This window comes from Scaptodrosophila lebanonensis, unplaced genomic scaffold (genome assembly GCF_003285725.1).
Source record: "Scaptodrosophila lebanonensis strain 11010-0011.00,11010-0021.00 unplaced genomic scaffold, SlebRS2 tig00000224-arrow-arrow-pilon, whole genome shotgun sequence".
NCBI lineage: Eukaryota > Metazoa > Arthropoda > Insecta > Diptera > Drosophilidae > Scaptodrosophila > Scaptodrosophila lebanonensis.
Window position 1 is genome coordinate 236,639 of NW_022060621.1, and position 72,089 is coordinate 308,727.

Consider the following 72,089-nt stretch of genomic DNA (forward strand, 5'->3'; position numbering starts at 1 on the left):
AACAAACTTGCACAGCGTACACATATAACGCATCTGTTTGGTCATCCGGCCAAAAACAGCCAAAACCAGCAGCACATCATAGTTAATAAGTAACGTAAATAACTCAATACAAAGTGCTCGTTTTCTTGTCACTTGCTTCGCATAGCAAGCTGAGCACTTAACATTTCCTTTTGTTGCTTGCCATAAATTTGCATAGGCTGCTGCGCAGCCGCCACATATGTACTAGTTATTGTCGCTAACTCTGCAAGTTAAGTTCGTTTTCGTTATTGCATCTGGTACAGAGAAGCTTAGCTTTCCGTCTACCAGCGTAAACTTTGTAAATCTCGGCGATCGCTACCTATACAAAATAAACATTTGTGAACCTCTCTTAAATTGAACAATTTCGTTTTCGCTTATTTTGCAATTATTTCGTCAACGTAATTTCGCGTATTTGGAATCATAAAAAAGCTTATGATTATATATTTTGGTGACCCCGACGTGATTAATAATTCCACAAAACCTTGCTTAATCGCGTTAAAAACAAAAGCGTACATAATTGAGTTCATTGTACACAAAAAATATTCAAGTACATAAGTGCAAAAGTATAAGTTCATAGTACCTACTGTACCGCCAATAAGCAGCCGTGTGAAGCGACGTTTTGGAGGGCAACGAACATCAGCAGATAAAACAGTTATTCGCGCGCGTCATTTATCTCTGCTATTTTCGGTTTTCGGTTCTCTCTCGCGTTCATAATGTCTGAGAGCGACGGTCAAATGCGCGCCTTCCAAGCTGTCGCATCAGCTGCTGCTGACGTAGCTGATGCAGCGACGCTTGCGCCAACAGCTTCGACGTCAACAGCTGTGGGCAATGCAGTGCAGGCTACGAACAATAATGTTGAGTTTTATAAGCGCAAGGCGCAATTATTATATGCGTGGGCGCTTTCTATTCAAAATAAAATAAATGATTGTGAAATTGACAATATTTCAGAAAGTGAGCTGCGAAAACGTGTGGAAATGCTGCAAAGTATTCAGGCCTCTTTTAATTTGGTGCATGACAAATTAGAGGAGCTGGACTTTGATGAGATTGGCAGCAGTTTGCGCTGCAACTTTGCTGAGCTGGTGGTCTGCTTGGAGGGCCGCCTGCTAAATGCAATACAAAGGATGCAATCTGGCGCGCCGCCGTGTTCGACGCTTCAGCAAGATGATCAGTCTACCATTGTGATAAATCGGTCTCGTTTGCCTGAGCTTAAGTTGCCTACATTCAGTGGTGGATATACTGAATATGCAGATTTCGCTTCGATGTTCACATCAGTGATCGCCAAGGATCCAGATCTCTCCGATGTGGAAAAGTTGCAGCATTTGAGGTCAAGCTTAAGAGGATCTGCGTTGGACACGATTCGTGCGCTTGAGATAAGTGGTGCAAATTATTCAGTGGCGTTAGACCTACTCGACAAGCGGTTTAACAATAAGCGTCTTATTTTCCAGGCACACATCTCCGAGGATTTGGGCATTAAAAAGGCTGAAACTACAAGCAAGCTGCGAGAGTTATCCGACAAAGTCAACGCATATATGCGTGCACTGTTGAGCTTGGGCAATATGCAAGATATAGCTGGCAGCATCGTCGTTCAGACAATTTTGGGCAAGGTGGATGCTGCGACGCAGGCAAAGTGGGAGGAAGCCGCCCCATTAAACGTTATACCGTCATGGGAGCAATTTGCGACGTTCTTGGATAGCAGGTGCCAAAAATTGGAAAACGTCGAGCATGCAATGGCATCATATTCGTCGAATTATCAGGTGGGAAAGAATAAAAACACTAACACCAAACGCTCGTTTGTCGCCACTAACCCATCCGCAAATGGTTGTCTGTTTTGTGACAATAATGCACACGAAATATACAGTTGCCCACTTTTTGGTAATTTGTCGCCTGTACTTCGTTTAAAGGAAGCGAAACGCCTCTCTCTGTGTATAAATTGTCTTAGAAAAGGACACAGAATGAGAACTTGCAATTCTGGATCGTGCAGAACCTGTGGTGCCAAACATCACAGTTTATTGCATTTTAATAATTCAGCTGCCGTAAATTTGATGCCTGAGCAATCGTCCGCTTTTGACTTGCACTCGCGGCCGTCTTCATCGTTACTGCCACGTAGCGCTCTCGCAGCTGTTTCGCCATCATCGCTTGATTCTTTGCCTGCCCAAAATCTCGGCTCAGATGTTGTGCTCTTGGCCACCGCTGTCATCAGCATTCAAAATCGCGCCGGGACTTGGGTACCCTGCCGTGCACTGCTCAATTCCGGATCACAGTTGCACATTATAACTTCGCGATTCGCTCACCGGCTCCAACTTCGAAAGACCAAGTCGTCGGCCTCTGTGTCTGGTCTTGGTGACGTCAGTTTCAAGTCTGATGGTTGCACTATGCACTTATGCTTGCAATCATTGGTCACTGACTATATTACTGCTGACTGCTGCAAATATTACTGCTTTGGTCGCTCCTTCCATTACTGAGAACCAACCAAATTTCACGGTTGACATATCTCATTGGGATATACCAAGCAATGTCCGCTTAGCTGATCCGGCGTTCAAGCCACAGCAAATTGATATGCTTATCGGTGCCAATTTATTCTACGAGTTGTTGTACGTAGGTCAGATTAAACTGGCTGATGGCCTGCCACTTCTGCAAAAGACTCGTTTGGGCTGGATAGTTACTGGAGGTGGCTCGCAGCGTCAGAAATCTGCTTTGGTTGCATCCAAGTCTCCGTCTACACAGGATTGCAATACACGAATCGAGCAGATGGTTCGCTCTTTTTGGGAACTCGAAAGTGGTGTCGATCCGGCTGTAAAACTTACAAAGGAAGAGTTCGACTGCGAGGAGCATTTCAAGGCTAATTACAGGCGCCTGCGTACTGGCGAGTATTCCGTCCGACTGCCTGTAAAGCTCAGCATAGATCTGCTTGGCGATTCCTATACGCAAGCCTATCGTCGGTTTATAAACTTGGAGCGAAAGTTAGAACGCAATCCATTTCTCAAAGCACAGTACTCTGCATTCATTAAGGAGTATTTAGAGTTGGGTCATATGTCGCTTGTATCGCCAGTTCCGCATCCACATCCTCTGGTCATTCTTTAAATGACATCCTAATGGCTGGTCCTTCCATTCAGTCAAAGCTCGCAAACACGCTTGTTCGATTTCGCACGTTTCCTATCGCTTTAACAGGAGACATCTGCAAGATGTACCGCTGCGTGCGAGTATCAAATCCGGATAGCTATTTTCAATGCATTCTATGGCGTGACTCGCCTCAAAAGCATATTCAAGTTTTCCGTCTTGATACCGTCACTTACGGTACAAAGCCTGCCTCGTTTCTCTCCGTTCGCACTATGCATCAGCTGGCTGAAGATGAGCATGAGCTATTTCCTATTGGCTCCGATATCTTATGAGACAAACCACAGGGCTACTTGCCAAGGCTAATTTCAAGCTAAGGAAGTGGTGCTCCAGCAATCCTGATGTGCTCAAACAAGTTCCGGAAGAAGACAAAGAAACTCTAGTTAAGTTTGATGATGGCAGCGACATAACAAAAACTCTAGGACTGTCGTGGGATCCTGCGACGGATTTATTCATTTTCACGTTTCTGCCAGCATTGACATCTGGTCGAATTTGAAAGCGCACTGTTTTGTCAACTATTGCCAGATTTTATGATCCGCTTGGCCTTATTGGACCAGTAATCGCAAAGGCTAAAATATTCCTGCAGGCGCTTTGGAGAGAAAAGCTTGATTGGGATGAAAGCCTTTCAGCATCATTGACAACATCTTGGCATAATCTTATTGCAGATTTTGAGCGCACAAAGCAGCTAAAATTTCCAAGGCTTGCACTTTCTGCTGGTGTTTCCATTGAAGTGCATGGGTTTAGTGATGCCAGCATAGATGCCTATGGAGCTTGCGTCTACATCATTTCGACCACGCAAGGCCAATCTCGTGCGGAGCTGCTGTGTTCCAGATCTCGTGTGGCGCCACTCAAATCGTTGACCGTGCCCCGACTAGAGTTGTGCGGAGCCGTTTTGCTGGCACAACTCATAAACGAAATATCTCGTATGGAGTTATTCGACTGCAAGTTTTATTGTTGGTCTGATTCTGCAGTAGCGCTATCTTGGATTCGCAGCGAGCCATCCAGGTTTCAAATTTTCGTTTCCAATCGCATCGCAACTATTCAAGAGTTGACCTCTGGCATGGAATGGCGATATATTCTAACCGATTTGAATCCTGCGGACATACTTTCACGTGGAGCTTTGCCCAGCGAATTAGTCCAGTCCAACTTGTGGCTACATGGTCCCGCATTTCTGACGAAAGATAAATCTTCTTGGCCAGAGTCTTGCAATTCCGTCTCGTCGCTTCCTGAGCAGCGCTCTAAAGTGTTTGTAAGCACCACACTGTGCGAAGACATTGCAATGCAATGCAAATATGTTAACACATTTGGAAAGCTGCAGCGCGTGTTTGCATATGTATACAAGTTCCTGCACCGTGTACGAATTCCTGGGCTATCGGTGGACTGCATCCGTCATGGTACACTGCTGTTGATGCGCTCAATTCAAATGTCTACGCTTCGGGACGAATACAAGACCTTGCAGGCCGGACACACTTTGAAATCGTCTAGCTCCTGTCTTTCTTTATCTCCGTTTCTCGACAGTTCTGGATTGATGCGCGTTGGTGGCCGTCTAAGTAACTCTGCGCTCGACTTTGAAGCCCAGCATCCAATTATACTTCCAAGGCGTCATCCAGTCACGCGTTCAGTCATTATGCACTACCATGTCCGTAATCTGCATTCTGAACCTCGTGCATTGCTGGCCTCAATTCGGTTGCAGTAGTGGCCAATTGGCGGTCGGAAAACAGTGTGCAGCGTAGTCAGCAAATGCACCATTTGTTTTCGAGCCAAGCCCCGTCTTGTAGAGCATGTTATGGCTGACCTGCCAAAGGATCGAGTTGATGCTTCACATACCTTTATGGTCACTGGTGTGGATTTTTGTGGGCCGTTTTTCTACAAAAGCGAGGTCCGCAATAAGGCACCAATAAAATGCTATATTTGCATTTTCATTTGCTTCGCCACCAAAGCAGTGCATTTGGAGTTGGTGAAGGATTTAACCACCGGAGCATTAAACGCTTTATCTGACGAAGCTCAACTTCAATCGGCTGGATCGATGGCCGCGCGTGACGTACTACCAGCAGATATTTTGGGCTCGCTGGCGTGAAGAATACTTGACGCTTCTTCAACAGCGCTCAAAATGGCGAGTGTCTCGGCCTGGACTCTCAGTTGATGATGTCGTTCTGGTCAAGGACGAGAATTTGCCGCCCCTCAAATGGCCATTAGCAAGGGTGGTCAGCCTCATCAGCGGCGCAGATGGCGTGTCGAGAGTTGCAGAATTGAGGACTTCCACTGGAACCATTCGACGAGCCGTTCGCAAATTATGCCCGCTGCGGAAACAAGATGTTGTTGAAGACCCTGGTTCTTCAACAGGGGGAGTATGTTTGGTCATCCGGCCAAAAACAGCCAAAACCAGCAGCACATCATAGTTAATAAGTAACGTAAATAACTCAATACAAAGTGCTCGTTTTCTTGTCACTTGCTTCGCATAGCAAGCTGAGCACTTAACATTTCCTTTTGTTGCTTGCCATAAATTTGCATAGGCTGCTGCGCAGCCGCCACATATGTACTAGTTATTGTCGCTAACTCTGCAAGTTAAGTTCGTTTTCGTTATTGCATCTGGTACAGAGAAGCTTAGCTTTCCGTCTACCAGCGTAAACTTTGTAAATCTCGGCGATCGCTACCTATACAAAATAAACATTTGTGAACCTCTCTTAAATTGAACAATTTCGTTTTCGCTTATTTTGCAATTATTTCGTCAACGTAATTTCGCATATTTGGAATCATAAAAAAGCTTATGATTATACAGCATCTTTGTGCAAAATTTGGTGTCTCTAGCTCTTTTAGTCTCTGAGATCCAGGTGTTCATACGGACAGACGGACAGACAGACAGGGCCAGATCGATTCGTTTCGTCATGCTGATCAACAATATTTATACTTTGTAGGGTCTGCCACGCCTCCTTCCGCAAACCTAATATACTCTTGTACATTTTATGTACAGAGTATTATTAAGCGGTGGAAGGCTTACATTGACGAGCATAATGCTCAAATATTTTACAAGCCAGGGAAGGAAAATTACGTTGCAGATGCATTGTCAAGACAAAACATCCACAGTCCGATATTGCAACGATACATAGCGAGTTGTCACTCACCTACACAGTTAAATCAACAGACAAACCAGTCAACTGCTTTCGGAACCAAATAGTAATAGAAGAAAGTGGATCTGCCTCAGATAGGACTGTTATTATGTTTGGTGAGAAAACTCGTCACCTCATACATTTCTCAAGTAGAGAAACGTTAATTCAGAGGGTATGTGACGCGGTCAAGAAGGACGTAGTAAACGCAATTTTCTGTGAACTACCAATCCTAGCATTCATTCAACATAAACTAATATAAACATACCCTACGACGACATTCCGTCATGCAAAACATATGGTAACCGATATTTTGAATAAAGGCGAGCAGAAAGAAATAGTTGTCAAAGAGCACAATAGAGCTCATAGGGCCGCTCAAGAAAACGTAAAACAGATTCTCCAAGATTATTTTTTTCCCAAGATGACCAACCCAACTTGCAAACGAGGTGGTTGCAAATTTGTCAAAAAGAGAAGTATGATCGGCACCCTCAGAAGCAGGTACTTGGAGAGCCACCTATACCGTTGCGTGTGGGCGAGATATTGCACGTCAACATATTTTCAACTGACAGGAAATATTTCCTCACTTGTATAGACAGGCTTTCAAAGTTTTCTATTGTCCAACCTATCGCCTCCAGAACAATAATAGACATACAATCGGCAATCTTGCAGCTCATGAACTGCTACAAGTACACTAAAACAATATATTGCGATAACGAACCTTCCATAAATCAGAAACAATAAAATCACTTCTAAATAATCGATGTAACGTTCAGGTTGTAAATGCACCACCGCTTCATAGCACTTCGAATGGACAGGTAGAGAGATTCCATAGTACTCTTTTTGAAATCGCAAGATGTCTGAGAGCTGGAAGAAATATTGCTGATACAACCGAACTAATACTTCAGGCAACTATAGAATACAACCGGACAATACATTCAGTTACCGACAAACGACCTATTGATGTGATTCATTCTTTTTAAGAGATAAAGTACTTAAAGCACAGAATATACAAATGCAAAGTTTAAACGAAGTAAGACAAAATATAAATTTCCAAGTAGAGTCCTCGTAAGATCAAATAGGGAAGTGGGAAATAAACTAACATCCTTGTACAACGAAGAAACGGTAGAAGCAGACTTGGGGACCACACTCTGTTTAAAGGGTGGTTCATATAGATAATATAAGGTAACTATAATATGGGTTTCCTTTCTTACTTAGGATCTGGACTATGCTATACGGAGTCGGACTATACGGAGACACGACAAACTGGAAAGATTTCCAATATTTAAAGAACTCGGCTAATCTAACAATGTACGCGGAAATGATGGGTGAAACAAAGAAGTTGAGGAACCATTTTCCTCAATCACACATGAGACAGATACTAGACTAGGACATACGACACACGAGAACACTCTTAGCAACAATAGACATTCACCATCGGCACGCCAGAAGCATTAATATGTTAGGCACTGTTTTAAAGGTAGTAGCTGGGACTCCAGATTTTGACGACTTTGAAAAATTGAAACTGACAACAAGAGCTCATTGAATTAGCAAATAGGCAGGTAAATATTAATACAAAAACGCAACGACAGCTAAATAAGTTAACAGACCCTGTAAACATGCTAATAAAGAATTCAAAGAATACAAGTAGCCATATAAACACAGAACACTTATACGAAACTTTGCTCTCAAGAAATAAAATATTAATTTCCGAACTTGAAACTTTAATGTTATCTGTTACACTCACAAAGATTGGAATTATTAACCCAGCACCACTAACACTAACGATTTAAATAACATAATCAATGAGCGTTCTACGAACATAACCATTACTGACTTGATGGAAGTAGCCCAAATCAGAGTTATACTAAGTAATAATTTTTAAAATTTTCTAATTAAATACCCTAAGCCAAGTTTAATATGTAAGAAGATTCTCTTGTACCCTGTACAACACAATAACACCATCTTTAACATAGCTGACGAAAACAACATAGCCGATTGCGGTAATAAAATATTTCCAATCGGAAACTGCGGCGCTACGCTCACAACAACTTTCTGTAGGAGATTGTCCTATACTACGTGCGCTCAACAACTACACTCTGGTGGCACTGCCCATTGCACCACTCGACACAGCCATCTCGAGTCATTCACGAAACAGCGGCTATCACGACTAGTGATAACGAAGTCCAAATTGTAACCGGCACGTTCCTCCTTGCCTTCGACGAAGATGTCTTTTTGAATGGTTCTTTATACTGTAACCTGAAGAGTTATGTGAACAAGTCTCCTGGCCCAGCAGCGTCGACGCTGATCAACATAACAGCCCACCAGGAGATATTAAGCCTACCATACTTACAACGACTGAGTATCGAAAACACGCATTACATTGGCGAAATCGAGAAGGAACTGATAAAGCAACCCATAATATCTGGATTGACTGTGACTACCCTTTTGGTTTGTTGCTACGCCTCTTTCAGATTCTACAAGAAGCGTCAGGCGCTTCGAAGTCAACAAGACATCCTGGCTGTCATCGATGGTTATAAGAAGTCCGAGGGCGTCCTTCCCTTAAGTGGGGGAGGAGTTAACACGACCACTCAGCGACAAAGGAGTTGCCAAATCGACCAAGCAGAGCCGGCGTCTATTATCACGCCGGCAAGATCAGCAACGTCCGCGGATATTGCACAACGAAAACCGTCACTGCAGAGTGCAACGCTCCGCGATGTAAGCAGCTGATATGCGACACCATGCACGAGGCGCAGTGTCAGCATGTTTGAGGGACAGGGTTAGCTTTAGTTATAAGAAATAATGTTTTTAGCAGTTAGTTGATTTTTGGATATTAAACCATTCGGTACACGAGCTCTTGTCTTTTATTAAGTGCAACAAAGCACTGTGTTAATTCAATAATAAATCCTTAGTCGGTCGAACATAATAATCACCAACGTCAGGAACTTCTTAATTTGTACATGTTGCTTATGCTCTACTCTGCTTACTACAGAGGGATTATTGGAATTCTCAAAGATAAAACAAGAAGGGAATGCTAAAGTCGAACAGGCTCAACTCTTAAATACCCTGCACCACCCCATAAAAAAGAAATTAATTTAATTTAATTAATTAACTACATTAATTTAATTAATTAACTAAATTAATTCAATTAATTAACTAAATTAAATATAAAATATTCCATACATGCATACATACATTTACATCAGAATCGTGCCTATGCGTGTTTGTGTACTTGTACATATGTATGTAAATGTGCATTGGGCTTCGTTATATGGCTATAACTTTATTTCTGATAAACCTATCATAATGAAACATGGTATGCGGATATATAATCACTAACTTAATGTGAGTTCAAAATTCCAAGAATTACGGGAGTTATAGAAAATCGTTAATAGGGGAGGAGTGGGGGGGTGGATCAGAAAAAATGAACAAACTGGTCCTTTCTCGGGCTCAGGAGAATCTTTATACCAAGTTTGGTTAATCTAGCTCTTATACTTTCTGAGATCCTTGCGTTCATACAGACAGATAGACGGACAGACAGACGGACATGGCTATATCGACTCGGCTGGTCATGCTGATCAAGAATATATACACTTTGTGGGGTCTGCCATGCCTCCCTCTGTGTGTTCCATGTACACTCGCACAAAACTAATATACCCTTGTACCCTTTGGGTACAGGGTATAAAAATTATATTAATTAAAATTTTTCATTAAATTAAAGACATGTTCATGTACAGTTTCAACAGCAAACATTTACATCAGAATCGTGTCTCTACGTGGTTATATGCGTGTATTTATGCAGCACAAAGTTGAACCAAAGCAGCAACAACAACAATAACAACACCAGCTGCGGGCAGCGCTGCAGGCAGAGGTACAAGAAGAGCATGGCCAGCGATTTTATTTATGGCTTTCTTCAGAATTGACATATCATGATGAAACTTGGCGTACATACACATAATCACTAACGGGATGTAGTTACCAAATACTAGTTCGAAATTCTAATAATTATGGAAAAAACACGAATTGGGGAGTGGGGGGGTGTATAAAAATAAAAAAAAAATGAACTTGTCTTGGGGACTTAGGGGAACCTAGATATCAAGTTTGGTAATTTTACCTTTTGTACCTTCTGAGATCCTTGCGCTCATACAGACAGACGGACGGACATGGCTATATCGTCTCGGCTTGTCACCCTGATCAATAATATATATACTTTTTGGGGTGTGCCATGCCTTCTTGTGCCTGTTACATACATTCGCACAAAACCAGTATAGCCTTTCACCCTTTGGGTACAGGCCATAACAAGTAGAGAAGCTAAAATCGGGTATCCCGACTCTGTACATATGTGTAGAATAATTATGCGTGTATGTGTGTGCCTGTGTATGTCTCGTGTGCCTGTGCAAAGCAGTAACAACAACACCACCTGCGGGTACTGCTTGGTCTTATGTACATATATGGCTAAAACTTGGCACTTGGACTTATTATCATTAACTGGAGGTATTTGCCAAGATTGAGTTCGAAATTCCAAGAAATGCGGGAGTTATGGATTGAGGGGGAGAGCGGGGAGGGTGGAAAATTGCAACAACGGCAAACAGTGGAGCAAGTTTGCTAAACAAGTAAATATAACACTAATTATATTTAACAAATTGACAAATTACCAGCAAAAGAAGATTTTTGAAAATATATGTTTACCCCAAAAGCCCCATATTCCAATGTATTTTGTAAAATAGAATAAGTTTACCAACTTTGTATTTAAGGCGTATTATGTTGTACCACGAGATAGCACAACTCAAAGTTCCAGAGCTAAACAAGATTTTAAGTGAATTAGGTTTGCCAACAGAGGGGCTAAAAGTTCAGTTGCAGGAAACTTGATCGAGATATTATTCTGAGGGAGCAGATTCTGAGGCAAGTTCAATATACGAAGAGAGTGTAGCAGAAGGTGCAGGTATTTCAGAGCAAATTGAAAATATACAGCAAGACGTTCAAGAGAGAGGATCCGAATCTAGCAACAAAATGACGTTCACATTAAGAGATATTCAAGACTCTATGATAACTTTCGATGGTAGCGGAAGCTATGACGTTGTCGCTTGGTTAAGAGAGTTTGAAAATAATGCTCTTACTGTACAGTGGAACGATTTGCAAAAATTTAGGAGGACCAAACCTGTTTATAAATTCTAAAGAAGGGCTTAACGATTGGCGTACGCTAAAAAATGCATTAGAAGATGAGTTCAGCACAAAGTTTACGGCAAAGCAAATACATAAATTATTGGAAAATAGAAAGAAAAAATCCGATGAGAGTTTAAATGAATATTATTACAGCATGATGAGTTTAGCTAATAAAACCAAACTTGATGAGGAGAGTATCATTGAATATATCATTGAGGGTATTCCAGATTCAAAAGTAATTAAAAGTATTTTATACCAGACAACTACATTAAAAGAGTTACGCGACAAGCTAAGAATTTATGAGAAAATAGCATCAGGTAGAGAATGGAAACCGAAAACAAAGTTTGAAACAAATGAACAAAAGAAGTTCAAAGAGGATATTCGTTGTTTTAAGTGCGGAGGGAAAAAACACCTAGCCAAAAACTGCAGAGAACCAAATATTAAATGTTTTAAATGCAATGAGTTTGGGCACAAGGCTAATCAATGCGAGGTGAAAAATGAACATGCATTAGCAAAGAAAGATAAATCAGACTTGCAGCAGCTATCGCAAAGCGTTTTTAACAGAGTTTTCATAAATGTCCAGATAGGTAAACATATTTTGTCAGCTCTATTCGATTCAGGCAGTGATATATGCACCATCAGCGAGAAAAGTTACAAAGCGATACATCCAGTTACTCTAAACAGAGTTTATGTCTTATAGGTATAGGAGGCAAAAAAATTTATACATTGGGTTCTTTTAGAGTACATACACAATTGGATTCTAATCCAATAGCGATTAGTTTTCATGTAGTTCGAAATGAAGACACTTTATACGACGGTGTCATTGGAAGCGATGCTTAGAGTTCGTCAACGTGACCCTTACAGCTAAAGGCATTAGTTGCCAAGCCAGAGAAAATGTTTTAAATGAAGCAAAAAAATATCAGGAAAGTAAAAAAAAAAAGGAAAAAAAAATACCGGAGTTAAAAAATACATTTAGCCAGCTACTAACAATGGAAGTTGCTAAAGAGTCGAGTAAGCTTGACTTTTCCCATCTAAAGACCGAAATAAAAACTGAAGTAGAAAGCATGATTGATAGTTACAAGTATAAAAAGCCAGAGAGTAGTCCAGTAGAGATGAGCACTATATTAACAGACGAAGCACCAATTTATCAGAGGCCTAGGCGATTGTCAATTGAAGAGCAGGAAAAGGTGGACAAACAGGTTGAGGATTGGCTCAAAGAGGGAATAATTCGTCAAAGTTTTTCCGAATTTGCTTCTCCTATTGTGCTTGATTATGCTACTATAGAAAGCTCAATTCAAAAATCATCAGAGATAATTTTCCGATGGCAACAATCGACGATGTTCTATGCAAGCTTCAGAAAGGGAATATGTGCACAATATTAGATCTTAGAAATGGAATTTTCCACGTTCCTATTAATGAAAATTCCCGGAAATATACAGCTTTCGTCTAGCAAAAAGGGCAATACGTTTTGTTTTGTTCCTTTTGGAATTTCAAACCTCCCTGCTGCTTCGTGAGGTATATATTTGCAGTATTGAGACCACTAATAGACAAAGGAACAGTTATTTTATATATGGACGATATAATCATTCCTTCAAAAGACGAACAAGACGGATTAAAAAAGTTAAAGACGTGTTGAGTTTGGCAGAAGTTTCAGGCCTTAGGATTAAATGGGAAAAATGTCAGTTTTTAAAACGAAAAACGAAACGTTCCTAGGGTATATAATCGAAAACGGTTCGATAACTCCATCAAAAGAGAAAACTTCAGCAGTTAACAATTTTCGTGTTCCTCGAGACAAAAAGGCAGTTCAACGTTTTTTAGGTTTAACATCTTACTTTCGCAAATTTGTACAAGATTTTGCCATAGTGGCCAGACCTTTGACCAATCTAATGAAAAACAATGTGACTTTTAGGATGGAAGCAGAAGAATTAGCATCGTTTCAGGAGCTTAAATTACGTTTGACTAATTCACCAATTCTACATTTGTTTGATCCAAAGATTAGTACCGAAGTGCATTGCGACACGAGTATGTATGGATATGGTTCTATACTATTGCAAAAAGATTCCGTAGACCAACTTTATCACCCAGTCGAGTATATGAGTCGTAAAACTACCGCAGCCGAAGAGAAGTACTCGTCTTACGAAGTAGAAGTTCTCGCGATAATCCAGGCTTTGAATTTATTTGCTAGGACGAAAAATTAAAATAGTGACGGACTGCAACGCTTTTGCTATGACCATTAAAAAACAGGATGTTCCTTTAAAAGTAGCAAGGTGGGCGATTTTTCTTCAGGATTTTGAACATATAATTGAACACAGAGCAGGAACGAAAATGAAGCATGTTGATGCTTTGAGCAGAGTACACTTTTTGTTGATTCAAGATTCTTTAAGACACCGCATTAAACAGGCACAATGTCAAGACGAATGGATAAATGCTATTTTTAAGGCATTAGAAACAGGAATTTATAAAGATTATTATATTAAACACGAAGTATTGCACAAGGATTTAGTGAGAGAATTAATAGTTATACCCTCAAAGATGGAACACGAAATTATTACAATGGCACACAGCCAGGCACACTACGGTGTTAAAAAGACCACTGAACTTATCCAAAAACAATATTATATACCAGATTTAGCAAAAAAAAAGGTTGAAGCGATTATAAAATCATGCGTAGAGTGCATCGTAGGTGAGCAAAAACATAGCAAGAAGAAGGTTTCCTCAATCTAATCGATAAATCAGATGAGCCTTTGAAGACTTTTCACATCGATCACATTGGTCCAATGGACACAACAAAGAAACAGTATAACCATATATTAGTGGTTGTAGATGCATTTTCCAAGTTTGTTTGGCTATACCCAACAAAAAGTACTGGTGCAGAAGAAGTTGTAGATAAACTGCAAAAGCAAACAGCGGTATTCGGTAATCCAATGCGAATGATCACAGACAGAGGCACAGCTTTTACTTCAAACGTTTTTAAAGAATATTGTGAGTCAGAAAATATTCAGCATTTATTAATAGCCACAGGTGTACCACGAGGTAATGGACAGGTAGAAAGAATCAATAGAATTGTCATTACTATGTTGAGTAAGCTATGTGCTGAAAATCCACAAGTCTGGTACAAAAACGTCAATAGAGTCCAGCAGTTTATTAACACATCTCCTACAAGAAGTACTAAAGTGTCTCCTTTTAAAATATTAACAGGCATAAATATGAAAACAAAAAACGATCCCAAACTCAAGATTTTGCTGGAGGACGAACTCCTCAATGAATTGCAAACCGAAAAAGACGAAATTCGTAAAGCTGTAAAAGAAAATATTGCTCATATTCAGGAAGAAAATCGACAGTCATATAATAAATCTAGGAAAACTGAGAATGAGTATGAAGTCGACGACATGGTAGCAATTAAACGTACACAGTTTGGACCAAACTAAAGTGATTTAATCGGAGTAAGGCACTCCACAACCCATGCCCTACATAAATGAGGTAGAGTTTTAAAACATTATAAAATGCAAAAACGAAATTAATGCTACTAAGTGCCCTTGTGATGCCCATAATGATAAAACGTAACAATGATAAAATTATAGATTTAAGTAATAATACTTGCGACACACCGTTGTTACGCCGGATTGCAGCATCATCAATAGCAAACTTGTGCCGGACCATGAGGAGGTACTATTAGGCACCGTGCTGCTCAAGGACTTCGACGGATTGTTGAAAATGGGGGATGAGGATGAGGAAATGGAACTAAAAGATACATTCCTCAACAAGTTGTCAAACGCCAGCGTAACCGTGGGGCGACGTACCTACGTGGCATGAGATTCAGCAGATTCCAGCAAGCACCACCGTGGGACCGTCTGGGATACCCGGCACTCCGACAACGTCAGCAACAACAACGATGAAGGTAACGACGGCAGCGGCAGCAACTGCAGCGGTTGATAGCATAAGTTTGGTATTGTCATAAGTTAGTTTTTATTCACATTTGGTAAAATAAACAAGTCGAGCTCCGCTCGCAAATATATCTCTATATATATAAAACAGTTTGTCCTGACTGACTGATTGGTGATCAACGTACAGCCCAAACGGTAAGAGCTAGGAAGCTGCAATTTTTACTCAAGAATCCTTTCATAGTATAGGTGCCCACTAAGCTCCAAAGGCGTGAAAACAGGCTCCAACGTTTGTATAAAAAATTTACATCTGATTAACTTCAAACTTAGTTTGTATACTCTCAGAAAAATCCAAGAATAACTGTATACATGGTTTTTAAAAATTTTTTTGGGGACTGAAATATGGGAGTTTTCATGTAAAAAAAAATGGGGCACAAAAGGAAACCGCGTGAACAGCCCAAAGCCCAAGAGCTATGAAGCTGAAATTTGGGCTCAAGGATAGTGAAGGTGCCCACTAAGAAGGGATTTTGGGAAATTCAAGCTCCAAAGGGGGGAAAACGAGGTCCAAAGTTTGTTTGAAAATTCTGCATTTCTGCACCGATCAACTTGATTTTTATAATCTATAAAAGAATACAAACAAAATTGCATACTCGGATTTTCGAAATTTGTGGTGGAGCTTGAATTATTGGGGTTTTAATATTTATTCACCTTTTCAAATGAAAAGTTTATGTTATAAATTTCGTCCGATCGAGGTCAAATTTGGGTAATGTAATCTACTTAACTAAATCTACAACTTTGCTTTCAAGGATTTTCAAAATATGCATTTTACAAATGCAGGCAGAACAAATACAAAATATCAAACAGTTGGGGACAATTAAGTATACATACACACACACACACACATACAAACATCACTACACTCGACATACGGAATGCCTTCAATTCGGCTGACTGGGGTCGTATCCTGCAGGCCCTAAGGCACTTCTCCGTCCCACATTACCTCCTCGCTATAGTGGAGAGCTACTTCGACGGGAGGACTCTGTCCTATGGCACCGACGAGGGAATTCGCTCTCATCACATATCCCAGGGTGTGCCTCAGGGATCCATTCTGGGACCGCTCCTGTGGAATGTGATGTATGATGGTGTACTGCGGCTGCATCTACCAAGGGGTGTCCATATTATTGGATTCGCGGACGACGTGGCCGTAGTCACAGTAGCTAAAGATCTGTGTGACGTGGAGGTGACCTGCAATTGAGCGATCGTACAAATTGCAGCCTGGCTCAGCGCTGCCGGACTAGAGCTGGCCCCTCACAACACCGAGGCTGTTCTTATCAGCAGCCGGAAGACGGAAGAAACGGTGCGCATTACGGTAGGCGGGACAACGGTGGAATCGAAGCGAGCTATAAAATATCTTGGCGTGATGATAGACACTAGGCTCTGTTTTAGAGAGCACTTAGCTTATGCAAACCATAAGGCGTCGGAGTCTGGGAGAGCGCTAGCACGGATCATGCTTAATACACGTGGTCCCAAACAAAGCCGAATAGCACTGTTAACAAAAGTAGTGAGATCTGTTATGCACCTCAACATTGACCACGTTACGGCAGAGGGTTAGGCGGCGTAGTATTGAGCGCTGGCAACGGCGCTGGGACGAATCCAACCAAGGCGGATGGACGCACCGCTTAATACCCAATATAAGAGCGTGGATCGAGGGCAAGCACGGCGATGTGAACTTTTACACCACCCAGCTCCTGAGCGGTCATGGCTGCTTCAGGAATTACCTGCATCGCTTTGGGCATGACACGACTTCAGAGTGCACCTGGTGCGGAAATGGAGTTGAAGAAGACGCCAACCATGTTATATTCGAGTGCCCAAGATTTTTGAGGAACCGGAGTGAGCTGGTGATCTCAGTAGGCATTCCTATCTCGGCGGACAATCTGGTGAGCCTTATACTGTCCACCAAAGATGGACGGGAGGCAACAAATCGATTCTCTGCGGCCGTTATGGCCGAGCTTCGGAAACTGGAGAGAGGCAGAGCGGGCCTGTGAACGATGTACGCGCGCGTAAGACGCAATGCTTAGCGGCAGTTCCGTACGGATAGTGCACCATCTTACATCAGTCCACAATACGATATTTGTTTGTTTTGTACATTTGTTCGTAATAAAGTAGAATGAAAAAAAATAAATAAAAAAAAAGCACTCACGCACACACCACACACGTGTTGTTTATACGGTCGTCGGTTTTCTTTTTCGTAGTGTAGCAAGTTGGCTGCAATTAATTTTTTTTGCGTAGCTATCTGGTCAGATCCAAAATGTGGAAGCCACTTACCATCGTTCCAGGCGTGAAATTTGGTAAGACTCAGTCCACATTCCTGTGTGAGCATATTGGCTGTCGCCAGGCGATTGAACTTTGACCCTTGAACCTTGACCGGCAAAGTCCCTCACCTGTGCGGGGCAGGCAGGCAGGTCGCGCATTTTCTTTTCTTTACTCGCCACGTTTTATCGTCCATCAACTCAGCGACTGCATAGTTGCATCTGCGTCAGCTGGCCACTGCCCAGCTGTTGCAGTACTGCATCTGGCTTATCGACTGCTGCCTGGTTGCCGCTTGGTCCTACAGGGGGCGCCATCATCACACCAGTGCATACTTTTAGGATCGCCGGGCAATTGGGAGCAAGTTCCCTCATACCAACCCTAAACTGGTGCATAGTTTTAGCTCTGCAGCTTTTATTTTTTCATTAGCGAGATAGTACAAAGACCGGACGGGCCGTTTTCCAACCCCTACTGCACCAGCGGGGTACGCGAAAGGGGCTCTGGGGACCGAGCAGAGGCGGGATAGCCCCCATCCCGCCAAGCAAATTCTTGGCCACCGTGGGACCTCGCTAAAAAGCACGCCGCAATGGTCGATACCCACTTAAATTGTCTGCAGAAGGTGGAAGTGCAGCAGTTGCACACAGTGAGCCGCATACAAGGAGCTGATGCCGCAATCCAGCCAAGGGTTCACGTGGAGGCTCCCACCTCGCACTCACTCGGCCCATCACAGGCAACTTCAGGGGATTTAGCCTGGCTAAAAGCTAACGAAGCCATCGCCGATGTAAACCCATTTGCGCGTCGATCGCTGGTGGCAAGATCTCCACCGAAGTCAGCCCCACCCTTAGCGCCTCTGCAGAGCTTCCCGCTTTTTAACTCACCTGCAGCAACTACACCCACGTGTGCTGCAAACGTATTGGAGCAGCCAAATATGCCCTTCGCGACGCCACTTGCAGCGCCCGTTCCGACTGCTAACACAGCAGGGATGATCAACGAGTTACCAAACCAACCAGTTACGGCCCAGGCAGAGATGCTGGAGCTGGGCACGCATCTTCAATCAGTTTGCCGCCTTTTTGAAGGCCAACAAAAGAGACACGTCAACCAGCAGGACAAGGAATTGTTCGCCGAAATGCTAAGGCTGCACAGCTCGATATGCGGCAAGCTGGAGTGGCCGAATACTGGCGAGAAGCCGCCCAGAAGCGAAGTTGGTGTACAAACTATACAGCCCTGGCCAAAGACGTTTAGTCAGCCCCAACTGGTCACCCCTAAAAGACTCAGGGATCCGAAGAGCAACCAACGCGTAACGCCACCAAAAAAAAACCGATAACGCACGACTACAAGGCCGCCAACGCACCGCAGGATCAGGTCCCAAGCACCCAGCCACAAGAATTTTCGCAGGTGGTAAAGGGAAACGGGAACCCTCCAGTCGCCTCCACTGCCCCCAGAGTGGACACATGGACGAAGGTTAAGCGCCAGACACGTGCGAAGCAGGCCAGACGCCATCATAGCCAAGGGTGTCGGCGAATCTCAGTATGCTGACATACATAAAGCAGTCAAGTCTGCACCTGAATTGCAGCCATTAAAAGATGATGTACAGTGCATAAGGAGAACAGGAAACGGCAGCCTGCTCTTGCTGTAGAGCTGTAGAGGCAGCCTTAAGTGGAATAGCCGTAGTCAAACCACTGGTAGAAGAGGCTCAATTGGAGATTCGTGACCTTGACGAGTTGACCACCAAGGAGGAGCTACTGCACGCAGTTAGATCGAGCATCGACGACTCGAAAATCGGGTCAGAAGCGGTAAAATCAATCCGCAAGGTGGGCAGCAAATGCCACACTCTCCCTCCCAACAGATAAAGCACGGACGCTTACTGAACTGGCAAAAGTGCGCATAGGCTGGGTCGTTTGCGTATTCGAAGTGTAATACGTCCAAAACGGTGCTATAAGTGCCTGGGCTTTGGCCACATAGCAGCAAAATGCACGAGCGACGAGGATCTGAAAGACTCCTGTTTCAGATGCGGCGATAAAGGGCATACAGCCAGCGATTGCACGAACAGCCCGAAATGTGCACTCTGCAGTAGGAAATAGCTCCCAGTAACGGACCGTGCCACAGGCAGCTTCAAATGCCAGGCATTTAAGGAGGCGGTTCAACAAATGAGATGGTCCTGCAGCTTAACCTTAACCACTGCTCTGCAGCGCAAGACCTGCTGCTGCAAACTGTCAACGAGGAAAAGGTAAGTCTGGAAATCCTCAGCGAGCCATATAAAGTCCACAGCAATAGTAGCTGGGTCGCTGACCTGTCCGGTAAAACGGCTGTGCAGACCAAGAACGCTATGCTTTTCTGATGTCAGAGCTGATTACTTCTTCGTGAGAGCCAAGGTGGCTAGTCTGTGGATATATAGCTGCTACCTACCGCCTAGCCTATCTCTGACGGAATTTGCAGCAGTCCTAGATGCAATAGCTTTTGATGCCAGAGGGCGTAGCCGAGTCATAATTGCGGGCGACTTCGACTCGTGGGCGCTAGAATGGGGCAGCAACATTACCAACGCCTGAGGCCGGATATTGCTAGAGACGTTCTCGCCTAGAACTAACACTATTGAATAGCGGATCGCAGCACACATTTAGTAGGGCAGGCGTTGGCTCCATAGTCGACTTGACCTTAGCTAGCAGCTCTCTACAAAGTCAAATCAGATGGTCCATAAGCTATACCTTTACTGCAAGTGATCATGTTGCCATAGTCTTCTCGGTTGGCGAGATAATACGCAGAACTAGAGACATACCGCTCCCCAGCATTGCATACAGGTTAGAATCCTTCTGTCCATCTTCATTTGCTAGCGCACTCAGTGGCCTCACCCTCTCCGGAGACTCCGGGACTCCGCCAACCAGGATCCATGAGGAAGAGCCTACAAATTGATAGTGAAGCGTATCAACGCTGGCCGTCACGACGTCCCCCAGGATGCACTAAAACTTTCGCGAATTGTGGATGCTTTATTCCCTGCGAGACCCGAGATGACGGTTTTCATCCCAACCACGGAAGCGCTCGCCGCACACGGCCTAAAGCCCAACAAAGCAACGGGTCCGGATGCCGTGCCAAATCGCGCCTTAAAGCTTGCACTGTGCATGCATCCCGAAGCGTTCGCTGCGCTCTTCGGGAAACGCATTGGAGAAGGCATTTTTCTGGACTGTTGGAAGGTGCAGAACCTGGTCCTGTTGCCAAAACTAGGTAAACCACCAGAAGACCCTTCGTCGTATAGGCCGATCTGCCTATTGGACTCAGTCGGGAAGGTTCTGTAGAAGTTGCTGTGCACGAGACTGGAGGCAGTAATTGGGCTGTCACACAATCAATTTGGTTTCAGGAAGGCGACATCCATCCTTCACGCAATTGAAAAGGTCATGAGCATCGCATCAAAGGCTATTGCAGGCACCAGATGGAATGGTGGCATCAAAAAATACTGCCTGGTGGCCACGTTAGACGTCAGGAACGCGTTCAACTCGGCGGACTGGGGCTGCATTCTAAATGCTCTGGGCGCTCAGAGTGTCCCTTTGCACCTGCAACGCGTAATCAGGAGTTATCTCAGCAATCGGGTACTGAGTACCACACCTCAGAGGGCACAAAAAGTCACAACATTGTTGCCGGCGTCCCCCAAGGGTCAGTTCTGGGGCCCTTATTGTGGAACGTCATGTATGACGGAATTCTACGCCTTCAGCTCCCATCTGACACGGAGCTAGTGGGGTATGCAGACGATGTAGCAATCGTTTGTGTCGCGAAGGAGGTCAGTACAGCGGTATACGCGTGCAATCGTAGCATCCAAGCCATTATGCTGCCATTGCTGGACTCACAGGCTAATACCAAATATTGCACTATGGACTAGCAAAACACACGGGAATGTAGACTTCTACCTGACGCAACTGCTAAGCGGGCACGGTTGCTTCAGAAGCTACCTCCACCGTTTCGGACATGACTCTACCTCGGGATGCCCTACCTGCTCGGGGGTTATTGAAGACGCACAGCATGTAATCTTCGAATGCCCCAGATTCGAAGTGGAGAGGCGGAGTTGGGAGGAAATAGCTGGCACTCCTCCCCTGGCGACGAACCTGGTAACTCAAATGCTCGCCAACGAAGAGTCGTGGAATGCCTGCGCAAAACTTGCGGCATTTATAATGCGGAAGCTCCGTAAACTAAAGCGCGAAAGAAGGGACGTATAGGCAGGTTGTAATCCGGGCGAAGCAATGCCTAGCGGTCGTACCACCCAGATCACAACCTGTGTATACTTATCGTTTGTATATTTATTATTTTTTTCTTTTTTCTATGTTAATTGTTTACCTTTTACTATTTTAAAGAACACAAAAAAAAAAACACACACACACATACAAGCAGCTGTTCGTGTAGTTGCGTGCAAATAATTGAAATAGCCAAACCAAAATGTGAGACACTAATGTGTGAATGTACACACATACATATGTACACATCTATATACATATGTATGTATGTTCATTCGTCTTGCACTAACAGAGCAAGATATGTTAATTATTTAAAAATTATTTAACATTTTTAAAAATAATTTTTTCTTTGTTTAGTACATTTGGCATTAGGGATTTCATTCGTAACATTATGCAGCAACAACAAATTAAAAATAACGCAAATATCAAGTAGTTGGGCACATCATATACACACACTCACACACAGACGCTTCTATCGCTCCCAAGGCTGATACATGGACGAAGGTTCAGCGTCAGACACGACAGAAGACCAGGAGACCCGATGTCATTATAGCCAAAGGCGTTGGAGAAGCCCAGTACGCTGACATTTTGAAGGCAGTGAAGTCGGCTCCGGCTCTGCAGTCACTGAAAAACGATGTTCAACGAATCAGAAGAACGGGTAACGGCAGCTTGCTCTTAGAACTGAGCAGATCACCGACGCACGACATTGGTAAGCTCCACGAAGCTGTGGAGGCGGCCCTACAGGGTATGGCTGTTGTCAAGCCGCTGGTGGAAGAGGCCCAATTAGACATCCGGGATTTGGATGAGCTAGCCACCAAGGAGGAGATACTGGAAGCGCTAAGGTCGATCAGCGAGGACCTCAGCATCGGGCAGGACGCAGTGAAGTCAATCCGCAAGGTGAGCGGTGGACAACAGATTGCCGTACTATCTCTGCCAGCAGAGAAAGCAAGGAGGCTCATAGAAACAGGCAAAGTGAGAATAGGCTGGGCAATCTGCCGCATCCGAGGGGTGATTAGACCAACTCGCTGCTACAAGTGCCTTGGCTTTGGTCATACGGCAGCAAGGTGTAGCAGCGCGGAAGATCTGAAGGACTCGTGCTACAGGTGTGGTGAAAAGGGGCACCTAGCCAGGAACTGCTCAAACAGCCCGAGATGCGCATTATGCGCAAAAGACAGCCTGCCAGCGACGGACCACGCCACAGGAAGTTTTAAATGTCCGGCGTACAAGGAGGCGGTAAGACTACTAAGATGATAAGGTTCTTGCAGCTCAATCTGAACCACTGCATCGCAGCACAAGACCTGCTACTGCAGACCATCGGCGAGCAGAATATTAGTCTGGCTCTACTCAGCGAGCCATATAGAACGTACAGCAACAGCAATCGGGCAGTGGATCTTTCCGGCAAGGCTGCTCTATGGCTGTGTGAGCCTAGAGCGCCCGCTTTCTCGGAATGCAAAGCTGGTAACTACTTCGTGAGAGCCAAAGTTTCTGACCTGTGGGTCTATAGTTGCTACCTTCCACCCAGCCTTTCCTTATCGGAGTTCGCCTCTGTCCTCGACGCTCTGGTAGACGACGCCAGGGGACGTAGCCGTGCTATTATTGGCGGAGACTTCAACGCCTGGGCAGTTGAGTGGGGCAGCAACACCACTAACGCGAGAGGCCGAACACTACTGGAAGCTTTCTCAGTATTGGATCTGACGCTGCTGAATACCGGGTCACAGCACACATTCAGCAGGGCAGGCAGCGGATCCATAATTGACCTGTCGTATGCTAGTAGCTCCCTCCACAGCCAGATCATGTGGTCCATCAGCGACGCTTATACGGCAAGCGACCATGTGGCCATCACACTCACAGTCGGAGTAACTTCCCGCAACATGCTGAATCCACCGTCCGCCAACGTGGCATACAAGCTGGATTCCTTCCGTCCAGCATCCTTCGCAAGCGCCCTCAGCGGCTTCCGACTCTCCGGTGATCCGGAAGTTATGGCTATGGACGCCGTGGCCCAAATCCGCGCGGCATGCGACGCCAGCATGGACAGACGTTGCCCCTATAGGCGCCACCACGTACCAGCTTACTGGTGGACCAACGAAATCGCGGAACTGCGAAGCTCTTGTATCAGGGCAAGAAGAATGGCGCAGAGAGCTCGCGGCACACCCTCGTCGCCCCTCAGACAGGATGCCTATCGGGAGTCTAGGCGATCTCTGAAAAGGGCGATAGCAGCAAGCAAGAGGCGATGCTTTTTCGAGATGTGCGACTCTGCCGAGCACGACCCCTGGGGGAAAGCATATAAGCTCATTGTGAAGCGAATCTACGCTGGCGGACGCAATGCTCCCATGGATGCTGAGAAACTCTCACGAATCGTTAATACCCTATTCCCCTCGAGACCTGAGTCGCATGCGATGATACCTACCAGAAACGAGTTATCGCCTGCCTTAGGCGACGTCACCACTGAGGAAGTGCTGCTGGCTGCTCGTAGCTTGCAGCTCAACAAAGCGCCGGGCCCGGATTCTATACCGAACCGCGCACTCAAACTGGCACTATGTATGCACCCTGGGGCGTTCGCTACTCTGTTCGGAAGGTGTATCAGGGAAGGCATATTCCCTGCCTGCTGGAAGGTGCAGAACCTGGTTCTACTGCCGAAACCTGGAAAACCACTCGAAGACCCCTCATCCTACAGGCCGATTTGTCTCCTGGACTCGATCGGTAAGGTGCTGGAGAGACTGCTTTGCTCGAGGCTTGAAACAGCAATCGGTCTATCCCCTAATCAGTACGGGTTCCGGAAATCAAGGTCCACCATAGACGCGATCAGTAGAGTGGTGGATCTTGCGTCGAAGGCAATAACAGGTAGCAGATGGAAGGGAGGTGCCAAAGAATACTGCCTGGTGGTGACCCTCGACGTCAAAAATGCATTCAATTCGGCAGACTGGGGATGCATTCTCAACGCACTGGTGGATCAAGGCGTACCCACGTGCCTGGTGCGCTCCATTAGAAGCTACCTTAGCGATCGGATACTTAGGTTTCACACATCGTCGCACCAAATCCCTCAATGTTGTCGCTGGCGTTCCCCAAGGGTCGGTCCTAGGGCCGCTGCTCTGGAACGTCATGTACGACGGCATTCTCCGCCTCCAACTCCCACCCGGTACGGAGCTAGTGGGGTACGCAGATGACGTCGCAATTGTAGGCGTTGCGGAAGACATCAAAACCGTGGAAGACGCGTGCAACCGCTACATCCGGTCGATCATTGACTGGCTGAACACCGTGGGGCTGGAACTAGCGGCGGGCAAAACAGAGGCAGTGCTAATCAGCAGCCGCAAGGCGGTAGAGCAAGCGCACATCTCAATTGACGGTACTCTCGTGCGGTCCAAACGATCAATTAACTACCTTGGGGTTAGATTGGATACGAGATTGTGCTTTCGTGAGCACCTGGAGCAGACGAACAAAAAAGCTGCAGAGGCCACACGGGCGCTAGCCCGAATTATGGCCAACACTCGGGGCCCAAAGCAAGGTCGGAGGTTATTGCTTATGAGCGTAACCAGATCAATAATGCTGTATGCGGCACCGATATGGGCTGCCGCGGTGAACAAGAGGAGCTACATCCGCGACCTCGCTGCTACATACCGTCTTGGCGCTCTCCGTGTCTGTAGTGGATTCAGGACGGTTTCTGACGATGCCGTACTGGTGATCTCGGGGATGGCACCTATCGACCTCCTCGTCCTGGAAGCGAGCTACCTTCACAGTTTTGCAGCCGGGCGGCCTCGCAGAGACGCGCGGGCGGCGGCTAGACGTACGACGGTAAGCAAGTGGCAAGAGCGATGGAATGCCTCGTCAAAAGGCTGGTGGACCCACACGCTAATCACTAACGTAGCATCGTGGATCGACAGAACACATGGCAAGGTCGACTTCCATCTGACCCAACTTCTGAGCGGCCACGGATGTTTCAGAAGTTATCAACAACACATATTTGGGCACGACTCCAGTGCGGAATGCCCGGCCTGCAGAGGGATACCGGAAGATGCTAACTACGTAGCTTTCCATTGCCCAAGGTTTGAGGCGGACAGAAAGAGACTGGAGGCGACAACCGGATCACCTCCAACGGCGTCGAACTTTGTGGCCAACATGCTCGCTAACGAAGATTTGTGGGCTGCGAGCGCAAACTTTGCGGCCTCCGTTATGGGCAAGCTCAGGAAACAGGAGCGGGACAGAAGCGCGATATAAGCGGGTTGATCGGCCGGGCGAAGCAATGCCTAACGGCCGTACCTCCTGGACTTTGACCTGAGTATATCATTATTATTATTACTTTTACTATTATTATTATTATTATTATTGTTATTTCTCTATCCATATTGTTATTTTGTACTTTCCACTCTTTGTCAGTTTATATAAAGAATACAAAAAAAAAAAAAAACACACAGAACAAGCAACAGTTCGTGTCTATGTGTGCAATTCTCTACGTACGGTTGAAAAAGTAAAGAGAAGCATGCATGCACATGTGCAGACTTATGTATGTATGTATGCCTGTGTACGTACATATATAGCATGTATGTACATTCGTATGCATGTATGTATACATTGGACAATCGAGCACTGTTGTTTGATTGTAATAAATAATGTTCTATGGTTTTAAATCAAATTTTTAAAAAGAAAAACAACAACAACTGCAAGTCATTTGCTCGCGCTACATCAGCTTACAAATTACAGTACCTTCGCTAGGAAATGACTGCGTAAGCGATAGTAAAGCAGGAACCGAAAGCGGACCTACACATATTCTTCTTCGCGTTGCGGGCAGATGTACATACATATGTTGTATATGATTTGTTCTAATTGATCTCAATAAATTATAAGATGTTATTATTTAAATTTTCTGTTAATTGCATTCAAACTTCAATGGAATTATTGATTGTATCGATGGATTCATCTATCGATAGTTTTAGTGTTAGCTAACAGCGCTACAAATGTATTCTGAACAAATCTAAGAGTCATTTACCGTTAAGCCTATTTTGTGAGTGTATTCATGCGATTTACAAAAGCAGAAACACACCTTTTACATTCACAACAATCATATTTGGAATTGAAGACACAAATTAGTGTTGAATTAAACAATTTAATACATACTTATATATGTATGTATAGAGGCGGATAACGCCTGCATGAAAAATTTAAATGTATGTACATATCAGCATTGCCGAACGCTCCAATTTTGGCGGGACGTCCCGATTTATAAATCAAAATTAAATGTCCCGCGTCGGGGTTTTCTGGGATAACTCGATCGTGCGTACAACGTGCTGAGGAAGCACACAGTTAAGTCAGGACTGGCAACCGCCCGGTGCGTAACGAAGATACATATGTACATATGTATGTATGTATGTATAACCATACATAGCACTTATTGTACTATATTTGCTATTTGGTAAATGAACTCTTTAAAAAACTTTAGAGAGCGTCGAAAGAAGAATATCATATAGTAAATAAACTAATAATTATAAGCACATTTTACTTAGCCCAGCAAAGACGGGCAAGACCTACTAGTTTTTTATAAAATAACATAACTTAAAGTTTTAATTGTTAACAAATCATTAGTATTTAAATCAAATTAATGTTGTATAGTTGATACTTGGACATTGTGCAATAAATTATAAATCACTAAAATTAAGAATAATTATACATACTAAAAAATACTACGTTAAATTAAAATAATGCATAAGCAAACAATATGCTAACGGCTGTAAAAAGGACAAGGTGGAAACTCAAAATTATAAAGAAGGGGCGTTGAGTTTGGAAAGCAGAAGCGTATGCATGTAAGTAAGGAGAGCTGCCTACAAAAAAACGGAAATTAATGTGTGAAAAAAAAGTATAAGATAAGAAAAATCATAAAAAAACCATAAGGGCAAAGCTTTTTATTCACCCTTACAATCATCAGAAGTGCTGCAGAATCAAATAAACAATCGCCTACTCAACGCCAAAACGCATTTATAAAAAGAATAGAAAGAAAATGATGAGTGGCAAGGATTTTGACAAATACACCGCCGACGCACAGTGGGGCCTTAGGCCGAAACAGCTTGCGAAAATCAAAATTTTCATGAACGCTTTGGGAGTAATGAATAAACGTGTCTAATAGTTTTTTTTCCAAAGATTACGAAAATCTTACTCTCAAAAAAATCGGAATTATAGTTTAGGACATATGTGCACTCAAAGTCGACCCTTTTTTAAGCTCGCAACAATTAATTCAATTTGATGCAAATACTTCATCTTTCAGGTATAATATTAGCTAAGTTATGAAACGAATCATTGATGTTTTGATTTGTATTGCTAGATGAATTAATTTTATGCATTATTTAATAAAAACTATGTCTTTCGTATTTGTAGTTATCTAGAAAACGTTATTTTTTAAACTACCTATTTTTAGGGTGTTTTTCAACTTTGATGGAAAATAAAAAAAAAGTACCCAAAAGTACCTCGCCCATATTTTCAAAATATGTTCCTTAAATATTCTTTTACCTAACGCAATAAAACTTTCATCCGCCCGGATCCGCCGGTGTGCACCAGAGCAAAAAGAGTGCCGCAACTTCGGAAAAAAATCAGCGAAAAAGGCGCTGCCGCGGGTATAAGAAGAAGAATGCATTGCAGGTAGATTCGCTGTAACGGCTATTAGGAACATTGTATTTAGCATTATGGATACAAAAATATACCTAAGCGGTCCTATTTGATCCACATTTAATATTGTGCAACCAAAATTATGCATAATATTTATTACAGGTAGTGTAATTTACAATATTAGGTGAAGGTCTTGCAATCTTTTTGACCCTTTCATGAATTGTAATTTCTTTGCTTTAAAGCATTTGAACAGGCAAAAAGAGGTTTTAGTTTAATATCTTAGGTATGCGTTTAGAAATGGTATATATTGCCAATATTTTTGGTGCAGCGTAATAGTCGAATTTTGACTTAAAAAGCAATCAGTTGTGTCTAACTAGCAGTGAATAGTATTTTTCAATATAATTTACGTTTAAATACCTTAAAAGTGATTTTTCTTTAACATGGCTGTGCAAAATGCAACATTATTTGATCTATTTAGGAATTCCAATGATGATAAGGAATTTGAAGAAGCTGTTCTGAAAGAGCTGTATGATGCTCTGGAAAGTGCAGATCAGCAAAAAATGTTGAGAAACAAGCTTAAATTAATTTATTATAAAATCAAACAGAAATGGATAAGCGTAGGATATAGCAAGCAGAAATTTGATTTAAAATATGAAATCTGGCTATCAACGACTACGTACTTGGATACATCAATGGACGATGTACCCTCTACATCAACTGGACGAGCCAGAGGAAGACCAACGAAAAATATTGCGACATTCCCTAATTCGGCATAATGTTGATGTTCTTCCTGGGTACAAACAAATAGGATCGGCTAAGAAAGAGGCAGTACCTCAGCCCACAATAGTGACGGAACAGTCAGTGCAAGTAACACTTCAGGACCTTATGGATCACACAGCTAACTCCCACGGTACATAAAATTTTGGCCCATGGTCAAATTTTAATAGAATATCAGTGTCTACCAATTGGAGAAATGTCAGAGGAAGCCCAGAATTCAGATATTTGAACACATGCAAGACGTCACGAATAAGGCAAAACGAGGATCTCTTCAATATGTTGTCAGCCTCTTCAGATCCACTGGTTTCATCCCTTAGACATGTGAGGTCTCAAAAAGAATTAGTTAGTAATTATTCTTCGGACATGGTGAAATTATTAGATATTCCTTCGAATGTAGACGACTATTTTAAAGAAAACATATTAATGTAAATAATTGCAGCTGTCAGTACTTTATAATAAAAATTAATGTAATCATAAAATATTAACAAAATATTTTATTTTAATTTTTTTTTATGTAAAAAAAATTTTCAATATTTTTAAATTAAAAAAAAAAATTTTAATATTTAAACAATTTTTTTTCCAATTTTTAATTTGTTAAAAACTAAAAATATAACATAACTGAAAATAATTGTATCATTAAATGTTTTTTATTAGTTTGATTAGGCAAATATTGCACTGGCAACTAAATCCAACTTTGAGCACACATTGCGCAGCTCCTAGAAATCACAGCACAATGCGCTATGACTTGTTTCAAAGCTTAAGAATTTTTCTTTCAATTTGAAATGACGAAAATTTGAATGACGAAAATTGCTTTAGCCGTTCAGAAGATATGATTTTTGCAACGAAAAAAGTCCGAAGGCCGCACTGTGCGACGGCCTAAGACGGTTGTTAAAAACATATGCATCATTTATGCATCCAACGAATGGAAATAAATCTGAATTAATTCAGAGACTGATCGATGCCCAAAAGGATGACGAAATATTGCGAAATAAGAACAGTACTGGAGTCAACGGCAGCAAGCCAAACGTGAAGGAAGAAGTAAAAAAGCAAGAATACGAAAGCGACAACAATGTAGTACAGCAAGCCGACGAAAGTACCGACTACGACACAAAGCACGATAATGAAACAAACAATGACAACATGTTTACATAACAAATTCTGAGTAATTACCATAGCCAACCTTTAAGCAAATACAATGATATGAGTGGCATCGTCATAGCAAACGAAAAAGACACAAACGAAAATGATCAAAGCAACGATAGTAAGACCAGGGATGACAAAGAAAATAAGTTGTCCAACACAGAAACACCGAAACGAGATAATACGGAAACTACAACAAGCAACAACAAAAATAACATTGTAAAAGCGAAATCTGAAAAAGAGGATTTAATGCTAAGGGAGATAGAGGTATTGAAACGAGAACTACAAGCCACAATGCGCGAAAACGAAATATTACAATTATTAATCAACAACAGTGCAGTTTCAGCATCCTGCAAAAGCATTCCGTTTACACAACTCAAGGAATTAGTATCTGAATTTGATCCAATGGAAGGTGACACAGACATTCAATTGTTCAAGCAGCAGATTTTTTCGGTACGATCTATGTATAATTTGGACGAAAACAACGTACGTGCACTCATCGCCAACCGTCTTAAAGGCAAAGCCGTAAAATGGTTACAAAGCCGAAACGATTTGATGACAATCCCAATCAACGAATTGCTCAATGAGATGGAAACTATTTTTCAAAACAGGGAAAGTCTCCTACCACTTAAACGTAAGTTTTAAAAGAAGACCTGGCAACTTAATGAGTCTTTCCAAGAATATTTTTACGAAAAATTAATATCAACTACATTAAACGTCGACAAAATTGAGTTACTCGAGCATATAAATGATGGCATTCAAAACTATAATCTACGTACTCAAGCCCGTATGCAACGTTTTAAAAATACAACGGAACTACCTGATACTTTCAAAAGCATACAATTGAAACCAGATTACACTCACAAGAAAAATCATAACAAGCAGAATATCGAGCCTTCAGCCAACGCAAATAGTCGTCAAATGGTCGTCAAATGCTTCAACTGTAACTCCAAAGGACATATGGCCCCTGAATGTCGCAAGCCCAAAAGAACACCTGGAGCGTGTTTCGTTTGTAACGAAATGGGCCACATTTCAATAAACTGTAGCAAACGCAACGACTTGGAACTACGAGAAAACCAACCAGTATGTAAGACTTATAGATTACTTATTTAATAACAATACTAATGTCATCATTAAACACCCTTTAGAAACACTAATTGACCCTGGAAGCTCTGTCAGTTTAATATGTGAGGAGAATGTACCCAAGAAACTTATTGAAGACTATTCTTTTGTTCAAAATTATTACGGAATAAATAAAAGTAAACTTATAATCATTGGAGTAATAAAATGTAAAATCAAAGAAGACCAAATATTTAAAAGGGTAAGCATAGGAAATCAAACTAAATATGATCAAAATGATAATTCAACAGAAGTAGCCGAAACGATAGAGCACAAAATAAATCAAAACAAAGCGAATAAATATATCGGTTTTTATGATAAACAAACAGAAAGGGCTATAGAAAAATGTGAAACAGAAGAAATGCGATCTGCTCAAGAAAAGCTCACAGCAATAGAAGAATGTAACAATTTAATGGCTATTGATATAAATAGCGATGAAAATTACCCAATGATTAACAAGACTAACATACATATAAACGACAAGACAAAATTACAAGAAGTATTTGTTCAACATTATTTAAAAAGTATCCGTCCTGAAAAGCCAGCTACCAAATGTCAGTTAAAATTAAATCTAAACAATGTAAGGCCTTTTCACTTCAAACCTAGACGCTTATCATACAAAAGAAAAGAACAAGTGCAACAAATTATAGACGAGCTATAAGAAAAGAAAATTATAAGGCCAAGTCATTCTGAATATGCGTCACCGGTTGTACTAGTAAAAAAAAAGAGTGGAGACATTCGGTTATGTGTAGATTATAGGACGCTTAACAAAGTTACGCCCAAAGATAATTACCCACTGCCACTAATCGAGGATCTTATTGATAAACTAGCAAACAGGTAAATTTTTACATTGTTAGACTTAAAGAGCGCATTTCACCAGATAGATGTTCATGAAGATTCAGTTAATTACACATCCTTCGTGACTCCGTTAGCCCAGTTTGAATACTCCAAAATGCCCTATGGCCAGCGATTTGTCAACTATGTATTCGATGATATGATTAGACTAGGAAAGGTTGTCATATACTTAGATGATATCATGATTGCGTCGAAATCAGTTGAAGAACATTTTAGTACGCTAACGGAAGTATTTAAAAAATTAACATTAAATAAATTAGAGTTGACTAGACAAATGTAAATTTATGGAAGATAAATGCGAATATTTAGGCTATATTATCTCGAAAGAAGGAATGCAGCCAGAAAAGAAAAATATTGAAGCCATAACTAATTTTCCAATTCCTAAAAACTCCAAAGAAATCCATAGCTTCCTAGGGCTCTGTTCCTATTTTAGAAAATTTATCAAAGAATTCTCTATACAGGCCAAACCACTGTATAACCTTATTAAAAAGAATTCCAAATTTCAGTTCAATGAAGAAGAAATACAATGTTTTGAAAAACTTAAGCAAAAATTAATCGACGCACCAATACTCTCTATATATGATCCTTCACACGAAACTGAGCTACATTGCGACGCCAGCTCAATCGGATTGGGGGCAATATTATTGCAAAAAAAACTTGATGGCAAAATGCATCCAATATTTTATTTTTCGAAGAGAACTACTAAGTGTGAAGCAAAATATCTGTTTTGAATTAGAAACGCTGACCATAATTTACGCGTTACGAAGATTTAAGATTTATCTGCATGGAACAAAATTCAAAATAATAACAGATTGTAACTCATTATCGTTAACCTTAAGCAAAAAGGAAATTAATCAAAAAATTGCTCGTTGGGCCTTGGAGCTCGAAAACTATGACTACGAAATTGTCCATAGAGATGGACAGAAAATGAAGCACGTTGATGCGCGAAGTAGAATATCCAATATGCTTGTATTGGAAGAGAATACGTTTGAACAAAATCTTTCCATTTGTCAAAACGAGGACACGGTTATATGCAACATACGCAAACAATTAGAAGAAAAAGAAAGCAATCTGTATGAAATGAGAAACGGACTAATTTTCCGCAAATTCAAAGGCAGAATACTATTTTATGTACCTAATAATATGGAACGAAGCATTTTAACACTTTATCATGACCAAATGGGACACAGAGCGTGTGAAAAAGTATACAATGCAATAACAAAGTCGTACTGGTTTCCCAGGTTAACTGAAAAAATCAAAGAACACATACGAAATTGTCTAAAATGCATAACATATTCACCGAAACTTGGTAAACATGAAGGTTTACTATGCAGCATTCCTAAAGGTAATACACCATTTGAAATGCTGCATATTGATCATTTTGGGCCCATAAAATCACAAAAAGGACAAAAGAGACATGTACTACTAGCAGTGGATGCCTTTTCGAAGTTTGTTAAACTGTATAAAACAAAATATACGGACTCTAAAAGTACAATTAAACATTTATCCGATTATTTCAAAGCATATAGCAGACCCAAGACTATAGTTTCTGACCGTGGAAGTGCATTCACTTCAAAGGATTTCGAAGAACTTTTATTGACTAACAACGTAAAACACATAAAAGTAGCAACAGGTTCTCCACATGCGAATGGACAAGTGGAACGTATAAAAAGATGTTTAGGACCAATGTTGGCTAAATTAACAAGTGCAGGAACCACAAAATCATTCGAAAAGGAGATTACGCAGCATTCAAAAAAATAATATTAAAATATAAAGGACTGTACAAAGTTAATGAGATACTACCAAATAACAGATACGTTGTATCAGATGTCGAAGGATTTCAATTAGCACAGGTGCCTTACAAAGGAATCTGGGAAGCAGCCAATATGAAACCATAGATGAATATGGAAAATCATACGTCAGAAAAAGTAAGTAAAAAGTCAGATTCAGAGGAAGAAATTGAAAGTTTATGTCAGAAGAAGTAAGTGAAAGGTCCGATGCAGAGGAAGAAATTAAAAGTTATATGTCAGAAAAAGTAAGTGAAAGGTCAGATGCAGAGGAAGAAATTGAAAGTTATATGTCAGAAAAAGTAAGTGAAAAGCCAGATTCAGAGGAAGAAACAGAATATTCTATGTCAGATAAAGCGAGTGAAAGATGTTGCATCGGCTAATTATCGGCCGCAATTTCTGGCCACGCCGGCATACATGGGTCGCCTCAACAGGTTACCAGCGCCACCTTGCGGTACCGGCAAGTGACAGTGTCAGCTGTTGCGGACGCAGGGCATGGTTGTTTGGCGTAGAAGTATGAGAAGGCTGCAAAAAATGGAAAGAAACGGACGTAAAAAGGATTGGGAATTATCACGCGGTACAGGGAATGGAGCCGACGCGGGAATCGACATTTTGCTGAGGATATTGGAAGAGTGCGGTTGTGCAGTGGGATTCTGCTGTCGTTTTTTTGGTTCTGTTTAACCTGCAAATTGGTAAGAGAGCAAGGCGTGTAGTTGTGGAAAGAATGAACATTTACTGATGCATTATATACGTCTACAGAGGTTGTAGACCCAGCAGTAGACGAATGGCCGCTGGGTCTCTTGATTAACTCTGGCCGTATAAACTGTCCACGGATTTAGTGGCCCCAATCACATGCCACATCGTCTCGCCGACCACTATTTCAACGCACGTTGAGGCTGCATTGACCGTCCGCATCATCGCATCGTCTCCAGCAGTATCCCGTCGATCATCATCGTCAGCGGTAGCCCGTAAGCGGCCTATACAGCGCAACCCCACCGACCGGCAGATTTGACAGCACCGTCGGCGTTGGAGGCGTTATGAAGAGGAATAACGACTGAGTGAGTCCTTTCCAAAACGAGTCCCGTTGTGCAAGCGGCGCCCACGCTGCGCCGCCTCAGCAGCTGAGTTCTTGCCCCATCGTGACCCACTTTCAGAGGAGGCTGAAGCAGAGTAGAGGTGTTAGGCTGGCCGTCATCAATTGTAGTGCCGATGAGAAAGTGTTGTTCCTTTAAGACTGAAATTTTAAATAAAATAATCGTTTGCGTATACATAGGGCGTATGAATCTTTATATGTATGTATGTACACTTACGCGTATTCAGTGTGAATAGTGGAATTTTATACAAATCACTCGCATGTACATGGAAGCATAGATATCAGTGTGGACTCTTGTGGCTAATGGAAAAAGAAGGAAAACGAGTAAAATAGTGAATGGCAGGCCATAAATAGGTAATCAATAGGAGTGCCCCTGACCCGTAAGAGCTCTTAGGGGGAGGTAAATTGCGCCCATAGCTTAACTGTCGTGTAGGCCTACGATTTGTCTCGAGCTTTCGTTCCACTTCTGTTGGCTTATATGAGTTTCGGTCCTTGTGTGCATGCCCATGTTGAATCTATACATACTTAAATATCACATGTAGCACAACATTCATATACATGGCACAACATTTATACGCACATTTCGCAACGTTTATATATATATATATACATAAATAACACAACATTTACATACATGTCATAACATTTATGTATATATGTATATCGTGCAACATTTATATATACATTCATAGCACAACATTCATATACATATCACAACATTTATACGCACATTTCGCAACGTTTATATATATACATAAATAACACAACATTTACATACATGTCATAACATTTATATACGTCGTGCAACATTTATATATACATTCATAGCACAACATTCATATGCACATCACAACATTTATACGCACATTTCGCAACGTTTATATATATACATAAATAACACAACATTTACATACATGTCATAACATTTATACACATATCACAACACTTATATACATATATATATATATATATATATATATATATATATATATATATATATATATATATATATATATATATATATATATATATATATATATATATATATATATATATGCATAGTTTGTAAGGGTATTTTGTAAATTTGGCTTTGCTGCTCTGCATATTATAACGTTTTGAAAAAAACAAGAGATAATGACGCGTTTTTGCTAAACACGTAAAGTAAGGGGGGGGGATGAACTCACCGACCGGGCCAAAATAAGGAGTACGTAGCTCCATTGTGGGTAGCCACAAACTGTGCTGGCTACAGGATGGGCGGGAGCGCTTGGTCAGAAACATCGACGTCCACAGAAACTGCCGGAGGAGTTTTTTTTGTCGCATCGTAGTTTTTTTGTTGCACTTGTTGTTTCGTTCTTTTGCAGTTTGTTTGTTTACGTTTATGGTGATGAACTAGTGCTGTGCGAAACATCGATGTAAAATCGATACATCGATGTTTTGCAATTTTTTCCAAACATCGATGTTTTATTTCCGATTTTCAATGTTTTTTACTACTTGAAAAAAAAATCGCCGAAAAAGCTAGGTATGTATGTAAAAGCTAAAATTTGTTACGACTACGCTTTTCCTCTTGGGCAACGCCGGCTGGCTCATCGGAATTCTCCTTGGGTGTGTGGTTCCAACCCTATGCCCGCGTGAGTCGTACAATAACCGATAACACGGTTCCTCCATCGATAAACAAAATGCCATCACTACAATAAATTCGACGCGCAATATACAAAACCGAATTCAAAACGTAAACAAACCAAAAAAACTAACATAAACTAAAAGAAACGTAATGCGACAAAAAAACAAATAAACGGCTAACTCCCTCAAGCTACCCGTACGAATACGGATACGAATACAAGGAGATTATATACGTGCGGACGGATAGAAATTGTGGTATCGGACAACTGTGTGGGATTTTGCTGTTGTTATCCCAGGCGTACCCACCCTGCCTGTATCCAAAGGCAAAATGTTTCTTGGATACCCTTTATTTGGGCCGTGCTTGGGATATTCCATGGCAAAGGTGAGTCTCCCGCCCCTACTGATGCTGCTTTAATGCATCATCACCAACGGTGCGACCATTAAAATTAACAATTAATTTTCAGTTTATGTGGCCACAAACATACATATATTTCAGTGTGATTGAGTGTGAGTGCAAACAATGTAAACATGGAACAAGAATTTTTATATAAAAACGAAATAAAGAAGGCTTGCCAACGGCCAATGCGGTTCTTTATACATATGTGCCAACATGCAAGTATGTTTATGGCAAATAAATATGTATGTAGATATATGTGTGTGTATGATAAAAAATATGCGCGGTACAAAAAATTATAGACAAATGTCTAACCAAATCCTAACGAGAGCTCTCGACGGTCATGGGCGCAATAGAAATATAAGACTAATATAAAACACTGCGCGCTACTGCAATTGGCAATCTTCGTACAATATAAGTGTATAAGAGTGTGAATTTTTTATTAATTAAATAGAGCGCCAAGCTCTGTCTAGGTGCCACTTTCTGCCTCGTTTTGGTTTTAATGATCTATGTATATATATTTTGTTTTATCTTCTTTTTTTTTTTCTTTTGCAGAAACTTCAATGGGCGGCGTGTGGGACCCTGCAGGCGCAGCCCATACAAACGACACGACATAAGGCGCGCGGGATCTCTGCCTGATGTCGCTGCTCAACCGCGAACAATAGGCACGGCGCGTGGCCAAGGAACGGACTCACCGGCTTTTCTATCCTCCGCTGCTGATGGCGCAGACGGGCGTGTCTGCTGTTGCGTTGTGGTGGCGCCGCTATTGCTGCTGCTACTTCTTGGGTGGGCGCCTTTGCTCCGGCTGCCACTGTCGTTGCTGCTGCTGCCGTTGAAAACGCTGGTGCTGGATCTGCTGCTGTCGTTGAAGACGCTGGTGCTGGATCTGCTGCTGTCGCTGTTGCTCCTGCTACGATGCAGCTCGTGCTGCTACTTATGACAGCCGCTGCAGCTGCTGTGTCCGGTTATCCGCTGTCCAAAAACTTGGCGATATGCCGGAAAATCTTCGAACGGCTTCTGGTCCTTCCTTTCCTTTTGCAGGTTTCAGCACGGCCTCCAGTTTACCCAAAAGAAAACACTGCCTCGTGGGTCTGCACCGTCGCCCCTAAAACAGGAATGGCGTGTTGCGGCTTGCCTTTTATAGGCCGGATGTCGTATGCCTGCGGATTTTTACGTCCTTGCGCATCCGTTCATCACGGCCTTGACGTTTCCCCACTTTGAGGTGCCATCGGGACACAACCCTGCGCCTGCGCGGCTGCAGTTGCCACCATGGTGCATCGCTCGGTACCGCTAGATGGCGCTGCAGTACCTTTATAAATTCTTGGCGCCTTCCGTAGCGCTGCCACCTTTTATTCTTCGTGACCAGCCCGATGCAACACCACCGCAAATATCCAAGTGGGCGGACGCTCGTGCCCCGAAGTGATGTTTGCGCGCATCAAACGGCTGGTGTTGTTGGTGTCCTCTGCTTCGAGTCCGGCGTTGCCTCGGATGACTACTACCGCGGCGCCCAACGTAGGCCACACCCACTCTTGGTCTTCAGGTGAGTAGCTCTGGCTGCATCCTCCTCCCTATATTCATCCATTCTGCCTTAGGACAGGCGTCACACTCGGATATCCTTTGCGTGGAATACCCCCAGCAAGTTCCCTTGCAAATCTTCCAGCTCGTATGCGTTGGTGCCGATGGATTTCCTTACGCGAGCTTTTAGAAATTTCCGCGCGAATTTCGCATTGATCGCGCGACTGAAATCACTCAATGCAAAGTTTCGCCGGTATACCTCCTGACCGGGCGCTAGTCTTAGCCGCCGCGCACGCCGGTTATAGCAAACGCTACTGCGCTCATACGCCGCATGCAATTGTGCCTGGATTTTCTGTTGCAACAGGGATTGCCTGTCTGCTGTACTCAACGCTGCGAATTCGTGCTCGTCTAAGGACCTTAATTTCCTCGCCAATCGGTACTGCGAACCGTGCAACATAATATGTCGGCCGAATAGTGCGAAAAAAGGCGTTACTCCAGTCGCAGAATGCACGCTGTTTCTGATGGCCACTTCAATTTCCGGAAGGTGTAGGTCCCACTCGCGGTGATCCTGCCCCAGATACGCCCGTATCGCGGACAGTATAGTCCGGTTCACCCTTTCGGACGCGTTGCTTTGCGGCGAATACACCGGTGTCCGCAGATGCTTAACACCGTAGCCCTCCATCATGTCTGTAAACTGCTTGGACGTGAATTGCTTACCATTATCGGAGTGTATGACTTCTGGAACGCCGAACGTATGGAACACTTCGTTCACCAAGAAGTCGACGACGCTCCGAGTGGTGGCCTCTCGCATCGCCTTCAGGAACGTGAATTTGGTGAAGTGATCTACCACTATGAATATGAAGGCGTGCCCCTTCCTTGATCGCGGATACTTGCCCAAGAAGTCTATGTATAACTTCTGGAACGGCCTCTCCGTGACGACTTCTGCACCAATTCCCACCTGCATCCCGTAATTGGTGGCTTTCGTCTCTTTGCAGACCACGCATTTTCGGACCACTTCAGCAACGTCTTTGGCCATTCCCGGCCAATAAAACTGCCGCCGCAACCAGGACAACGTCTTCAACACTCCTCCATGCGTTGACGCTTCGGTATGGGCCTTCGATATAAGCATGCCGGTTAGCGAACGCGGAACCCACAGTTTCCACACACTGCCTTCGAGCTGATCTTGTAGCCGATTGAAGGATGTCTTTTTGTAGATCACCCCGTTTTCAATTTTTAAATCAGGTAATTTATCTTTTTGACTTTGAATTTCGCTAATCAGCTCCCGATACTCCTCTGATTCGAATTCTGCGGTTTCGATACCCAACAGGTCTCCTGGGAAGAAATCCAACTCCTCTAAAGTTTCGGCTTCGGTGCTTCTGGACAGCATATCCGCCACGATGTTGTCGGAGCCCTTCCGGTGCGTGATTTCAAAGTCGAAGCCCTGGAGCAGCAACGACCAACGAGCCAATCGCCCGGACAAATCCTTCATGGACATCAGCCATTTCAAACTGGCGTGATCGGTTATGACCGTGAATGGCATCATTTCGATGTATGGCCGGAATTTTTGTATCGCCAATACCGCCGCCAAGCACTCCTTCTCGGTCACCGAGTAGTTCACCTGGTGCTTGTTCATCTTGGCAGAAAAGAACGCAATGGGCCTCTCGTTTCCCTGCAAATCCACCTGGAATAATACGGCTCCGACGCCAATATGGGATGCGTCACATTGTACAAAAAATGGGCGTGAAAAATCCGCGTGTACCAGCACTGGCGCAGATGTGAGCGCCTTCTTCAACGCCTCAAATGCTGCAATAGCTTCGCCACCGAGTGAGAACCGACCTCCCGATCGCTTTTTCAAAGCCTCAGTGAGTGGAGCCGCTAAGGTGGCAAAATCTTTAATAAATCGCCTGTACCACCCGGCGGTTCCTAAGAAAGCTCGAACCTCCTTTACGGACCTTGGCACCTGTATGCGCTGTATCGCCTGTACCCGTTCTGGATCTGTTCGAAGCACGCCGCCGCCCACGATAAATCCCAGGTATTTCAACGTTTTAAAGCAAAACTTCGACTTTTGTAACCCTATCGTCAGATTTGCCTTCTTGAGGCATTCAGCTACTCTCTTCAGGTACTCCAAGTGCGTATCAAAATCACCCGCGAAGACTACCAAATCGTCCAGATATACTTTAACGTTGGACCTCAGTTCATTCGGTATGACCTTGTCCATCAGCCGGCACAACCTTTGAGCGGCGTTACACAACCCGAAAGGCATCATGCGGAATTGGTACAACGGTCGCCCTGGTACCGTAAACGCAGTGCACCTTCTACTGGACTCCTCCAACTCCACCTGCCAAAACGCAAATTTCAGGTCCACACTGGAAATATAATACGTCTGATCGATTCCAGATAGGATTCCCTCCACGCATGGTAGCGGATAGGCATCTTTGACTGTCAGTTTGTTCAACTTGCGGGCATCGAGGCAAAAGCGGTTCTTGCCCGGCCGTCGCACTATGGTGGTGCGGTTACTCCACGGACTATCGCTTACCTCGATGACGCCAAGCGCCAGCATGCTGTCCACCTCATCCCACACAATCTTCTGCATAGCGGGTGATAGAGGGTAGTGCCTGTCTTTCACTGGCTCTGCTCCGCTGACCAATTCAATTCGGTGAGTCTCCAAAGTAGTCCTGCCTAATCCCGCTTCTTCGAAGGTTAAAAATTCTTTTTTTACTTGTTCCAATTGCAGCTTTTGTTGTTCATTCAATTTCCACATATCTGGTTCCGGCCTTACTTCATCCTGGTCCGCATAATGCGCCACTCTATCAGCTAGCAATTCATCGAGGACAAGTCGGCTGGCTTTTCTGGAGGAATTAATAGTGGTGCCAAATTAAACAGCCGCCAAAAGTCGATGCCGAAATACGCGTTCTGTTCGAGTGATGGGCATACGTAAAACTCCACTTCTTTGGCCTCCTCTCGATACACCACTGGTAAACGCACTCGCCCAATTACGGCTCTGTCTTCACCGCCTGCTGTTTTAATTATCGAAATGTAATTTCTGGGCACCATGCCAATCTCTTTCAGCAGTTCCAGACTGCCCTTGCCTAGCACGCTTACCGAGGCCCCGGTATCCAGCAAACCGCGTAGCACGTGGCCTCGTACCAGTACTTCGGCAAAAATCCTCGGATCTGCTGCTCCTTCGCGTCGCACTGCCTCGGCTACCAGCTTCTTCGTCTGCCTTCTCACTCGGAATCGTGCTCGGGCCTTTTTAACTTTGGCTGTCACCATCCTCATCCCATCTAACTGATGTTGGGCAAAAATTCTATTGCGCGCCTCCAGATATGCCCGCATCTTTTCCTCGTACGGTAAAAATTTCAACTTATTACTAAATGGGGTATTTATCTTATGAAATTCTTCTTTCAGGACCGCTCCGCTGTCATCCTGGTGGGCACCTGTGTCGAGCGCGATTCGCCCACTTGCTCCGCACTCCGACGGCCGTTTCCCGTGCAATCGGGACAGGTTGGGCTATAGGTGTCGGGCCTGCCACACCTATAACAGAAGACGCGCCTTTCCGGTGACATGCAGTCGCGGAAACTATGGCCGGCTTGTCTGCAGTTCCAGCAAACTAACGCCTGTTGCGGACGCCTTGCCAAACGCGCCTCTTCAACTACGCCGAAATCCGCCGACTCCTCGCCGTTAGTGTCGTCGACCAACTCCTCCACTGCCGGTGGACGGTTTCCGCCACTAAAACGTGTGCCGCTGCGTGTTGGGAACACGCCTTCTCGCCGCTGGACCATAGCTTCCACCTCTACGCATTCGTCACGTAAGTGGTCTACCGTGTACACGCGCATCGCATACACATAACGAGCTAGTTCTTTTTTTAATCCTTTTTTTATATATTTCATCATCTCGTTTTCAGATGGTGCTGTGTGGAGACGCGACGCCAGTTTCCTCATGGCATGGAAGTACTCCTCAACGCTTTCGCTTGCCTTCTGCCGTCTTTCGCGCAATTGACGCATGCGCTCGAATTCATCGGCGGCGCCTTTAAAACGGGACAGCATGCTTCGTTTTAGTTCTGGCCAGCTGTCTGCCCGGTGGTCCCTGACGTACTGCCAGTACCACTCGCGAGCGTGCCCAATTACTAACAGATGGAAACTGTTTAATACTTCGGACCATGCGCAGCGACACTGCCTCTGAAGGAACTCGACCTGGAAAACGAAGTCTTCAACAGCCATTTTTTCCTTATCGCCGCTGAAAACGATGTCCCACTTTTCGACGCGGCACCATCCGGATCTGCCATTCGCCGCTACATACGGAGGAGGCGGGTCCAGCTGACCACTCCCATCGTTACGCCCGTTGCCTCTTCGACGGGCCGACTGTGCTGCGGGATTTTGCCAATTTCGAGCTGTGCTGCTGCTATTGCCAGCTCCACTGGAGGAATTAGCTGCCGCTGGCCTTGCTACTGGACGCGAAGTTCCTCTTGCTGGTGTTAGAGGTTCAGCCTGGTATTGATGCGGCCGTTTTGGCACCGCACCCCGATTCTGGCTGACTGGCGGTTGCCATGCTCCATTTGCAGCTGAATCGCCGCTATTCGCTCGCGGTTGCAAAACTTCTTTCAACGCGCCCATCAAGTCTTGAAACCCCATTCGGATTTCCTCCTGCAACACTTTGTTGATGCCATCTTTTTGCGATTGGCGGTATGTTTCGTTCGCCTGGGCCACTGCTGCTTCTACCACCGACGCGACTACTGGCTCGGCGTCCCAGTGTACTGCTGGTGCTATGGACGGCCTCGGAGGAGTGTGCATGAGGCCACCGGTGGAAAAACCTACGGCTCCTTCTAGGTGTTCCTCCAGATCATCATTTCTGGCAGTTCTCGACCTTGTGTTATACGCCCGCGCAGAATCCTTCTCCATTTCAATCCAAAAAAAATACGCTCTGTTTTTTTATAATATTTATTTATATTTTGGATTATGAATTTATTCAGCTTTCAAGCAGGCCCCGAAGAAAAATTCGTATTAATTGGATAATTGTATATATGTATTCCAAACAATGAAAATGTTTGCAAACGCCCAAAACAACAAAAACAAATGGGCAAGAAAATATGTAGATGTACGTTGAATATGTATGATGGATAAATAAATAAATAAATAGGTACAACAATAAATAGATAAATATGTGAATTGGAATAAATAAATATGAATATAGTAGTAAAAATAAAAAAACAAATCTTTAAATAAATTCACGTCCAACTTTGCACGGAAACCAAAAAAAAAATATATACGCTCAACCACAAGACAAATGTAACATATGTATATGCACCAAACGTAACCAAAAAGACCTAATAAAATGTAAGCAATAAACAAACAAATTTTCTTTTAAACTTCTGTATATAGGGGCTGAGACTCACACTCCGCCGGAACCCAAACACGGCTCCTATAATATCTACGCCTGTTACAGCTGCCCTACGCCACAATCCTGCTATATTTGTTCGCTGCTACATTTATCGCCTTGACGGCGATGAACGACAGCCAACAAATTAAATGGTTGCTTCTTGACACCCAATTCTGTTTTGTGCACCATCTGCTCTGGCTCACCGTGCGTAGCGGTGCATCGCAGGCGACTTTCCTTGTCATCCTGGGCCACCGGTACTCTACGTCCACCAGGCAAACACGATGACACCACAGCGACAGTGCACCAACGAATTGACGCAAGAAATACAACAAAAACACTGAAACGAAATAACAAAAAAAAAACGCGCATTGGAATCCCCCCATAGTACCCATTGCCTAGCGTCGTTCCAAATGGCAGTCGCAAACGAAGGGCTCATACTCGCACCTTCGTGACTTACTGTCCATGTCACACACGCTTGCAGTTGGTGCTATAAGGGATTCCGTCCCTACCATACCGATCGTCGGCCCCTAGCCATCGGCTTAATTTATTTTTTTCCTATCTAAATTCTCAGCCTGCGTACGGCGGCTGCCTAGACTCCTCCCCAAACGTGGTACAGGGCCCTAAACAACTCCACCTACTCCTTGGCATTAAAAATTCAAACATCCAAATTGGGCGCCATATTGTTACGACTACGCTTTTCCTCTTGGGCAACGCCGGCTGGCTCATCGGAATTCTCCTTGGGTGTGTGGTTCCAACCCTATGCCCGCGTGAGTCGTACAATAACCGATAACACGGTTCCTCCATCGATAAACAAAATGCCATCACAACAATAAATTCGACGCGCAATATACAAAACCGAATTCAAAACGTAAACAAACCAAAACAAGTAATAAAGCTAAAGTCGGGTGTCCCGACTTTGAAATACTCTGTACATATGTTTACAATAATTATAGAAAATAAAAAAAATTAAGAAAATAAAAAAAAAAATTTGATCGATTTTACCTCTCTCGGTATTCGAACTCACGTAAAGGGTGTATAATTGCACATTTACATAGCAATTGCGTCTGTGTGAGTGTATGTATGCCTATGCGCATCAATTCGTGTCTGTGTAAGCATTTTCGCAGTCAACCAAACAGCAACATCAACAAGAGCCGCGGGCAGCGCTTGAGCAGCGCTGCAGCAGCGCTGCATCAGCAAATATATTTATGGCTATAACTTCTCGTTAAATCGGTCTATCATAATGAAATTTGGCATACGGACACATAATAACTAACTGGGGGTATTTCGAAATTCCAAGAATTACGGGAGTTACGATTTGCGGGGTAGAGGGGGGAGGGAGGGGAATTCCAAAATATACATTTTCTGCGTATTCACATAAGGCATCTGGGACTAAAATTTGGTGTTCCTAGGTCTTATAGTCTCCGAGATATAGGCGATTATACAAATGGAAAATCGGGAAAACCCCCATAGGGGGGAAGTGGGGGGGAAAATCAAAAAAATAAAACAAACTCGTATAGAATACACACATAACGCATCTTCGTGCAAAATTTGGTGTCTCTATCTCTTATAGTCTCTGAGATCCAGGTGTTCATACGGACGGACAGACGGACAGACAGACAGACAGGGCTAGATCGACTCGTCTCGTCATGCTGATCAAGAATATATATACTTTGTGGGGTCTGCCACGCCTCCTTCTGCCTGTTACATTTTTCAGCTCCCGCAAACCTAATATACTCTTGTACATTTCATGTACAGAGTATAAAAACTAACATAAACTAAAAGAAACGTAATGCGACAAAAAAACAAATAAACGGCTAACTCCCTCAAGCTACCCGTACGAATACGAATACAAGGAGATTATATACGTGCGGACGGATAGAAATTGTGGTATCGGACAACTGTGTGGGATTTTGCTGTTGTTATCCCAGGCGTACCCACCCTGCCTGTATCCAAAGGCAAAATGTTTCTTGGATACCCTTTATTTGGGCCGTGCTTGGGCTATTCCATGGCAAAGGTGAGTCTCCCGCCCCTACTGATGCTGCTTTAATGCATCATCACCAACGGTGCGACCATTAAAATTAACAATTAATTTTCAGTTTATGTGGCCACAAACATACATATATTTCAGTGTGATTGAGTGTGAGTGCAAACAATGTAAACATGGAACAAGAATTTTTATATAAAAACGAAATAAAGAAGGCTTGCCAACGGCCAATGCGGTTCTTTATACATATGTGCCAACATGCAAGTATGTTTATGGCAAATAAATATGTATGTAGATATATGTGTGTGTATGATAAAAAATATGCGCGGTACAAAAAATTATAGACAAATGTCTAACCAAATCCTAACGAGAGCTCTCGACGGTCATGGGCGCAATAGAAATATAAGACTAATATAAAACACTGCGCGCTACTGCAATTGGCAATCTTCGTACAATATAAGTGTATAAGAGTGTGAATTTTTTATTAATTAAATAGAGCGCCAAGCTCTGTCTAGGTGCCACTTTCTGCCTCGTTTTGGTTTTAATTATCTATGTATATATATTTTGTTTTATCTTCTTTTTTTTTTTCTTTTGCAGAAACTTCAATGGGCGGCGTGTGGGACCCTGCAGGCGCAGCCCATACAAACGACACGACATAAGGCGCGCGGGATCTCTGCCTGATGTCGCTGCTCAACCGCGAACAATAGGCACGGCGCGTGGCCAAGGAACGGACTCACCGGCTTTTCTATCCTCCGCTGCTGATGGCGCAGACGGGCGTGTCTGCTGTTGCGTTGTGGTGGCGCCGCTATTGCTGCTGCTACTTCTTGGGTGGGCGCCTTTGCTCCGGCTGCCACTGTCGTTGCTGCTGCTGCCGTTGAAAACGCTGGTGCTGGATCTGCTGCTGTCGTTGAAGACGCTGGTGCTGGATCTGCTGCTGTCGCTGTTGCTCCTGCTACGATGCAGCTCGTGCTGCTACTTATGACAGCCGCTGCAGCTGCTGTGTCCGGTTATCCGCTGTCCAAAAACTTGGCGATATGCCGGAAAATCTTCGAACGGCTTCTGGTCCTTCCTTTCCTTTTGCAGGTTTCAGCACGGCCTCCAGTTTACCCAAAAGAAAACACTGCCTCGTGGGTCTGCACCGTCGCCCCTAAAACAGGAATGGCGTGTTGCGGCTTGCCTTTTATAGGCCGGATGTCGTATGCCTGCGGATTTTTACGTCCTTGCGCATCCGTTCATCACGGCCTTGACGTTTCCCCACTTTGAGGTGCCATCGGGACACAACCCTGCGCCTGCGCGGCTGCAGTTGCCACCATGGTGCATCGCTCGGTACCGCTAGATGGCGCTGCAGTACCTTTATAAATTCTTGGCGCCTTCCGTAGCGCTGCCACCTTTTATTCTTCGTGACCAGCCCGATGCAACACCACCGCAAATATCCAAGTGGGCGGACGCTCGTGCCCCGAAGTGATGTTTGCGCGCATCAAACGGCTGGTGTTGTTGGTGTCCTCTGCTTCGAGTCCGGCGTTGCCTCGGATGACTACTACCGCGGCGCCCAACGTAGGCCACACCCACTCTTGGTCTTCAGGTGAGTAGCTCTGGCTGCATCCTCCTCCCTATATTCATCCATTCTGCCTTAGGACAGGCGTCACACTCGGATATCCTTTGCGTGGAATACCCCCAGCAAGTTCCCTTGCAAATCTTCCAGCTCGTATGCGTTGGTGCCGATGGATTTCCTTACGCGAGCTTTTAGAAATTTCCGCGCGAATTTCGCATTGAACGCGCGACTGAAATCACTCAATGCAAAGTTTCGCCGGTATACCTCCTGACCGGGCGCTAGTCTTAGCCGCCGCGCACGCCGGTTATAGCAAACGCTACTGCGCTCATACGCCGCATGCAATTGTGCCTGGATTTTCTGTTGCAACAGGGATTGCCTGTCTGCTGTACTCAACGCTGCGAATTCGTGCTCGTCTAAGGACCTTAATTTCCTCGCCAATCGGTACTGCGAACCGTGCAACATAATATGTCGGCCGAATAGTGCGAAAAAAGGCGTTACTCCAGTCGCAGAATGCACGCTGTTTCTGATGGCCACTTCAATTTCCGGAAGGTATAGGTCCCACTCGCGGTGATCCTGCCCCAGATACGCCCGTATCGCGGACAGTATAGTCCGGTTCACCCTTTCGGACGCGTTGCTTTGCGGCGAATACACCGGTGTCCGCAGATGCTTAACACCGTAGCCCTCCATCATGTCTGTAAACTGCTTGGACGTGAATTGCTTACCATTATCGGAGTGTATGACTTCTGGAACGCCGAACGTATGGAACACTTCGTTCACCAAGAAGTCGACGACGCTCCGAGTGGTGGCCTCTCGCATCGCCTTCAGGAACGTGAATTTGGTGAAGTGATCTACCACTATGAATATGAAGGCGTGCCCCTTCCTTGATCGCGGATACTTGCCCAAGAAGTCTATGTATAACTTCTGGAACGGCCTCTCCGTGACGACTTCTGCACCAATTCCCACCTGCATCCCGTAATTGGTGGCTTTCGTCTCTTTGCAGACCACGCATTTTCGGACCACTTCAGCAACGTCTTTGGCCATTCCCGGCCAATAAAACTGCCGCCGCAACCAGGACAACGTCTTCAACACTCCTCCATGCGTTGACGCTTCGGTATGGGCCTTCGATATAAGCATGCCGGTTAGCGAACGCGGAACCCACAGTTTCCACACACTGCCTTCGAGCTGATCTTCTAGCCGATTGAAGGATGTCTTTTTGTAGATCACCCCGTTTTCAATTTTTAAATCAGGTAATTTATCTTTTTGACTTTGAATTTCGCTAATCAGCTCCCGATACTCCTCTGATTCGAATTCTGCGGTTTCGATACCCAACAGGTCTCCTGGGAAGAAATCCAACTCCTCTAAAGTTTCGGCTTCGGTGCTTCTGGACAGCATATCCGCCACGATGTTGTCGGAGCCCTTCCGGTGCGTGATTTCAAAGTCGAAGCCCTGGAGCAGCAACGACCAACGAGCCAATCGCCCGGACAAATCCTTCATGGACATCAGCCATTTCAAACTGGCGTGATCGGTTATGACCGTGAATGGCATCATTTCGATGTATGGCCGGAATTTTTGTATCGCCAATACCGCCGCCAAGCACTCCTTCTCGGTCACCGAGTAGTTCACCTGGTGCTTGTTCATCTTGGCAGAAAAGAACGCAATGGGCCTCTCGTTTCCCTGCAAATCCACCTGGAATAATACGGCTCCGACGCCAATATGGGATGCGTCACATTGTACAAAAAATGGGCGTGAAAAATCCGCGTGTACCAGCACTGGCGCAGATGTGAGCGCCTTCTTCAACGCCTCAAATGCTGCAATAGCTTCGCCACCGAGTGAGAACCGACCTCCCGATCGCTTTTTCAAAGCCTCAGTGAGTGGAGCCGCTAAGGTGGCAAAATCTTTAATAAATCGCCTGTACCACCCGGCGGTTCCTAAGAAAGCTCGAACCTCCTTTACGGACCTTGGCACCTGTATGCGCTGTATCGCCTGTACCCGTTCTGGATCTGTTCGAAGCACGCCGCCGCCCACGATAAATCCCAGGTATTTCAACGTTTTAAAGCAAAACTTCGACTTTTGTAACCCTATCGTCAGATTTGCCTTCTTGAGGCATTCAGCTACTCTCTTCAGGTACTCCAAGTGCGTATCAAAATCACCCGCGAAGACTACCAAATCGTCCAGATATACTTTAACGTTGGACCTCAGTTCATTCGGTATGACCTTGTCCATCAGCCGGCACAACCTTTGAGCGGCGTTACACAACCCGAAAGGCATCATGCGGAATTGGTACAACGGTCGCCCTGGTACCGTAAACGCAGTGCACCTTCTACTGGACTCCTCCAACTCCACCTGCCAAAACGCAAATTTCAGGTCCACACTGGAAATATAATACGTCTGATCGATTCCAGATAGGATTCCCTCCACGCATGGTAGCGGATAGGCATCTTTGACTGTCAGTTTGTTCAACTTGCGGGCATCGAGGCAAAAGCGGTTCTTGCCCGGCCGTCGCACTATGGTGGTGCGGTTACTCCACGGACTATCGCTTACCTCGATGACGCCAAGCGCCAGCATGCTGTCCACCTCATCCCACACAATCTTCTGCATAGCGGGTGATAGAGGGTAGTGCCTGTCTTTCACTGGCTCTGCTCCGCTGACCAATTCAATTCGGTGAGTCTCCAAAGTAGTCCTGCCTAATCCCGCTTCTTCGAAGGTTAAAAATTCTTTTTTTACTTGTTCCAATTGCAGCTTTTGTTGTTCATTCAATTTCCACATATCTGGTTCCGGCCTTACTTCATCCTGGTCCGCATAATGCGCCACTCTATCAGCTAGCAATTCATCGAGGACAAGTCGGCTGGCTTTTCTGGAGGAATTAATAGTGGTGCCAAATTAAACAGCCGCCAAAAGTCGATGCAGAAATACGCGTTCTGTTCGAGTGATGGGCATACGTAAAACTCCACTTCTTTGGCCTCCTCTCGATACACCACTGGTAAACGCACTCGCCCAATTACGGCTCTGTCTTCACCGCCTGCTGTTTTAATTATCGAAATGTAATTTCTGGGCACCATGCCAATCTCTTTCAGCAGTTCCAGACTGCCCTTGCCTAGCACGCTTACCGAGGCCCCGGTATCCAGCAAACCGCGTAGCACGTGGCCTCGTACCAGTACTTCGGCAAAAATCCTCGGATCTGCTGCTCCTTCGCGTCGCACTGCCTCGGCTACCAGCTTCTTCGTCTGCCTTCTCACTCGGAATCGTGCTCGGGCCTTTTTAACTTTGGCTGTCACCATCCTCATCCCATCTAACTGATGTTGGGCAAAAATTCTATTGCGCGCCTCCAGATATGCCCGCATCTTTTCCTCGTACGGTAAAAATTTCAACTTATTACTAAATGGGGTATTTATCTTATGAAATTCTTCTTTCAGGACCGCTCCGCTGTCATCCTGGTGGGCACCTGTGTCGAGCGCGATTCGCCCACTTGCTCCGCACTCCGACGGCCGTTTCCCGTGCAATCGGGACAGGTTGGGCTATAGGTGTCGGGCCTGCCACACCTATAACAGAAGACGCGCCTTTCCGGTGACATGCAGTCGCGGAAACTATGGCCGGCTTGTCTGCAGTTCCAGCAAACTAACGCCTGTTGCGGACGCCTTGCCAAACGCGCCTCTTCAACTACGCCGAAATCCGCCGACTCCTCGCCGTTAGTGTCGTCGACCAACTCCTCCACTGCCGGTGGACGGTTTCCGCCACTAAAACGTGTGCCGCTGCGTGTTGGGAACACGCCTTCTCGCCGCTGGACCATAGCTTCCACCTCTACGCATTCGTCACGTAAGTGGTCTACCGTGTACACGCGCATCGCATACACATAACGAGCTAGTTCTTTTTTTAATCCTTTTTTTATATATTTCATCATCTCGTTTTCAGATGGTGCTGTGTGGAGACGCGACGCCAGTTTCCTCATGGCATGGAAGTACTCCTCAACGCTTTCGCTTGCCTTCTGCCGTCTTTCGCGCAATTGACGCATGCGCTCGAATTCATCGGCGGCGCCTTTAAAACGGGACAGCATGCTTCGTTTTAGTTCTGGCCAGCTGTCTGCCCGGTGGTCCCTGACGTACTGCCAGTACCACTCGCGAGCGTGCCCAGTTACTAACAGATGGAAACTGTTTAATACTTCGGACCATGCGCAGCGACACTGCCTCTGAAGGAACTCGACCTGGAAAACGAAGTCTTCAACAGCCATTTTTTCCTTATCGCCGCTGAAAACGATGTCCCACTTTTCGACGCGGCACCATCCGGATCTGCCATTCGCCGCTACATACGGAGGAGGCGGGTCCAGCTGACCACTCCCATCGTTACGCCCGTTGCCTCTTCGACGGGCCGACTGTGCTGCGGGATTTTGCCAATTTCGAGCTGTGCTGCTGCTATTGCCAGCTCCACTGGAGGAATTAGCTGCCGCTGGCCTTGCTACTGGACGCGAAGTTCCTCTTGCTGGTGTTAGAGGTTCAGCCTGGTATTGATGCGGCCGTTTTGGCACCGCACCCCGATTCTGGCTGACTGGCGGTTGCCATGCTCCATTTGCAGCTGAATCGCCGCTATTCGCTCGCGGTTGCAAAACTTCTTTCAACGCGCCCATCAAGTCTTGAAACCCCATTCGGATTTCCTCCTGCAACACTTTGTTGATGCCATCTTTTTGCGATTGGCGGTATGTTTCGTTCGCCTGGGCCACTGCTGCTTCTACCACCGACGCGACTACTGGCTCGGCGTCCCAGTGTACTGCTGGTGCTATGGACGGCCTCGGAGGAGTGTGCATGAGGCCACCGGTGGAAAAACCTACGGCTCCTTCTAGGTGTTCCTCCAGATCATCATTTCTGGCAGTTCTCGACCTTGTGTTATACGCCCGCGCAGAATCCTTCTCCATTTCAATCCAAAAAAAATACGCTCTGTTTTTTTATAATATTTATTTATATTTTGGATTATGAATTTATTCAGCTTTCAAGCAGGCCCCGAAGAAAAATTCGTATTAATTGGATAATTGTATATATGTATTCCAAACAATGAAAATGTTTGCAAACGCCCAAAACAACAAAAACAAATGGGCAAGAAAATATGTAGATGTACGTTGAATATGTATGATGGATAAATAAATAAATAAATAGGTACAACAATAAATAGATAAATATGTGAATTGGAATAAATAAATATGAATATAGTAGTAAAAATAAAAAAACAAATCTTTAAATAAATTCACGTCCAACTTTGCACGGAAACCAAAAAAAAAATATATACGCTCAACCACAAGACAAATGTAACATATGTATATGCACCAAACGTAACCAAAAAGACCTAATAATATGTAAGCAATAAACAAACAAATTTTCTTTTAAACTTCTGTATATAGGGGCTGAGACTCACACTCCGCCGGAACCCAAACACGGCTCCTATAATATCTACGCCTGTTACAGCTGCCCTACGCCACAATCCTGCTATATTTGTTCGCTGCTACATTTATCGCCTTGACGGCGATGAACGACAGCCAACAAATTAAATGGTTGCTTCTTGACACCCAATTCTGTTTTGTGCACCATCTGCTCTGGCTCACCGTGCGTAGCGGTGCATCGCAGGCGACTTTCCTTGTCATCCTGGGCCACCGGTACTCTACGTCCACCAGGCAAACACGATGACACCACAGCGACAGTGCACCAACGAATTGACGCAAGAAATACAACAAAAACACTGAAACGAAATAACAAAAAAAAAACGCGCATTGGAATCCCCCCATAGTACCCATTGCCTAGCGTCGTTCCAAATGGCAGTCGCAAACGAAGGGCTCATACTCGCACCTTCGTGACTTACTGTCCATGTCACACACGCTTGCAGTTGGTGCTATAAGGGATTCCGTCCCTACCATACCGATCGTCGGCCCCTAGCCATCGGCTTAATTTATTTTTTTCCTATCTAAATTCTCAGCCTGCGTACGGCGGCTGCCTAGACTCCTCCCCAAACGTGGTACAGGGCCCTAAACAACTCCACCTACTCCTTGGCATTAAAAATTCAAACATCCAAATTGGGCGCCATATTGTTACGACTACGCTTTTCCTCTTGGGCAACGCCGGCTGGCTCATCGGAATTCTCCTTGGGTGTGTGGTTCCAACCCTATGCCCGCGTGAGTCGTACAATAACCGATAACACGGTTCCTCCATCGATAAACAAAATGCCATCACTACAATAAATTCGACGCGCAATATACAAAACCGAATTCAAAACGTAAACAATCCAAAACAAGTAATAAAGCTAAAGTCGGGTGTCCCGACTTTGAAATACTCTGTACATATGTTTACAATAATTATAGAAAATAAAAAAAATTAAGAAAATAAAAAAAAAAATTTGATCGATTTTACCTCTCTCGGTATTCGAACTCACGTAAAGGGTGTATAATTGCACATTTACATAGCAATTGCGTCTGTGTGAGTGTATGTATGCCTATGCGCATCAATTCGTGTCTGTGTAAGCATTTTCGCAGTCAACCAAACAGCAACATCAACAAGAGCCGCGGGCAGCGCTTGAGCAGCGCTGCAGCAGCGCTGCATCAGCAAATATATTTATGGCTATAACTTCTCGTTAAATCGGTCTATCATAATGAAATTTGGCATACGGACACATAATAACTAACTGGGGGTATTTCGAAATTCCAAGAATTACGGGAGTTACGATTTGCGGGGTAGAGGGGGGAGGGAGGGGAATTCCAAAATATACATTTTCTGCGTATTCACATAAGGCATCTGGGACTAAAATTTGGTGTTCCTAGGTCTTATAGTCTCCGAGATATAGGCGATTATACAAATGGAAAATCGGGAAAACCCCCATAGGGGGAAGTGGGGGGGAAAATCAAAAAAATAAAACAAACTCGTATAGAATACACACATAACGCATCTTCGTGCAAAATTTGGTGTCTCTATCTCTTATAGTCTCTGAGATCCAGGTGTTCATACGGACGGACAGACGGACAGACAGACAGACAGGGCTAGATCGACTCGTCTCGTCATGCTGATCAAGAATATATATACTTTGTGGGGTCTGCCACGCCTCCTTCTGCCTGTTACATTTTTCAGCTCCCGCAAACCTAATATACTCTTGTACATTTCATGTACAGAGTATAAAAACTAACATAAACTAAAAGAAACGTAATGCGACAAAAAAACAAATAAACGGCTAACTCCCTCAAGCTACCCGTACGAATACGAATACAAGGAGATTATATACGTGCGGACGGATAGAAATTGTGGTATCGGACAACTGTGTGGGATTTTGCTGTTGTTATCCCAGGCGTACCCACCCTGCCTGTATCCAAAGGCAAAATGTTTCTTGGATACCCTTTATTTGGGCCGTGCTTGGGCTATTCCATGGCAAAGGTGAGTCTCCCGCCCCTACTGATGCTGCTTTAATGCATCATCACCAACGGTGCGACCATTAAAATTAACAATTAATTTTCAGTTTATGTGGCCACAAACATACATATATTTCAGTGTGATTGAGTGTGAGTGCAAACAATGTAAACATGGAACAAGAATTTTTATATAAAAACGAAATAAAGAAGGCTTGCCAACGGCCAATGCGGTTCTTTATACATATGTGCCAACATGCAAGTATGTTTATGGCAAATAAATATGTATGTAGATATATGTGTGTGTATGATAAAAAATATGCGCGGTACAAAAAATTATAGACAAATGTCTAACCAAATCCTAACGAGAGCTCTCGACGGTCATGGGCGCAATAGAAATATAAGACTAATATAAAACACTGCGCGCTACTGCAATTGGCAATCTTCGTACAATATAAGTGTATAAGAGTGTGAATTTTTTATTAATTAAATAGAGCGCCAAGCTCTGTCTAGGTGCCACTTTCTGCCTCGTTTTGGTTTTAATGATCTATGTATATATATTTTGTTTTATCTTCTTTTTTTTTTTCTTTTGCAGAAACTTCAATGGGCGGCGTGTGGGACCCTGCAGGCGCAGCCCATACAAACGACACGACATAAGGCGCGCGGGATCTCTGCCTGATGTCGGTGCTCAACCGCGAACAATAGGCACGGCGCGTGGCCAAGGAACGGACTCACCGGCTTTTCTATCCTCCGCTGCTGATGGCGCAGACGGGCGTGTCTGCTGTTGCGTTGTGGTGGCGCCGCTATTGCTGCTGCTACTTCTTGGGTGGGCGCCTTTGCTCCGGCTGCCACTGTCGTTGCTGCTGCTGCCGTTGAAAACGCTGGTGCTGGATCTGCTGCTGTCGTTGAAGACGCTGGTGCTGGATCTGCTGCTGTCGCTGTTGCTCCTGCTACGATGCAGCTCGTGCTGCTACTTATGACAGCCGCTGCAGCTGCTGTGTCCGGTTATCCGCTGTCCAAAAACTTGGCGATATGCCGGAAAATCTTCGAACGGCTTCTGGTCCTTCCTTTCCTTTTGCAGGTTTCAGCACGGCCTCCAGTTTACCCAAAAGAAAACACTGCCTCGTGGGTCTGCACCGTCGCCCCTAAAACAGGAATGGCGTGTTGCGGCTTGCCTTTTATAGGCCGGATGTCGTATGCCTGCGGATTTTTACGTCCTTGCGCATCCGTTCATCACGGCCTTGACGTTTCCCCACTTTGAGGTGCCATCGGGACACAACCCTGCGCCTGCGCGGCTGCAGTTGCCACCATGGTGCATCGCTCGGTACCGCTAGATGGCGCTGCAGTACCTTTATAAATTCTTGGCGCCTTCCGTAGCGCTGCCACCTTTTATTCTTCGTGACCAGCCCGATGCAACAAATTTGCATTTTTTAATAAAACCCCTTATATAATACAGAACAAATTACTAATATTATAGATGGATATTGGTGTTGGCAGTGCTTGGAAATGGAGAAGGTTTTAAAAGAATCTAATAGTAAAGGTAATTTTTATCTTGCAGCTGCAGTCTTATTTGTGTATGTGTATTTTCATTATTTGTACATATATTAATATGTTGTTCTATGTACTTAGATTGTAATGCAAACTCAACTGAAATGGATAAGGAACCTGAGGTAGGAGGTCCTAATAAACGGGCAAAATATGGAAAGTCAACTGTGTGGAATTCCTTCAATAAGTCTAAGGATGGCAAGTCTGCTAAATGCCTTAAATGTGGTAAAGTGTATCAAACATGTGGCAATACCACCAATTTATCTGCACATTTTAAACGAATGCATCCTACGTTGACAATTGAAGAACTACCAACGACCTCAAGCTCTATTTTGTCGTTTATAGACAAAAAATACGAAGCATTTTATTTACAGATCTCAAATGATAAGTCCCTATAGGCATGTATGTATATGCAAGTACCTCTGCGTTCCTGCAACGTCCACTGAAAGTGAGCGCATGTTCAGCAAAGCTGGACTTATAGTTAGCGAAAAAAGGAGTTCGCTTAAATCAAAGAATGTAGACATGCTCATTTTTATTAACAAAAATGAGTGGATCTCAAATAATTAGTCATGAATTATATTTTTTATGTTATGCTTTTCATTTTGTTATACTTGTATTCTTTCAATTTATGAAAATATTGTTTTGTTGTTTTATCTGAAATTAGTCATTAACTATAATTTTTTATGTTATACTTTCTCTTGTTTTTAGTTTATTATTTGAAGTTATAAAAATATCGTTTGTTTTAAACCCTTTTGTACCTTTATAAATAAGACAAATCAAAACGAAGTGCCCTATGTTGTACATTAATTTTTGTTTGAAAATTTGTTAGTGGAATTTCGATGCATCGATACATCGATGTTCTTCCCCCAAAAAAATCGAAATATCGATGTTGGCAAACATCGATGTTTCCCCAGCTCTATGATGAACGTTTTGACTGTAACCGAGTTATCGGTAATTGTTCGGCTCACGCGGGCATTGGGATGGACCTACACCATGATTGGAGTTCCGATGAGCGTCCTTACTCGGACCTAGGAGAATTTGGATGCCAACTTTGGTTATTCTAGCTTTTATAGTTTCTGAGATCCTCGCGTTCATCCAGACGGACGGATAGTCAGGATAGCCGAATTGTAAACAAATCATTACTATTTAAATCAAATTAATGTTGTATAGTATATACTTGGACATTGTGCAATAAATTATAAATCACTAAAATTAAGAATAATTATACATACTAAAAAATACTACGTTAAATTAAAATAATGCATAAGCAAACAATATGGTAACGCCTGTAAAAAGGACAAGCTGGCAACTCAAAATTATAAAGAAGGGGCGTTGAGTTTGGAAAGCAGAAGCGTACGCATGTAAGAAAGGAGAGCTGCCTACAAAAAAAACGGAAATTAATGTGTGACAAAACTTAAATAAAATATAAGATAAGAAAAATCATAAAAAAAACATAAGGGCAAAGCTTTTCATTCACCCTTGCATAATTTATATTCTTCTGCATTTCATGTACAGAGTATAATAATTATGCTGTTTAAATAGAATCAAATCTGAATATGATATACTGTACTATACTTATGTCAACGAAGCACCGATTATGCCCATCTCGAATTGCTTGAGTCTACACATTTCATTTACATCCTTTCAATTCGGCTTGTGGCAATTGTCCGCTTTGGGCTACCCATGGACCCGTCCTAAGCTCAACCAGTGTCAACACCAGTCCCTTTAGGAAGGCAGCGCCATACCGGTAGGACATTGACACAAAACAGAATTACGAAAACATTTTGCCTCGTCTTTCGTTGCCCGAACGAAAGGCAGTGCGACAGTGCTAAAAGAAACGATTTAATGTTTTGGCGCGCTGTGTTCGTCATCAAGTAGCAAAGTGTTGCCTGTGACGCGTGAATTGCGCAGTAAAAAGCGAAGTGTTTTGCAATGTGCAACATATAACAAGAGAGAACGCTACAGTTGAGCAAGCCCGACAGTAAAGTAGTCTGTACTCTCCACAAAAAGGAAAATTAAAAATAAAATTTTTTTAAAATTAATTTATTAAAAAAACAAGATAGAACGCTAAAATAGCCTGTACTCTCCACAAAAAGGAAAAATTAAAAAAAATTTTTTTTTTAAATTAAATTATTTAAAAAAATGAATGAATTAATTAATTAAAATTAATAATAAATTAAATTAGAATACATGTTTATGTTCAGTTTTAACAGCATACATTTACATCACGTACCTATGCGTATTTATATGCGTGTATGTATGCAGCACAAAGTTGAACCAAAGCAGCAACAACAACAACAGCTGCGGGCAGCGCTGCCGACAGAGCTGCAGACTATAACTTTCTTCAGAATTGACCTATCATGATGAAATTGGCACACGGACACATTAGTACTAACTGGATGTACCTACCTAAAATTGATTTCAAAATTCCGAATTACGGAAGTTATAAGAAAAAACACGTATTGCGGGGGAGTGGGGGGGGGGGTGTATCAGAAAAAATAAACAAACTCGATCTGCCTAGGGCTTATAGGAACCTTGATTCCAATTTTGGTTATCCTAGCTCTTGTACTTACTGAGATCCTTACGCTCATACAGACAGACGGACATGGCTATATCGACTCGTCTTCTCATCCTGATCAAGAATATATATACTTTGTGGGGTCTGCCACGCCTCCTTCTGTGTGTTACATACATGCGCACAAAACTAGTATAGCCTTTCATCCTTTGGGTACAGGCTATAAAAAAGAATTAATTAATCAAGTAATTAAATTAAACAAGAGAGAATGCTACAGTCGAGCAAGCCCGACAGTGTAATACCCTGTACCCAGGTAAACTTCCGTCACTGAGTTATATGCGCCCATAGCAGCAGCAAAAAGAGGAAGAAGAAGAGCGAACTTGTTGCTGCAGTTTGGAGGGGTTGTACTGGCGAGAATTTGTTTCGCTAATAACTTTTCTTAGAATTTACCGAATTGAATAAAATTTTGAACAACAGTAGACAATTATATAAATATTATGTGTGCAAAGTTTGGTTTAGGTAGCATTTGAAATGTGGACGCTATTGACGAAATTCTGTAGCGGGGGAAGGGGGGGAAAATTCAAAAAAATAAAATAAACTCGTCCTTACTCGGACCTAGGAGAATCTGGATGCCAACTTTGGTTATTCTAGCTTTTATAGTTTCTGAGATCCTCGCGTTCATCCAGACGGACAGACGGACGGACGGACGGACATGTCTAGATCGATTTCTCTCGTCATGCTGATCAAGAATATATATACTTTATGGGGTCGGAGATGCTTCCTTCTGTATGTTACATACTTTGCACAAACCTAATATACCCTTTTTACCCTACGGGTACAGGGTATAACAAGAAAGAAATGCTAGTGTCGTGCGAGCACGACTCTTAAATACCCTGTACCCAGTCACCGAGATGATTATTTTGAATTAAAAACCAAATACTTACTTGGCACTCATAACACTAATGACTATACTATATGCAGCTCAAAAGCTTAAAATTATCTGAGCCCGTAATATTAACAACTCGGAAGAAAAGTTATTTTTACAGGATATTAAGAAAAGGGCTAATATAATGCGCCGCTCGAGTTCGCTACCGATTTAAAAATCTCGATACCCAGGGAATACCACGGGGAGGCTACTGCAAGTGCAATAGGGTCACCTGAACATAGTGTTAGGGACCTACGAGTCGACTTGGGGTGCATCAATTTTAATAATTCGGACACCCCCTTATTCCCCAAAAAGTTTTAAAAATATGTATTGCGGGTTCTGCCACAAAGAAATTCAGATAGAACTGAAAGCTGAAAACTGTAAAGAATAATCAAAACACATGCAAACATTTATTATGTAATGTAGAAAAATAATACTTAAAAATGAAAAAACCAATTAATTTCAGTGATATTTTAGTAAATAACATATGATATTAAATATAATAAATATACAAGTATACTACTTATATGCATAATTTTGCAATGTTCGATACTACATACTACTTTACAACTAAGTAATGTCCCTAACGCTAACTGAGATTGCATCGTGGTAACTATAAACAGTCGGGTAAATACTGGCACTCAACCTATCACTAATATTTGAGAATGCCCAATCAATGTGTGTTTCACAGTTGGTTGTTGACGTACTCAAATCTAACGCTGAACTAAAGCCTGTCCTTTGCAAAAAACTATAAGTATCCCTAGCAGAAGTCAAATCGCGCAAACACAAATTAAAATCTAATACAATTGAAGAATCGCTGCATAAAAAGGGATGGTCAGTAAATAATTTCTCAAATTCATTTCTAAATTTAGAAAGCAGATATTTAGGACTTCTATAAACAACTAAAACCCCTAAAGACATGTACTTAAAAATGGCATATTCAAACACATCTAAACCACTACAATATCGATCACTACGCTGAAGACTAACATTTCGTAGCAATGCATTTTTTATAAAAATAAAAAAGCCTCTTTTAGGTCGTACTGCATTGGATACAGGACAGTCTAAACGTAGCACTTGGCTAAACCCATGAATTTCGTATACTTCGTCAGAGAATGTGGAAGACTCAACGAAGCATAGAACGGACGCGTTAAGCATCAGCTTATCGGACTGAACATCACTAAGGTGACAATGAAGACTTTGTGTGTTGTGGAAAATAATGTTGAAATTGGGACTATTTATTAAATAGTCGAAGTGCGTATGGAGCAATTTAACTGAACGCAGTTTACTTAATTCCTTTTCCACTTTATCTTCAGCATGAGGAGGTGACGGAGGATGAAAATCTCCTATAATGAAAATACCGGACGCACTAGTTGCCCTACTACACGCTACATACATTGATGCACGTTGCATACGAGCGCATGTGTGGACCACCACCTTGCTATAAGTAGCTCCCTGACTTTTGTGAATAGTTATACCTTCTGCAGGTACAACTGGAAACTGCCTACGGTCAATATTAACGTTCTCGTTTTTTTATATTGAAAGCTTCGAAGAGCTTTTTGAAGTGGAGTCCAAGAAGGTTGTGCAAGATTTCTGCATTTTGAACGAGCTATTGCACCTACACTTTCTTCCAAAAAGTCTATCCACAAAGTAATAGGACTATTGGATTCATTGAAATCTACTTGCATAAGTATGCCTGTTGCTCCATTAACAAGGCCATCTGCAGTGTCTATATTGACCGTCATCATATATTTAGCGCTAGTTTTTAAAATAAGAGAGTTACTTAGCCCAGCGTTTCAGAAGTTTTGAAACTTTTTATAGATTCTAAAATCCGGCTCCTGTTTCCGCTATTCAGATGAGTGGCTTTGATAAAATCTTCGGAATGAGAAATGTGTTGGACAGTGGGAATTGAGTTAAGTTTAGATGTGTTGAAGAAATCGGTTGCCGCGTTTGTACTAAAAAGATGAATGGCATCATTAGGTACATTTGCATTTTCGACAATCCGTGCGCGAATTAATGCAATGTCATTAATGCCATATTATTCAAAGCTATGGCAAAACACTGATCTCCTCTTTGTCGCATAATTTCTGTTAGTTCGAAGAATTTGAAACTATCCCACAAAGGTGTAGTTAATACACTATAAGGATCGGACGGATTGGAATCGAATATCCAATTATCCCCTACCGGACGGAGCTGTCTCAAGTCCCCGAAAACAATGACGGAAATTCCCCCAAATATTGTTGGACTTTTAAAAATTTGTTTTAGTCGAGAGTCTAAATGAGCAAACATTTTGGCACCTACCATAGAAATTTCGTCAATTACTATTAACTTGAGATCAATTAATCTCGAATGTAAAGTATTCACTAAGTCGGAACTTAATGGTCTTAAGTTTAAACCGGACTGATTAATCGGAAGAGAAAACATTGAGTGCAATGTGGAACCGCTGATGCCAAAGGCAGCCTTTCCCGTAGGTGCACACAGAAGAATTTTAGTAGAAGTCGGATTGCAACCTGGCTTTTTGTTGAAGTATATTGAAAGGGCTTGAAAAATAACTGAAATTAAACGACTTTTACCAACGCCAGCACCACCCCCAACAATCTCCAGAAAAACTGATTTTGTTTTCATATTGAGCAGGACGTGGTTAAAGTAAACTCTCTGCTTCAAATTAAGGGATTTAATAATATTCAATAAATTTTCAGACGAAATCTAAGAGGGAAGTTTTATTACTCGGACATTATTATTATCGGACAAATCTGAATTTTCGTTATTTGTTTCTAAATTTAGAACATTTAACTGAGAATTTATTTCTGGCAAGCCTAAAACTCGAAATCTATCATCTAACATAGCCTGATTTTCTTCTGAGTTATTTTCCTCAACGTTTTGATCTATGCTATCTTCATTTGCACTCCTGAGTGCATCCTGTAGCTCCTCATCATTGATAACATTAAACTTCTTACGGTTATTTTCTATAAACTCCTGATTCTCACTACATACCTCTTCACAATTTCTATCTATAAGTTCTATCTGCTCGTTTCTCCATGGCAAATACAGCATTGCCATTTCCCTAAAGTAATTATCTCTATCAGCATTTAAATTAAATCTTCTATATCTTATTACCTGAGGACTTCGCCTTTTCTTTATAAAACCACTACCATTAATAAGGGCATACACGGTGTCATTAAGCGTTCGTTTTGGTTCTATTTTAGTGTATGTATAATAAGCTATGAATTCTGCTAAGCACAAATTAATATGGTCGTTGGGGCGTTGAACATAATGGTCCAATGGCCCAAGTACGAATATATCTGTTGAATCGGATGGAAGATTGCGTAATTGCTGTTTAGATTTGAGCATTCTAACTCTATTTTTTGGTAAGCCCGTATTTATGTATTTTGCAGCGTTGCTGCTTGCTGATAATTGCATGCCCAGACAACAATATACGGCTTCCTGGGCAGATATCTCTGTACCCGAAATAAATTTATGACCTAGGTGCTGTAGTTTCTGCTTTATAGTGAAATTGCCCCTTTGAACTTCATCCATAGCTTCGCGCATTAAATTTGAGATGCCCCTTTGCGATTTATTAATATAATTAATAATGTAGCTACAACAAGCATAAGGGTCTAATATGAACTGAATATCCATATTAGCCCTTTGAAGAGACAGAAGGTGCTTGTTGTAAGCATTAGTCATACGCGCTTTAAAAGATCTTTTAAGACAAATTTGGGGCTTTTTAAGATTCGATCTAAGCGCGTATTTGTAATCCTCAAAGTTCACATGAATGTGTGATAGAAAATTGTCAAATATATCAAGATTATTGACAATTTCAGAATCTAGATCAGCATTTAATGCTTCTTTAATTTTTTCAAGATTGGCCTTATGAATTGAAATATTTGGAAAATCTTCAGGCAATGGAACTAAAATTTCTGTTCTAGGCATTGGAGGGTAAGGAATACCAAAGCGACAAATTAGTTGTTCTCTTACTTTACGCCTACACGAATTACTGTGTTTGTGGTTTTGGTATCCTATGAACGGACTAACGGCTTGATCACTTACATCAGTAGTAATATACTGATCAATGAAATCGATGACTGGAGGAATTGACGTGTCATCATTGAAATTTAATTTTGGGGCATTATCAAGCCAAAACATACCATGAACCTCAAGCTTTTGATAGCTTACTGGCCTGCAGGATCTTCTGTCTATATTCCTTAGTTCTGAACGTACTATATGCGTTAAGCTTCTTGAACTTTTCCTTTCACTACCGGCATAAATAGTCGGAAAAGCCAGCTCCTTAGAATGGGAATCTGTAATAAGATTCAAAGGCCTTTGACCTTCACCAGGTGCTATAATTAACCTACCAATATCTATGTTCTCTACAGGAATATTATCTAGCAATGTAACTTGCCCACCTGGATTTAATTCTTCCTCTTCTAGACTTTCAACCTGGTCGCGTTGCTCTATCCGTGTGCTTGCTAACTCCTGAACTAGTTCCCTATCAAGTGGTGACGCAACAAATGGAACCACATCCGAATGAAAAGAAGCCATCCATTCTTCATTAATGCTAACTACATGTTTTCTATATACCTCTGTGTTTGTCAAATAGTTTATTGCTTCATAAACTTTCGATGATCGTATGGTTTCCACCATAAAAGAATGCCTATATTCCATTTTGCGTTTGAGGTGGAGCTGAACAACCTCGGCTTCATTAAAAGCTCTCGGAAGAGAAGAAACTACGTTTGCAACAGGAATAGGGACATTAACTATAGCTCCTTTTAGCCCTGTTTGGCGTTCATAGCCTAGCGACTTTATTATCATAAATGGAAGGCGGGGCGAAATTAGTCTTTCTTCTAATGCCGTCAAGCTTTTGAGGCATTCGGGAAGCTCTGGAAAATCTCAATTGTTTGTAATCAAATTTAAAGGTTTTCTGCCACCCTTAATAGAAGCTTCGCATGTTTTGCGAAAAATGTAAGTGTCGTCAGAAGAAGGAAACTGACTTGATAGAAATAGTATTTCCGTACTAAAACGATTTGTCGTTTCAATGCTAACACGGTTTAATTTTTGGACTTGTTTTGGAAACCACAAGCCTTTACAGTAGAGGCAAATCTGATCAGGGCCTTGCTTTACTGTCCTATTAAACGCGCGAATAAGATAATCTAACTCTATATGGACATTAGGTTCGGTATTCATTCGTTCTTGCCTATTTCGAGATGCATTTTGTCTGTTCTCTGCTATTCTACTTTGTCCCATATTTCCGAACTGTCTAACTCTTCGCCCTAAATTCCTATTGGCGATCAAGCCCTCCTGTCTTATCTGCAAACGTAATTTACGCCTTGCAAGTGTGTTGCGCGCCTGCTCTATAATTCTGCGAACTGGGTCTGTTCTAGCATGGGATCGTCGCATACGATCATGCTCTCTTTCTATTTTCCGAACTTCTGAGTTCTGCCTGCGGGATTGGCGCCGTGCAGTGTTACCTACTTGCTCCTGTTCCCTGATTACTGAGTCCTGCCTACGAATTGCACGACGTATTGTGTCTACTGCCTGTTCCTGTTGTCTGACTTCTGAGTCCTGTCTGCGGGATCGGCGTCGTGCAGTATTACCTACTTGCTCCTGTTCCCTGACTACTGAGTCCTGTCTACGATTTGCACGACGTATTGTGTCTACTGCCTGTTCCTGTTGTCTGACTTCTGAGTCCTGCCTACGATTTGCACGACGTATTGTGTCTACTGCCTGTTCCTGCTGTCTGACTTCTGAGTCCTGCCTACGAGTTGCACGACGTATTGTGTCTACTGCCTGTTCCTGTTGTCTGATTTCTGAGTCCTGTCTACGATGCTCACGACGCATTGTGTCAAGTGCCTGCTCTTGTACTCTAACTTCTGCATAATTTCGCCGATCTGAACGTTGTCGGCTATCTTGCCGACGCTCAACTTCTCTATACTGCAAATTTTCCCTACGAGCTCTCTGTGAATTACTATTTGTATCATTTTCGGCTTGTCTGTACTCTAAATCTGATCTATTTAGCTGGTTTCTCTGTCTTTGTCGTTCGGCCCTATTTGATGCAGATTGTCTATTAAGTCGGGGCATCTTATTTTAAAAAATTATAATATATTAAGAAATAAATTTATGTAAAATAAAATATGAAATATAAAATAATATAAAAATACAAATAATTAAAACGAAAAAATCGAAAACAATTTTAAATTTTAAAATTTAATTTTAAAAATGGGAAGTAGTCTTTAATATATACTCTAATAAATACTCTACGTGACGGTTTAAATGGAAATGTTTTTTTTTTTAAAGCGGACAAAATGTTTAAATTTACATAAAATGAACACTGTTATCGTACGTTCATATATATGTATGGGCAAGCATATATAAGGAGGCAGACAAAGTGGCGCAAGCCTTCTAACAAAAATAGTATACACTAATACCGAAAAGGTGCATTAATTAAAGGAAGTTCACGTTTACCGTTACTTTAAATTAAAATTGAAACGTACTTACTCCGATACACTCCGCAAAAAGTCTACTTAACCAACACAATCTATATGACTTAGTAAAAAATACAAATTTATCACAATCACAGTCGACCGGAGCTAAAGAACCGCTTGCATGAAAGGTTTCAGTGCAACTGACCTACTGTTTTTAAACAATTTAATTGTTATTTTTCGCGAGACATCGCAGCCGGAGTTGCCAAATCAGGTACCTGCTGCCTATTCCCTTTCTTGATAAAAAAAATCCATTTTTCTAAACAAAATAGCAGGTACCACTATGCAAACAAACCTACACTGATAAAAAATGCAACGAAATTTAAATATTTACACGTAGATTTAACTATTTTTACCATCGATTTTTCACTACAGTGTGTTTTAGTAAATATGAAGTGTGCACACTTAATTTTTTAATTTAATATATTCGTAGTAAATTTGAAGTGCTGGACTATTTAATCTAAAGTGTTGACATATTCAAATTAAAATGTAAACATATTAATTATGAATACTGTCATATTCAAATATTTACTATTTTCATATTTAATTTTAGATGTGAACATATTAAAATCCAAATGTGAACATATTAAAATCCAAATGTGAACATATTAAGATCCAAATGTTAAAATAGTAATTATGAATATGATTCATATTCAATATTAACTATTTTCATTTTAGATTTAAATATTTTTAATATTTGATTCATAGTGTTCCCATAGTCAAATTAAACAATTTCATATTAAGAATAAATTATCGATTTATTTACTATCGATAATCGACTTTTTATTTTAATTCAAACTCAACTTAGTTTAATTTTTAGAGTACATGATAATAATAGTAATAACAATAATAGAATTTAAATAGATCTGTATTTTACAGAGCTTTTACCGTTGTTATTCAAATATACATGCATTGGGTGGCTTGTAAAATATTCTATATCCTTAATAATTAATGTTCGATCTTTGTGGCCAACTTCATAAGCTTGCATATGTTTACAAAATCGGTCAACTTTTATTTCATTACAAGCAGCGTAGATTTGAGCTTCTTCATAAAAAAAGAAAAGAAACTTAAGCAATTTCATATTATTTTCGTTATTCCCTAAATAATAGTTTTTTTTATACAAAACTTCACAATATTTTAAATGATTGGGCTTAAACAATTTTGAGTAGCATACATTTTCCAAACATTGTATGTCTGCTATAGATTTGTCTGTAAAGCTATACTTATCAAATAATGGTGGAATACCTGCCTCATAACATAGAAGGCAAGATGAAAAATGAAGGCACTCTTTTATAGCTACCGATCGACATTCATTCACAGAACCCAGGCTTTTTTAAAACATGATCATTTTGTAAATGATGGATTAATAAATCCGCAGTGTTAAATTTTTTGTTACATCGAAAGCATGGAAACATTTTTACAGCAATGTTTTATTTTCAATTTCTCATAAAACTTAATAAAGCAGTTAAATTTGCAGACTTTACATCATAAGGCGTGTCAATTTCATAAAAGTATTTTTGTATGAATAGCCATGGAAACTTAGAAGCTATTGGATAATGCAGATTTATGGTGTTAAAAAGTTTGAAGCAAACATCCAAACAATCAATAAATGAATCTAATTTGTATATTGTTTTATCAAAGTATACAAAGAACGAAGTTATATCGTTGGAGTTCACGCCTTCCACAATGATAAAAGGTTGAAGTGTATTTGAATTACCGTAATTTTTGCAAATAAGATTGTTTACTTTACGCTCGTAGTCCCCAATTGTATCCAAACGAAGCACGAGACTTTCCTGTGAGTCCAATAAAGTTACCCGTGTTCTCGAAGTCTTTGATTTAGATGAATGCCAACTGTTAGAAGGTAAGACCGACGGTAGACGAGCTGTTATTATGTAGTCCGAAGAATCTAAAATATCAGTGAAATATATTTTTAATTGTAATCAATTATTCAAGCACAGCAATAATATATAAAATTACCAATAGATTCCGCCGACTGAACTTGTTCCAATAAATGTTTACATGTAGCATTGTAAATATTTTCCTTATAGTATATAACTATTTTCTTTTTAAAATTATCCCATTTAGATAATAACATAGATTCTTTTCCTGGACACGCAATTGTAAAATCAAGCTTGATCTGCAAAACATAATTTTAAAAAAAAACTTCAATGATTTAAGTATAAAATAATCTTGTAAACGTTTATATATATATGTATATTTCTATATATTATTTCATATCTATATATTATTTCAAACGTTGGATTGAGAGCCATATATATATATATATATATATATATATATATATGGCTCTCAATCCAACGTTTGAAATAATACTCGTTATATCATCTTTGGATATATATTTCAATGACCGGAATGACACACCATGGGCTTTACAAAAATAAATAAAAATAAGGAACAAAAAAATTTTTTTAAAAAGCAAATTAAAGGGAACTCACATTTTAGGACTTCAAATAATTCTTCTAATTCAAATTTTTTTAATAAGTTCATTAATTGAGCGTCATCTTCTTCGGTTAAATCTGAATTTTGCTTTTTAATGTCCATAACCTAAAATCAAACAATTAATAAATACTAATTACACCAAGTTATTATTCAGCATTTATTATGCGCACATACATACATACATATGTACATACATATGTATGTACGTATACACATATTCAAAGGTTAAGCAGTAAATAGCACAACCACGTTTGTGCATGGTTATATGCTAAATAAATGATCACATTTTCCATTGCCTACACACTCATACATACTCGTATTAATGTATGTACGTATGTTCAATTATAAGTATATTTTTATGAATTTATAATAAAATGAATTATTTGAAGACTTATAATGTGAGTCAATTAAGCATGTAGATCAGTTATTAATTGCCAATATATGTACATACATACATAACTATATGCATATGGCCAAGCGCGTTCATTTTTCACAAAAATCTGTACACTATTGAATGACGCGTCGCTTCTTGCGCTGAGATAAAAGAGAAATAGCGATTACGCGGAAAGTACAGATTACCGCGAAAAATATGTTGCTATGCAGTGGCATGCGTATGAAACTGTATATTTTTTTCCAGATTGTTCTTTTTTTCTACACACATTTGAAGCTTTACATATTTTAACTTCTTTATTTAGTCACAATTACGACGATATTTACGCTATATGCACATACATATCTATGTACATATGTTTGGATGTAGGTTACCACGTAATATGTTGTATACAAAATTATGTTTCTTGCGGACACGATGCAAGAAACTATAAATGGCAAATTTGTATGTATGTATGTGTGTACGCGTACAAATATATTATACATATGTAAATGTTCATACTTACGCAGATCAATTTATTCCAACACAATCACTATTTTATTATTATGTTCTTTCACTTTAATTCAATAAATTACTTTGGCACACGTCCGTCTTTGACAAAAATCAACTCACAATTGACCGACGCGCGTCATAATGAATATCGATACATGTCGCTGTGTGTATGCATTATTTGCGAAAAGATCGCAAAAGAAGAAGAAGAATGCGTGCATTCCGTCCAGTGAAGTGTGTGCTTATTAATATTTAATATGGTTTAACATTAAACTGAATATGACACACTTTAATAACAAAATTTTACACTTTGTTTTGAATATTATTTATATTAAAATCACTAATTAAATATGTTTTTAGTAAAATTTACGATGTTTATATTTGATTTGAATATAAAATAGTAGAAATTTAATTTAATATGAAAATATTCATCTGTACTATGCCACTTTTTTATCAGTGTAAAAAACCGAGGGATCAAGCTGAAAGGGAATTGACACTAGGTAAAAATTTAAACACACGTGCACTTTCCGCAATTTAACTAAATGCATGCATAAAGCAACATACTTTATTAACTGCCAAATACACACTATACGTATATTAACTTAACTTTTACCTAATGTGTGTTCAAATACTTGCATATCTATGTATGTATGTCTAATACGAGTATGTTTTATTTGTTGATCTAGCTATTTGGTACTCCTGACCTGGCAATTCAGATCACAGTTTACAACAAAGATGCGACATACTTTATGTTTGGATCTGTCATTACATATGTATATATGTACATATGTGTATGTCCTATTTCTTTATGAATCAATATACATACATAGATGCACACCTGGACAGAATAATAGATGTGAGAGCATTTTAAAGAAGAAGAAGAAGTTGGTATCCTTTATGGGTGCAGGAATCGAAATAAACATCAAGAATAATGGCGGATATTCAGGGAATTAAGTGTAATCTAATCGATTCAGTACAACACGGGAGTATACATAACAAAATTTCAATATTTTTACAAATTAAGTTATTTTTATAGTTTGTAAAGCCTTTTATTATTTGTGTACATTGAACGCGTATGAAATTCAAACGTTGAATTAAATAAATGAATAAAAAACAAGTAAAAAAGCTAAAGTCGGATGTCCCGACTTTGAAATACTCTGTACATATGTTTACAATAATTATAGAAAATAAATGATCGATTTTACCTCTCTCGGTATTCGAACTCACGTATAATTGCACATTTACATAGCAATTGCGTCTGTGTGAGTGTATGTATGCCTATGCTCATCAATTCGTGTCTGTGTAAGCATTTTCGCAGTCAACCAAACAGCAACATCAACAACAGCCGCGGGCAGCGCTTGAGCAGCGCTGCATCAGCAAATATATTTATGGCTATAACTTCTTGTTAAATCGGTCTATCATAATGAAATTAGGCATACGGACACATAATAACCAACTGGGGGTATTTCCAAAATTTTAGTACGAAATTCCAAGAATTACGGGAGTTACGATTTGCGGGGTAGAGGGGGGAGGGAGGGGAATTCCAAAATATATATTTTCTGCGTATTCACATAAGGCATCTGGGACTAAAATTTGGTGTTCCTAGGTCTTATAGTCTCCGAGATATAGGCGATTATACGAATGGAAAATCGGGAAAACCCCCATAGGGGGGAAGTGGGGGGGAAAATCAAAAAAATAAAACAAACTCGTATAGAATACACACATAACGCATCTTTGTGCAAAATTTGGTGTCTCTATCTCTTATAGTCTCTGAGATCCAGGTGTTCATACGGACGGACAGACGGACAGACAGACAGACAGGGCTAGATCGACTCGTCTCGTCATGCTGATCAAGAATATATATACTTTGTGGGGTCTGCCACGCCTCCTTCTGCCTGTTACATTTTTCAGCTCCCGCAAACCTAATATACTCTTGTACATTTCATGTACAGAGTATAAATATTCAATACATATATACATAAGTGGAGATATATGTTGTAACGTTGCTCTGGCCCGGGTATACTCGTCGGCCAGAGTCGCTGCAAAATTCTTGGTTTGGTCCCCCAGAAATAAAGCGAGCCCGCCGTTACCACTCAAATGCGATGCTTTTCGCTTTATTTTCTAAAATGTCAAAATAGCAGGGTGCGCTTCAATGCGGGTTCGTTTCCCTCTCCAACCGAACTAACTCCCAAAAACTCTCTTTAACTTACAACTACTTACACCTACTTAAAACTACTCATCGGCATCTTGACGACGCGTTGCGTAGCTGGCAGCTGTGCGTCGTTACAATGTGTGCAGTATAGAATTAAGTCAACAAACAG

The 72,089-nt window shown here is 42.2% G+C and overlaps 3 protein-coding genes and 2 long non-coding RNA genes across 6 annotated transcripts; 4 read left to right on the forward strand and 1 right to left on the reverse strand.

Annotated features, from left to right (window-relative positions):
* The first annotated feature begins 30,052 nt into the window (after nt 1-30,052).
* On the forward strand, nt 30,053-31,582 carry LOC115630028. Of its 2 annotated transcripts, none has more exons than XR_003995975.1 (2): nt 30,053-31,390; nt 31,452-31,582. It is a non-coding gene; the product is annotated as an uncharacterized LOC115630028 (long non-coding RNA). The 2 variants fall into 2 exon arrangements; XR_003995974.1 differs by having other exon boundaries at nt 30,053-31,386.
* Nucleotides 31,583-34,562: 2,980 nt separating this feature from the next.
* Nucleotides 34,563-36,492, reverse strand: LOC115630029. The gene is made up of 3 exons (XR_003995976.1): nt 36,342-36,492; nt 35,375-35,457; nt 34,563-35,298 (listed from the first exon to the last, which is right to left on the reverse strand). It is a non-coding gene; the product is annotated as an uncharacterized LOC115630029 (long non-coding RNA).
* Nucleotides 36,493-42,236: 5,744 nt separating this feature from the next.
* On the forward strand, nt 42,237-43,011 carry LOC115630033. Its single transcript, XM_030526666.1, has 2 exons — nt 42,237-42,494; nt 42,591-43,011. Exons 1-2 carry the CDS (start codon nt 42,251-42,253, stop codon nt 42,683-42,685), a joined length of 339 nt encoding a protein of 112 aa, XP_030382526.1. The 5' UTR covers nt 42,237-42,250; the 3' UTR covers nt 42,686-43,011.
* Nucleotides 43,012-48,716: 5,705 nt separating this feature from the next.
* On the forward strand, nt 48,717-50,445 carry LOC115630025. Its single transcript, XM_030526661.1, has 4 exons — nt 48,717-48,845; nt 48,931-49,635; nt 49,710-50,259; nt 50,338-50,445. The coding sequence occupies exons 2-3, from the start codon at nt 49,256-49,258 to the stop codon at nt 50,002-50,004; spliced, it is 675 nt and encodes a 224-aa protein (XP_030382521.1). The 5' UTR covers nt 48,717-48,845; nt 48,931-49,255; the 3' UTR covers nt 50,005-50,259; nt 50,338-50,445.
* A 708-nt stretch (nt 50,446-51,153) lies between these two features.
* On the forward strand, nt 51,154-51,928 carry LOC115630030. Its single transcript, XM_030526663.1, has 2 exons — nt 51,154-51,411; nt 51,508-51,928. The coding sequence occupies exons 1-2, from the start codon at nt 51,168-51,170 to the stop codon at nt 51,600-51,602; spliced, it is 339 nt and encodes a 112-aa protein (XP_030382523.1). The 5' UTR covers nt 51,154-51,167; the 3' UTR covers nt 51,603-51,928.
* The last annotated feature ends 20,161 nt before the right edge of the window (nt 51,929-72,089 follow it).

Bases quoted from the DNA above. Each gene is read 5' to 3' on its own strand.
- LOC115630033 (XM_030526666.1), top strand. From the start codon at position 42,251: ATGCAGTCGCGGAAACTATGGCCGGCTTGTCTGCAGTTCCAGCAAACT. The intron at 42,495-42,590 runs GTAAGTGGTCTA...TCTCGTTTTCAG, and splicing joins CACCTCTACGCATTCGTCAC to ATGGTGCTGTGTGGAGACGC.
- LOC115630025 (XM_030526661.1), top strand. From the start codon at position 49,256: ATGGGCCTCTCGTTTCCCTGCAAATCCACCTGGAATAATACGGCTCCG. The intron at 49,636-49,709 runs GTATTTCAACGT...TGAGGCATTCAG, and splicing joins CCGCCCACGATAAATCCCAG to CTACTCTCTTCAGGTACTCC.
- LOC115630030 (XM_030526663.1), top strand. From the start codon at position 51,168: ATGCAGTCGCGGAAACTATGGCCGGCTTGTCTGCAGTTCCAGCAAACT. The intron at 51,412-51,507 runs GTAAGTGGTCTA...TCTCGTTTTCAG, and splicing joins CACCTCTACGCATTCGTCAC to ATGGTGCTGTGTGGAGACGC.